Source organism: Ornithodoros turicata, chromosome 3 (assembly GCF_037126465.1).
Source record: "Ornithodoros turicata isolate Travis chromosome 3, ASM3712646v1, whole genome shotgun sequence".
Lineage (NCBI taxonomy): Eukaryota > Metazoa > Arthropoda > Arachnida > Ixodida > Argasidae > Ornithodoros > Ornithodoros turicata.
Window position 1 is genome coordinate 80,024,844 of NC_088203.1, and position 72,089 is coordinate 80,096,932.

Here is a 72,089-nt window from a genome sequence, read left to right on the forward strand (position 1 = left end):
TCCACCGGGCTTTGGCTTGTGGGTCATTTGCGTGCAGTTTGCCTGTTTTTAATGATCTCCCACCTTCGTCAGACCATAAACATCACCGTCTCCTGACGCGAAGTCTCAATACGTGCTTGGGACTTCCCCGAGTGGCACGGTGGTGTATGTCCCTTGCTGAAGTGAGGGAAGCCGCGCTGGACGTTCTTCGTTACGGTGAAATGTGTTCGCAGTACGTTCGCCTTATAGCACACCATCGGTGGCACCCGCTAGTCACTAAGATTCGGAGACGCAACCACAAGAACGTTATTCCATTTGTCGCTCAACTAAAGCCCAGCGTTCGTGGATTCCTGTTGAACACGGCAACTCCCAGCACTCCTCCTTGAACTTTCTCCACAGGGAGAAAGGAGATACGACAGCGTGCGCAACTCAGCTCACCCTGACCATATGATGTTATGCGACTTCCACAGCTGTCTTCACCACCCCAGAAAGTCCGTCTCACGTCTTTGTCATTCCCCCGGAGTCCATATCAACTGGCCATCGTCTTTCACATGGGACTCCGCGGATCCCTCAGTCCTGTGGCCATTGACATTCTGCAAGTCTACAAGGCAGGAACACAGGGTCACTTTATCGCATCCAAGTGGATCCAGGGCGACGTTCGCATCAGTGGAAACGGGGACGCAGATCGAACAGTATTTGACACACATCAGCACACGTGACATGTACCTATAATATTGTCTCGGGGAAACAGCAGATACTTCGTTTCAAACCACAGCGTCCCCAGAATACTCTCAATGGCAACACGGCATCACCACCCACTCCCAGCTTTGCGCCGTAGATCCTGCCTTATCCCTTACCCTTACCCGCAAAAAAATGCCGCACTCTGTTACCGCAATCTCCCACCGCATGATACTTAATGTGACATTTAAACAACTGCCCGGCGTTTATACATCCGCCCTCTGTTACACCTGTGAAGTGCGCGATGACATGCATCACATCCTTATGTTCTGTCGGCAGTACGAACGAGAGCGCGCCATCATGGAAAATGATTGGCGACGAGTCCATCATCAATGTCAGTTCAACATAGCGAAAATTGTCGATCCATGGTGAAGCCCCGCACAACAGATAGAGCGCATTGTTGCAGAGGTCCTGTTCCGCACTGGTTTAATGGTCATTGTCATCCCATTCACAAAAGCAATAGGACAGTGCACCATCATACCGGCGGGCTATCTCTCTCTATCTATCTATCTATCTATCGATCGATCGATCGATTGCATTACGACTTACTGATGAACTGTGACTTGCGGTTAAGTAATTAATCGGGACGTCCTGACTCAAGTCTTCTGGAGGGCCACTCATGCAATGTAACCTGCACACACTGTACTAAAAAAAAATAATAATAATAAATATCAGGCTGGGTATTGGTGGGCTAGACAGTCTCTTATCCTACCATAACTTCTCCTTATCTTCTTTTTTTTTATCGGATAACCAGGGCGGGAAAGACGACAACGCGAATACAGGCAACCTCTTTTTTTTTTTTTACCTATATGTTCACGAAGCCATATTGACCAACGACCGGGTTTGAAAAGAGCCTAATATTGTCCCGGTGCTGTCTGGGATATTTCCTAGGTTTTCAGACACTTTCAGACATATGTCGGCACAGTCCCCTTTGAAGTCCGCCCAGGATGCACATTCCCCCCAGAGCGTTAGTCGTAACATTGGCCACCTCTGTGAGGCCGACAACGGCGAGGTCTTTGACAAGCACCACCACCACCTAATATTGTCAGTTATATATAACTGCGGTGGTGAACAGCTTTTTAGCTGTTTAAAAATTTAAAAATATGTGAAACAAGTTTGATTTTTATTCGTACTTCAGAAGACGTGGCAAGGCAATCTGACAGGCATACGGAATATGCAGTTCCGCGAATGGGCGTGCGGAAGATTGAGGATGCGCACATCGTATTATAGCTCTTGCTGCTTCCTTTGTCGAGTCCACTTCCTGTATTTTCTTTCATTTTTCTGTGACCAAAAATCGTCGAGCTGAGAATTCTTATGCGATGCATGGAATCCGACGTTCTGGAGCCTGCTTACAAGCACGCGAGGGACTAGAGTATTTTTCGTTATTACATTTCCTTGGCATAACGGAAATAGCCTGGGGCTTAACAACGAGATTTTTTACTTATTTCAGACTCGAGTCTCGTATTTTCTCGCATAACTCCTGGCACGTCCCACGCATTTCTTAGCGACTATAGGAACGGGCTACTGGTGGAACCAGTTTCTTGATTTATATAGCCTCCTGCACTGAGTTTGAGACTTGATCCTCGTGCCAGTCGGCACAGTGGGCCGTCACCACTGCGCTCCTCCGTTTTCTGCACGCTTGGAACTTTGTCAACACCTTGTGCTTGTGTCACCGTGTGTGCGATTTTTTAGTTTTTTATTTCTGTTTTCTTTCTTGCCTTCCCTCTCTTTTTGTCTTTTCTTTTTTTTTAAAATAGCAAGCTGACCGTTGCTCTTTTTCATTTAATAAATCTTCATAACTCCCCCTCGTGCCGTACCCCCTTCTCAAGACATCACGAGGCAATTTCGTTTCTGTTTCTTTTTTTTTTTTCTCAATGCAGTGCACGTTACATGACCGGCAATACCTTCTGAAATGATGCGTTACCCTCCGTAAAACAAACAATTATCGTTCTCTTCTCAACTATGAGTTTCGGCATCTCTTGAGAATTACTGGTTTTATGCAGAAAGGTCAGCCAAACGATATGTCAGCTTGCTATTCCGCTTGCTGTTCGGCTTGTCAAACAGACAAACTCGCCGTGTGGCTTCAGTGTTTACAGCGCCAGTATGGCTCCATCACGCACTTCAAATTTCTTCAGGCGACATCGTCTAGCAGCTAAATGCACTTTTCTATTTTTCTCGCTCTCTTTTTTTCTATCATCCTTTTTTTTTCCTAGGCTGGTTAAAAGAGATAGTACGATTTACGCAAAATGTTGCGGAATGGCTGAAAATAAGTACCTACGGATTTCCTGAGGAAAGTAGCATCGCCTTAAGGCTGAGGAGTGGAGACAAGGATGAGGACGACATGGGACAGGAAATGAACAACAGGGCGGAGGTTATTCAAACATATAGGTCAAACAGGAAAATGCGTTAAGGATAGGTTAACAGAACACTCCAACGGACTGGCCTCGGTGGATTAGTTGGTAGCGTCTCCACCTACTGGACCCATTGCGGGTTCGATCCCGGCTGAGGACGCCAGCAACTCGGTGGCAGGGTACAAGTTGCTTATACGCGTCGCCTTTCGCAACGGACGTCAAGTACTCTGTGTGTATCACACTCCGATATTGCAACCACGCGAGATCATGCGTTGATTGCCGCCCCATGTTCAACTGGACAGAACCCCTCATATCCTCCCCACATCAACTATCATTACCCTTCTAGAATCCTTCCATGTAGATAAAACCAAAAGTTGCGTTAGTCGATCCTCTATTGTCATCCCCGGTAGACCTCTCTTGATCCCCTTTACCCAGATAGAGCTTGATAGCCCCTCTAGCCTCCTATTTGTTCCCCTGTGCTTTCGTTCCTGTTTATACCAATGTGTTGTTATGAATAAAGTCTCTTTTGCTGGTCTGACTCTGCTGCGTCTTGTTGTTCCTTGTTCCGTGTCGTCCTCGTCCTCAGTCCTCAGCCTCAGCCTCAAAGAAATGCTGCCTTCCTCACGTATAGCCCAGCTCGCTTGCTTCCTGCTACTCTGTCCGACACTATATGTTTCGCCAGCGCTGCATAGATGTTACCCACGTACACAGTACTTAGTATACTGCGTACCCGGCCCAATGTGGGGTTGGGCCAACATCTCCATCATTTTCATTTTTTAAACCAACCGTCCAAACCCTCACTTAGCCATACATCACCAGAATTTCCAACACCCATACTTCGCCTGCGGTCTGCATAGTGGAAGATGAAAGCTTTTACACGTTCTAACGCAGTGGTGTCGCAACGACGTACACCAGCTGACTACCCCTATACAATCTGAGAAAGCAGAGAGCAACGAGGGAGCAGCCTCCCACTTTTACTCCATTTTTACTCCCCCTCTCACTGAGTTACTCCCTGTTGCTCCCGGTGTTTAACATGTAACTCCCTCACTCCAAATAGGCACTGCTCCCCCGTACCTGTCCAAATTTTAATCATCAGGAACGCCCCGTTTAATAACGTCGTTTTAATAAGTAACAATGCCCTGCTTCTCGTGTGCAGATTTTCGAGTTACAGACTCATGTACCACAGTGCAGCTGTTCAGTTGCTGTATATTCGTTTTGGTTATTTATTTCTCCCTAATTTCTCAGTTGGTGAGCTTTTGACCTTTACGGGACGAGATCGCATGGCACGCGACATTCTGACACGCTGATTATTTATTCCGGCGTTCACGGCGTACTGCTCCTGGAAATACTTTTCCTCATCTATTATTCTCTTGTCCCTGCTGATATGATCCTTCTCTTGCAATTAAACTTTCTTTCCAATGCAGGGTACTGTAGGCAGCTCGCATGTTTTCTGTAACCCAAATTACTGTCCTGCGCGTAGAAATGCAAGATTTCACGCGTCTGCCTCCTCTGTATCACCCCTATCACGCACGCCTCTTCTCATCCCACTGTCGCGTCGAGCGATCAAGCATCTAGTGTGATGCAGCCATTGATCGAACTGCTGATATGTGCGTACACAACATATAACAAACAAGAAATGTCATGGAAGACTCCAAGGCAAGTGCAGAAGTACAGGCGTGAACCCGTTTCATGGTGTCAACATGACACCTGTAACTGGTGTCATATAGTTAATCTTAGAAAATGGAGTAAAGTTTAACTCCCTTTAGAGAGCTTAAGTCTTACTCCTAACGAGAGTTTCTTGGCTACAAGCTACTCCCCTAAAGGAGTTGTGAGGCCACCATTTTTGTTTTGTTTCTGTTTTGTTTTTCAGAGTCTGTATAGTCGGCAACATTCTGTATGTACAGTTTGCAAACTATCATTCAGCAGGCATCCTGGTGCTCGAGCCCTTACAAATGCCATGCGCAACATATGAAAGGGCATGTTCCGCATTTTCGTGTATTTTATGTGGTATACATACAGCAAAAGGCTCTTCTAAGAGGGGGGGGGGGGGGTAATGGTAACGGAAACAGAAACAGTATATTACCGAAATCGGAGATGGTAACGATAACGGAAACGCATACCACGGTCCTCCATTACCGAAAACAGAAACGGAAGCAAAAATTATCGTCCGGTATTGAATTCGGGTAATGGCTATTCCTGTTGTGTGATGACATTTGAGTGACTTTTCATTTTATTTTTGTATTTTGATGACTCCATTCCCTGTAATGCTCTAAACACTACACGTGGGCATGGAAACAAAGCGCAATATTGGATCTCAAGGGTGCGTCCCTCGCTTACCACGTCCCAGTCCTCATAACTCCATGACATCAACACATGACTATGCTCCGCCATAGCACGAGGATGACAGCCTACGATTTTTAGTTATTTCTTTTTACTTTTTTTTTCATTTCACCGTGGCTATGGCAGTATTATTTACTACTGAGAGCGTCCACTTATGCATGTGACATTGGATGAAGGTCACGCCCATCTTGAGTTGCTGGACTTCGACTGACTGAAGACTGAAGAAATTCCCACTTTTTTTTCTTCTAAATCTTGCAAGATGGTGCACATCCCAACGATGTAAAATTACTTGTGTAGTGTTTACGCGTGACAACGAAGCAGCACTTGGGCAAAACAGGGTGTTGACAGAGCCGGACGGGCTATCCCCTCGCAGCTCTGTAACAGCCGTTCCATTACCGGAAACAGTAACGGAAACGAAATTGAAAGGCTGGTATCAGAAACGGATAACGGAAACGAAAATATAGCAGCAACGAAAATGGAAACTGTAACAAATGTACGTCAGTTACCCTTCCCTGCTTCTAAGCACGAACCGCATAGCGGACGTGTTATGATTGCATCCGCATGCAGACACCCGCCGTTAGTCGGTGCACACAGCGCTCATCTCAAAATTGAAGACCGTTACGAATACTTATCCCAACATTCTTGCTGCTACTGCGCACACTCCTTATACATATAATGCTACAAAGAGAGAGAGAGAGAGAGAAATACATGATGACGATGATATGGGGATCACTTCCGCTCAATGCTTCAAAAGATTCCGTGGCGATGCCTAGGCTGCGTCTACTAAAGCAGCGCCGCTGCCAGCGCTGTCAGCGGATGGCAAGTTGCCGTCTACTAGGGCAGCGCGCTCGTTTCGTAGACAACCTGCTGTCGCAGCGCCGCTGCTCCCGCTGGCCAGCGCAGGCAGCAGGTCGGGAGCCGCTGAGCGCGCTGCTGCTGGATGTGTGACGTCACGATAGCAGACGACATCGCCCGCTGCGTAGTTTGAACATGGCGTCCACATCGACTGCTGGGCTCATCACTGTCACAGTGGCTACCCGACGCCAACATGCAGCCTATACGGGTCGTGGATACATGAACTAACCTCAAACGATGTTGGTGACATTCTAAAATCGGTCTGGAAGCGGTAGGGTTTGAACCGAGATACGCTTTCGGCGAGACTAACCTGAAGGCGGCTCTCGTGCATGGCCTCGGATTCTTTGTCTGTTTGCTTTTTTGTAGTAAGGACGGAAAGCGCGCCAGTTATACACAGCTCTTCATCTGTCTCGGAGGCTTCGGAAATAAAAACATCCAGTAATCGACTGCGCGGTACCATCGGGGATCTCGTCGTCTGCTCGTTGGCCGCCATTTTCAGCAAAACCAGCGAGCTTGTCTACTAAACCAGCACCTGTTGACGCTAGCGCTGCCCCCTACCGGTGCTGTCGGCGCTTTTTTAGTAGACGCAGCCCTAGGCTGCGTCTACTACGGCAGCGCCGCTGCCAGCGCTGTCAGCGGATGGCAAGTTTCCGTCTACTAGGGCAGCGCGCTCGTTTCGTAGACAACCTGCTGCCGCAGCGCCGCTGCTCCCGCTGGCCAGCGCAGGCAGCAGGTCGGGAGTCGCTGAGCGCGCTGCTGCTGGCTGTGTGACGTCACGATAGCAGACGACATCGCCCGCTGCGTAGTTTGAACATGGCGTCCACATCGACTGCTGGGCTCATCACTGTCACAGTGGCTACCCGACGCCAACATGCAGCCTATACGGGTCGTGGATACATGAACTAACATTAAACGATGTTGGTGACATTCTAAAATCGGTCTGGAAGCGGTAGGGTTTGAACCGAGATACGCTTTCGGCGAGACTAACCTGAAGGCGGCTCTCGTGCATGGCCTCGGATTCTTTGTCTGTTTGCTTTTTTGTAGTAAGGACGGAAAGCGCGCCAGTTATACACAGCTCTTCATCTGTCTCGGAGGCTTCGGAAATTCCAGTAATCGACTGCGCGGTACCATCGGGGATCTCGTCGTCTGCTCGTTGGCCGCCATTTTCAGCAAAACCAGCGAGCTTGTCTACTAAACCAGCGCCTGCTGTCGCTAGCGCTGCCCCCTACCGGTGCTGTCGGCGCTTTTTTAGTAGACGCAGCCCTAAATTCAACATACTCTCGCAACTTAACTCTTCCAATGACCGCGCTACCACCTTTCATCGCGCTGTTTTTACACGAGTGCTTGCAGATAAGAAAGATGAGAAAACGAAAACGAGCGACGACATGAACTCCATTAAGCGTGGCTACGACTTTCCAGAAGCGAGTGCAGCACGTCTCGCAGGGTGGTCTACCTACGAAGAGCAGCCTAATAAATTTAACCCGCTCGGCAACCGCTTATATAGAATCTAAGAAGAAGGCGGTTCCGCTGAATATCAATAAGCACCCCAGCATGGAATATGGCTCTGGCGAAGTTATGCGCGAAAGCTGTTCTCACACGAGGAGGAAAAGGGTTACACGACTTACGGTCTACTCAGCGTGGGTATAGCAGTTTACATAATGCATTAAAGAAACGATATGGAAGCAATGGGCTCCGTCATTATGTCGAATTTATGGGCCGTGTTGGAAGAGTTGATAACACAGCCGCATGTGCGGCACGCTTTAGGTGAACGTTTTCGAGCAGGGCGAAAGTCTTCCTAGATGATTAGCGTGGGCACATAAAAGACTAAAGTGTTCGCGTATGAGTTAAGAGTACAAAACTGGGGTGAATTTTTACATGTACCGCTGGACATTCACTGTTCTGGTGCCGTAATTGCCACTGCCTGATTATAAAGCTCGTCCGCATCCTTGAATTATGCGTGTAGATGTATTGGATGTACGGGGTGGTAGTTACGGCATATTTAACCTAAATCATTGCCTATCTTTGTTTTTGGTTCGCTGTTGCTTTTATTGTCTCTTACTGCGGTGCAACCCGAGGAATTGCATTGGCGATCACACCAGAAAGTAAAAACAGCTTAGCTTTTTAAAAAGAAAAAAAGAAAAAAAGTCAGTATTCGATTATAGTAAATCACACAGGTTCGTATTATAAGGTGGAGGGGGACAGACCAGCTCTTTAGGAAAATTAAGGAAAATGTTAGTATTCAGTCACAGTAAAACACACATATTCGGACTATAAGGTTGATAATCGGAAGCGTCCCACCCTAAAACTGTTCAAGGGAGCTTTTTTTTTTGGGGGGGGGGGGGGGCATGTTTATTCCAAAAAGGGAGGAAGGGTTAGAGCTTGGGGTGCAGCAGCAGCATGGGGCCGGGAATTGTCGTGAAGAAGAGTAGCGCACGAGAAAAGCTTCCACGTCTCTAATTTTGGATGGCTAACCGTATAGTCGTTTGGGAGTCTCGCAATTGCAAAATAAAACGATTTCTTAATTTTTTAACGCTATACAGTATTTACATTCTCCATTACTCCGTACGCACTAAGCGTTTAGGCCAATATTTTACAAGCTACGGACGGCATCAACAATAGAAGAACCAGCCGGATGGCCAAAAAATTGCCGAGCAAGCAGTTATTTTTCTTATTACACCCCTTGTGACTTCAAAGAGTCTGTGCAAGCTTGACACAGGAGCGACTAGCGCCTTGATTGAAGAATAGCAGCTGATGAAAAGGCACCAAAGCTTGTTAAACTCGGCGGTGTAAGGCTTGGGTAGCGACGCCTCGTCTGAAGTAATACAATGTCAAAGGCAGCCAGCTGCATCGAAGTGAACTTGCCTTGTAATTTTTACAGCAGATGAGATGACACACACGTAGCAGATATGTACCGCGTATATACTGAGATTGACCCGGCGGGAGGGAGGGGGAGGTGGGGTGTAATGTCGAAATGGGCCCGGCTCACCTGACTCTGACATCACTTCGGGTGTCTCCGCCAATGAGGCAGCGAGAGAGAGGTCACGTGCTTACGGGCCAATGGACGTATAGCGCTCTCTCCCCTGACGTCAGAGGTAGACGTGTGCGTGCGTTCAGGCAAAATCTCGCCAAGTACTACACGTAAAAAATAGTTATTTTCTAAAACATCATTCCGACATGCATGCTACGTTAGCCTTTGTAGCCGTTCCCTAACCGTTTCTATTTTTAGACTCCAGGTTTTTCTGGTGATTTTCCTGGCCATTAAGCCCGCGTTCAAGTCGTAACGAAAACCAAAAGAAAAAGTCAGGTTCCAGAGCAAATAGAATAAAAAGCCAACCTCTGGGGGGGTGGATGGGGGATATTGCATAATCGATGACTGCCGGATAAATGGCAATATTTAGATACCGCGCGAGCGCCAGGGTATTCCCAGCATTTTCGCGTAATTTTGACCCCCGTGTTCCTCTTTTCTTCCGTTTTCTTCCTCCTGCGGGCGCACATTAAAAGGTGTGACGCAAACAACCCCAGGACAAAGCACAGCAGTTTCGTAGCTAGGGGAGCCGACTTATTGGTTTTATTAATGGCAGTCTCGTTTACGGCCGTAAATCATGTGTCGAGCTGTTTTTTTTTTGTTTTTTTTTTCAGTCCTTCTTTCTTTCGTGTCATAGCTTGAGGGAGTTCAAGCGAAGGATGCCGTGGGTGATACGAAGAAAAAGCTCGATGTTCGCCTGTTAGTACACTGCGGCAGAACGGACACGGGTTTTTGTCATTTCTCCAATTGTTTGCGTTCTACACTGTCGTTAATGCGATGTAAAGTCAATGTGCGCCAGTAATCAGAAGATTTTAGCCCATTTTTGTTTATTAGCAATTGGATCACATTTGTATTTATGTACATAGTCCCTATTTTTGGTCGCGTGCTTGTTTTTGAAACGTTTTAAACATAAATATTGTCTTGATGCATATATTCCATAAAGGAACCGTCGATTCTTTAGAAGTTCCAATTCCGAACAATTAATGAGTTGTAGAATTCATATAATCGTGCGTGCCTGCCTTCTTGTAACAGCACGACAGCAACGACTATACGTACGTTTTTGTTTATGTTTCTAGCGACTGTTCGGCAGCAGACTGCGTGTCGGAAGACCGCATTTTGTGACGGACAGTCTACCGACTCCAGTGACGTCGGGCAGCACACTGTTGCCTGAATTCAACCGGGAGCACGCAGCCGGCTGCAAAATCCAATTAAATTCATTTTCTAATATTTCCGACTGCTTCAAAACGAGATATTCCGGTTACGTGTATTTCAGGCACCCACTTTTCCGATCGCACCTTCAGTTCAACTGCGTTTTTTTGTCCGGACGTCATCTTTAAGTACAGACACACACATTGTGAGGAAAGAAAAATGTAATTGCTCTCGTTAAAAGTCCGCGAAAACTTCGCACACTGGCGACGTCGCCGTGGCCATATTTGTTATGGCACATACGAGGGGGACCCAAAAGAAACCGGAATTGTCCTCGTGAGGGCGGATCCCTTGTAATACAGGCTTCCACCACTAAATGAGAGTTTTACGAAATGTTTTGCATCAGTGCACCAGATGGCGTTGTTGTGCAACGCTGCGTTCGGCTTCAGTGAATTCTGTTGTTAGACCCCTTCAATGCGTTTGCCTATTTCGCGATGGCTGATTTGCACAAACAACGTGCGGCAGTGAAATTTTGTTTCCTGTTGGACAAAAACGCATCAGAAACGGCAGTTATGCGACAGACGGCTTAGAAGGAGGCTGCTTTGAGCAAAACACAAGTGTACGAATTGGTTTCTCGATTTAAACGAAGCGAAATGTCGATTGAAGATCAACCTCGTTCCAGACGGATTTCGACCAGCCACACCAAAGCAAATGTCGACAGAATTGGTCAAGCCCACTTGCAAGACCGCAGTCGGACCATTGATGAGCTTGTGGAGTTGGCAGGGATGTTGTAGAGCTCATGTCAGCGAATTTTATCGAACAATTTGCACGTGAAACGAGCTGCGGCGAAATTTGGCCTCGGCTGCTCACGTCCGAACAGAGAGAGCTGAACATGGCTGCGTGCCGTGCGTTGAAGGACCAGTTGAAGATGGACCCCGACTTTCTTTCTAAAATCATAACAGGAGACGAATCTTGGTGCTACGGTTACGAACCCGAAACAGCATTCTAGTCAATGGAAAACAGCCAGTTCACCACGACCCAAGAAAGCACGACCAGTGAAGTCGCACGTCAGGACAATGGTGATCTGTTTCTTTGATGTGAGGTGCTTCTGCACTCGGAATTTGTTCCGCCGGGTCAAACGGTCAACCAAAGCTCTTATTTTGAAGTTTTAAGAAGGTTGCGCCAAGATCTACGGAAGAAACGTCCCCAGCTGTGGCATTCAGGTGACTGGTTCTTTCACCATGACAACGCACCTGCCCACACCGCGCTGAGTGTTCAGTTGTTTTTGACCAAAAATGGAATGACCCTTGTGCACGACCCTGCCTACTCATCTGATCTCGCCCCCGGTGACTTTTTTCTGTTCCTCTGGATGAAGAAAGTATTCAAAGGGAAACGTTTTGCCTATGTCGAAGAAGTGAAACAGAAAACGGCACAAGCACTAAAAAGCATCAACGTCGACGAGTTCCAAAACTGTTTTGAGCAGTGGAAAAAACGTCTGGACAGGTACATTGCATCAAAGGGAGATTATTTTGAAGGTGTTTGAAGTTAGAGCATGCAACAATAAAAACACAATTTTTTAGAAAATAATTCCGGTTTCTTTTGGGTCCCCCCTCGTATTCCAGGCCAATTTGCCTAACAATATTTGAAAGGAGACTTGCGGGAAGTGTTTGTAAATAAAAGGAAAACATCCTTATGACAGAATTGTGGCGCACGCCTTTTTGACACTTCGGGAGAGTGACAATAAATTAGCAGTGTGACAGGGGTATTAGGTTAACTTCAAGAGTTGGAATAACTTTGCAGGCAGTGCCGTACACCTCTCTAATAAACTCTTCTACACAGAGTAATAGAAAACTTGATTTGTTGCATCTACGTCTGCTACATCTACCTTCTACCTTCAGGCAGGTGTTGCTCAACGATCCATCTAACACTTTGCTCTCCCCCGACGAACTCATGCACCCTCTACGCATCTCCACCCTTCATCCTCTATCCTCCATCCGCCTTTTTCTTTTCTTTCTTGTTTTTTTGCTGGTCGTAGGTATAGTCGTGACGACACCCACTGCTGTGTGGCCAAGAACTGCGAGTTGATACTGCCATTACCGCCCCCCTCCCCTCTTTCTACCTTGATTCTACCTTCAACCATCTACCTTTCTTGTTGGTTTGGCTTAAAAAATAAAAAAATAACATTCTGCTGTCAAGGTGAACGCTATTTGCTGCTGGTCATTCAACTCAGCCCAGTTTGGTTCTGTGCGTCGGGACATAGAACATTTGACGACGACGAGCCGCCGGCTCCAGTTCAGTCAGAGATGAAAGAAAGTAAGTCAAGCGCTAATGAATGAGTAAATGAACAAAAAAGGGAAATGTGACATGCCGAACCCAACCTATTCTATTTGCCAATTTCACTGTTTGTGATGCCGGAGTCTTTGCCATTTGCAAACTCCATTGTGGAGGCTTACATTCAATTGACTTTATAGCGACTGTCTGCTACAGACCCGAACTGGGCTCCGAAACCCGGACTGGAGATGTATGATCAGATGGAAGCGCTGAACGTGCGTTCATTATGCATTCGGGGTTCACAATCAGACACGACATGCAGCGGGAGTCGGAAAACCTGGACGACATGTACTTTAGCATCATGGAATCGGTCCACCGATATCATGAAATCAGTCATATAGATCGTCTTGATAAGTGCAGAATTATGTGCTGATTCCGTAGCGCCCCTGATAGGTTTTGCACATGCAGGCTTTTACGCAGACTGAGGGCTCCTGCGCAACTTTTCCACGTACCTTATATGTCCTTGTCCCGTCATATTGTATCGCTATGGGCGCAAATGTGGCTGTAGCATTTTCCGTTATTAATTTTATTAATGTGTGCCTGACTCATTTCATAGAGGAATAGCTGGTCAAGGCACGTATGGCTCTGCCTCTTGACGTTATCCGTCAGATAAATCTTCTGCATTCATGTAGTTGTGGCGGGTTGCAGAACAGGCTAGAAGCAAAGTACAGCTGCTGCATTTGAGGAAAATTTAATATAACGTGCTATTAATATGCACACAAGGGTGCCAACGAGAACACAAAAACAGGATGAACGAGACTGTGTACAGTTCAATATGAATAAGGCTATACAGTTCAGACCAGCTCCCATGGCATAGTGGTTAGGGTGGCCACTTTCCACGCCGAGACTGGGAGGTGACACGGGTTCGATTCCTGTCGCCGGCTGTGCTGTCTGAGGTTTTCACTGGGTTTTTCGAAGACTTTCCAGACGAATGTCGGCACAGTGCCCCGAAGTCGGCCCAGGACGCATGCTAACCCCTCTGTCCCCTATTCGTTCCTGCTCTCCTCTCTCCATGTGTCCACCGTTCATAGCCACACTTGCTTCGCGGCGCTAACACGAAATAAAATAAAAATAAATATCCAGTTCAGGATGTGTAACCTTTACACTGGGGAAGTACAACGGCAAAACATCCAGCCAAACTATATCCAGAGTATATACAGTTCAGGACATGTAACCCCTCCGCCAGCGAAATACAACAGCAAAACTGTCAGTCAAGTATTTACAAAAAAAAAAAAAAAGACACGCACAACTGGAGTGTACGCTATGTACAACAACACATGCATGTGCAACAATACCACAGAGAAAGGTATAGAACGTACAGCAAAGTAACAATTTTCCAACAAAACACCTTATGAAGTACAAACAGTTAGGGAGGAGCGCCTGCCACGATGGCATGTCCATCAACGACACGAGCAGAGGGATGTGTACAGCACAGCCGCTCGGAGCTGACCTGTCCCAAAGCAAACAGGTCCCGCTGCAGGATGTTGACGAGGTTAACGCGGCGCCACCACCGCGGCAAGAAGAATAACGTGCAGCGTCGGGCTATCCTAGGAAAAGCAATATTGCATTACACTCGACTGCTCTACGAACATTATGGTAGACACAGGCAACATTTCCACGAGTCTGAGGCGCGCACACACAAAACAAGAGGTATGTGATTCTCTTCGTTTTGTTCATAGGACCCGCCTGATTCCCATGTTATGAAAGAAATTCACCGGAACACGCAAACTATGATCCATAAGCTGCGAACCGGGAGGGGGGGGGGGTATGTTTATTAAGAAAAAAAGAAAGCAAAGGTTAGCGAACAGGATATGCATTCAGTATCCCTATATAAGATTGGCTCCCTGGACAACGAGAATATACCTCTACCCGAGAAACGTCATCATGACGTTCGTAACAGGCTGGAACCCAAACAAATAGGAAGGGGAGGGCTGGGTTCCACGAATGGATACTTGTTCGCTCCCTCCTATTGAAAGAAAAGTAGGACCGAAGGTACGTCGTCGAAGGTACGTCGTAGCCCTTGAAGACTGTGGTTCTCGGGCGCGACCTTGTTCGCCTTTAGCTTCTAGTGTAGTTCAACTCTACCAAATTGAGAGCGCTGTCGAACACTATGACGTCATGCCTTTACAAACAGGGAGAGGTCTAACGAAATAAAAGTAGGACCCAACGTCGCGTCCCTTTCAGGGACTGTCGTAATCCCCTCAAGGCCGTGGCTTTCGGGCGCAACCTTGTTCGCCCACAGCTTCGAGTGTAGTTCAACTATACCAAACTGGTGGCGCTGTCGAACACTGTGATGTCAACATTTGTTTACAAAGAGGGAGAGATCTATGGGAGATACTCTCAGATAACCGAAACTACAGAACATACACGTCATTTCCGGCCTATAAGGCGCGCGTTTTGCGCGGAATTTATTGTTTGGGCGCCTCCTGCGAGCTATATGCCTGTGCGCGTTATAGCGGTAGTTTTATCGGAACAGCAAAATCTGGGGCTAAAAGGGAACATAGAAAACATAGGGCAAACATAGAAAGTGCCCGCAACCATACCGGTTTTGACGTCGTTTGGACGTCGAGTGAGTGACGTCAACGCGAACCTTTTGCCAGTGATTATCAGTACAGGGTAAGATGTGACTCGCATTCCATGTTTTGTTCCCACTTTTGGCAACTTGAGGGCTCATGTCATTGGGCATTCATTACCAGCTGCGCTCTGCTGCGTTTTGCATGTTCAGGGCAGCATGTCGAGACGTAAAAGTTACACTGCTGAGTTGAAGTTGACGGTTGTGGATTGGTCGAAGCTTATTGGAAATCGAGAAGCTTCACGAGATTTTCAAGTGGCAGTGGTGTCCATTCGGGAGTGGAGTATGGCTGAAGCATGAGAAAACTGCGCAAGAAGAAGCAAACAGAGCGATCGGGAAAGCCCTTGTACACAGACTTGGAGAAGAATCTAGCTGAATAGGTATGCTGAATGGGTATGAAACGGCCAAGTGTTATACGCCGGTGCGTGTTGTACGCGTATTGTATTGTTGTTGTTGTTGTTGTTGTTTTTTCGCGCAGCCGGTGCCGGGTGTGCTGTCTGGGGTTTTTCCTGGGTTTTCCGCAGACGCTTTCAGCCATTTGTCGGCACGGTTCCCTTAGAAGTCGGCCCAGGACGCACATTCCCCAGCGCGTCGGTCGTGACATTGTCCACCTCTGTTAGGCCGACAATGGCAAGCCCTTTCACTTACCACAACCACTTTCTTTTTTTCTTAAATCGGAATTCTCAGTAGGTGCGTGTTATCTGTGGTGCGCGTTGCCGGCAGGGAAGTTAAATAGATCATCAAGCATGCACATAACGGGGGGTAGGAGGAATACGTCGGATGGATTTCCTTGGTAGGAGGAAAGAGCATGAAAATAATGTTATTTGTCCACTATCTGTGCTGCTCATTGGACGTGTATGAAAGGAATGAATCAAAAAAGAATGAACCGATGAGGGAGTAGGAAAACCGCAGGCTTCTCTCTTGCGGGCGCAGCTGTGGCTATATAGGGTAGACTTGTCTGTTGAGTTCTTTTATGTTCTCTCGGTTCAGTGTTCACTTGTCTCTTCGGTATTCTCATGTCACATGTTTATACCTTATGCATTCCAGAAATTGTGACCACTCATATTAGACCCATAGCTGTGGGGTAGCATTCCACTCCTAGAGTGGAAAACCTCCCCACTTCATCCTCAGATAATAACTGTTGTTGTTGTTGTTGTTAGCGTATCGTACGTTATCCTCTTTGCGTGCGTTGGTGTTTCTGCGCGCGCGCAATACGCAAACAGTGCTTTGCGCAGAACCACCATGCTATCCCTTACGTACGCAAAGGCGACAGCGTACGGTATACTAAAACTCACTAACATTGATAACGAGAGGACAGAGAGAGAGAAAGGATAGAGGATAGATAAGAGACCTTGTCTGTGTTGTCGTTTTTTGTCCCCTAGTCTAGGGTTTTATGTTGTGGATCACTAGCATTGCTTCCGTTCGCGACAACGTATTATGCGGGCTTCGTTTCTCTGGTGTTGCGACACTGAAAACGATGTACAGCAGGCCACAGCTCAAGGTCGAGCCCGGACTGAGGCTTGCGGTGTCAAACACATTCTTCCTTTTGAGAAACTATGCTCCAAGAAACAGGCTCACTCCAACCACTAGGGAGAGGTATAGCTATGTTTTCATGGTCATGCGCTCCTGCCGTTGTGCAAGACTTTTTTGCCCGGAGAACTCGCTCTGAATGTAGCTCCAATAAAATGTAACTGTATCGGTTTGGCGAACCTTCTAGCGCTGAGATCGGAAGATCGGCAGCGTGACGAGGAAAACCGGGGGGGGGGGGGGGGGCATGGTACTGGAGACACTGAGCTAGGTGTAGCTAGCTAATTCGCCGGAATGACATGCAGCGTTCTGTTTTCTGTTCTGTGAAACAGGAAGTTTTAAATCATCCTATGGAAAAATACGCCCGTGCGCGCATGTGCTTTTGCGCGCTCACCTTTGAAAACGTGAGTACGGCTATGGTACGGCAGTCTGCACCGACCAAAAAGGAATACCTGAGTGCGCGCTCGTGGACGTACGTTATAGCATCCAATAAGGAAAGTGCATTTTCATTTGTCGAATGTTTTTTTTTTAATATGCAGTTTATGTGTTTATATAGTTCCCAGTTATGCGAAAGCTTCCGCAGCAACATTTCTGGCATTATAACACGTCTGCATACCTTGCGCATATTTTTGAAGATTTTTGTGCATAAAGTACCGGGCTCTAGTCATGACGTCGATCGCACGGGTGAGGCTGACAACGCAAGTTGGTTTTCTGCCGTCACCAACACCACATCCGAATATTTTGCATTCTTCGTACCACTGACCTTAATTATTCTAACTATTACATCTCTGTGAGCTATGCCTATTTCCAGTATTCTTCCATTTATTTTTAAATTCGAATTTTAATGGTCCCTACAACCCTTGCCTGTAGATGTAGACCAAGCTGATAGATCCGAATAAATTGTAATGTTGAAAGAATTGCTTTTTTTGGGTCGATACCCCTTTCTTTTGTTTTGGGCCATCCTTATTTTCCTGTTAGATCCCCATACGTCGGTCATTTTATCGATTGACTGGCTTCCCTCTTCCTTAGTTACCGATATCCTAGGAGTCAGGCTTTCTGCATTGTTCGATCTCGAACAGACACTTAATGTCCCGCTACTCGGTGTAGATCCACCAGTCAGGTTTCCCTTTCTCCTGTAAGCTAGCATCCATTCTCTCTCCACATGACCTTTCCGTAACGAATGCTTTCTTCCCTTTACCGGCACCAATATCGTTTTTCTTGGAGTACGCCATCTCATTCCGTAGCTGTTGTATTCGACTGGTCTTCCTTCCCTTATGCCTTGCCGCTTTTCTGAAGCTCCTATTAGTATACTCCTTTCACCATTGCGGTATTATTTTCCACTAGGGCGCTACTTAGCGCGCTACTTCTTAATCTAAAATCTACACTTACAATAATATGTCATTTGCTGCATTACAAAATTCTGCACCTTATCAGAGAGAAAAGCCGATGCCAAGCCGACGCCCTTAAACCTGCCAGGACATTCCCCTTTCTTTCATGTTCGCTCCTGCATTTTCCATGTACCACCTCACATAAAGACATGCGCCAGCGATATTTTGGGGGCGACGCCGCATTAGAGGTATACTAGTGTGCCAGTGCGACGCCGCAAGCGACGGTGGTATTTTTTCAAGTTGCGTCCAAAGGAATCCTTGCAGCACGATGGCAGCCCGTGATCACCGCATCAGTTAGAGCAGGGGATCTCCAACTGAAACTGATTTCCTTCTTTCGTCGTTCACTGTTCTTAGGCACTTGAGACTTTATGTGTTTGTCCTTTCTCGGTGTTCCAGCCTCAGAACGTCAATTTTCATCGTGTTCAACTAATAAATAAACGTCGAATCGAACCTAAAGCGCAACCAAGTGTTGCCAGGATGCTCTGCTGCAGCTTGCCAGTGCACGGCACTTTGTCTGATCCTCTCAGCGCATGATTGTCGTCATTTCGCTCACGAAGAATGTTTAATGCTGATAAAGGCAAGAACAAGGGAAAGGTTAGCCATGATATACTGAATGGCAAGTAAGTATACCTACCGATATGCAATTTTATGATGCTTTACAAAGCCCAAATATCACTGCGACATCCAGGATTCACGTGATCACCGAGTGCTTTTGCTGTGTGCTTATATGCCACCTGATTGAATCCCGGAACTGACGCTGATACCACAATGAGATTTTCTAGAAGACATGAGTGGGCTGTCTTTTACAGTGTTTCTCCTGCGTTTTCTTTCTCTTTTAAAAAGGGATTTTACGTAACAGTGAAATGTATGACTCCCCAACGTTGGCACCGTAATTTTCGGTGTATAACACGCAGCCGTTGATTTTCGCCCTTGGGGAAAAGGTTGTATAACACACACTGGTATTATAACACGCACCTTTGAGATTGCACGTGTCGCATGTGGCATTAGTGTTAGACACTTACAAGCTCGATAATCGAAGCAAAAAGCAGACCATACACGCCATGACATCGTCTTCAGCAGCAATCACACTCTAAAAAAAAATGTTGACCTAGGTATGTTGACTTAGGTGGTAATTATAGAGGTTACCACCTTATCACACCCTTTTTTCTTAGAGTGCAGCACGACTGGCAGCAATACAACAACACAACTCTATGCACCATGGCACCGTATTGTTCATGATCTCTACGTCACGTTTTGTCAGGTCGCAGTCTTATAGTGTAGCATCAGTGAGTCAGAATTTAAGGGTTAAAGTATTAAAGTTAGTTGCATGCCCTTGGGAACGGCGATGTCATCCTCCTGAGTGTTATGCTAGGTAACTGGCGGTCCTTTGCGGAAATGTACACTGTTAAAACATAACTTCACCACATAGCACGCTCCTAGCCAGCCATCATTCCGAATGATATCATTATGTGCATTGATTTGTTCAAAATGGGAGGAGGCGCGTCCCCCCTGTTTTGAACAAATCAGGACACAGAATGATATCATTCGGAATGAGGGTTGGCTAGGAGCGTGCTATGCAGTGATTTCCCCAGCAATTCATCGCTGGGGGGGGGGGGGGGGGTGCCCAGCTTTCAAGGGGGGGGATGCTTGGTGCAGGTTCCACTTACGGAATTTTTCTTAGAGACGGAGAGAATCGTGGCGCAATGGTGACATATCTGCACAGCTTTCCCGTTTTATTTGTACATGTTAGTATTACGTTAGAACACAGTACATTAGAATACAGATTCATTATGAACGGCATTTCAACATTAAGATGCATAATCACACGAGTGACAAACTAAAAAGACTAGCACGTTGTCTCACGAAGCTCAATGAATACCTAGCAAACAACAGTGAAAACCTTAGACGAAAAAAAACACAATACTCGCTTGATTGAGTTAAGCGCAAATGGTTCTTGATGATCCACATTGAGTTTGCGTGCCCGCACGCATTATTGCGCGTGTATGCGCGGAATATATGCATTGAACAGTCACTTTCAAATGATTTTGGACAAATGCATGGTACGATCATCTGCATGACTGTGGTCCTACAGCCCAAGTTTGACAGTACAGGATGTAATTCGCTGCGCCGGACTCACTATCAGAACGTGTTGGTATCGAGCTGGTGGTTGGTGGTGGGGCCACCTGATAAATTTCAGGGGGGGTGTTGCAAAAATGCAGGGAGGGTGTACACCCCCCTAGGAGGGGTGTAGGGAAATCCCTGGTGCTATGTGGTGAAGTTCTGTTTTAACAGTGTACCGATGTATAGCGCGCCCTCATAGTTAACACGCACGGGCTATTTTTTCAACTTTTTGTCATGAGCATCGCGCGTGTTATACACCGAAAACTACGGTGTTGCATGAGAGCAAGATTCCGACATTATCATCATTCCCCACACTCAACATCATGAAAATAAAGTTGTTGTTGTTGCTCCGACGTTAGAAGCACGCAGGAAAGTAACTAAGTCGATTATTATTCCTTCGCAATATTATCGCAGGAAAGCTTAAAGGTACCAGATAGCGTAAGGCCTTCAGTAGTGAGAAGAACGCGGTAGAGCCATCGAGAAATATGGTTAACTCCAAGTTTCGGGTGGACCAACATATTTAAGTACAGTGTTCTCCACATCAGCACACGTAAAGCAGTTTACCTTTCCCATCTTGAACAATTGAGGACGACTGAAAGGGGCGTCCAGTCGAAGGCGGTGCACCAGTGATTCAATGGCACGCTGCGACTTGGACGACAGAAGCGTAAATTCGGGTCGACTCTGGCTAGCAGTCTGGACTCCGCATCAACCAACTTAATAACCTTAGAGCACCCTGGAAAAACTGGACCACCGTACTCCAGACTTAGTGAAGCTCCTCGCAGAGTGGCAGTGGGATCTTAGACATCGTGCGACAGCTGCTTTAATGACAGTTCTTGTGGACATTGCAGCGCCTCTAACTTATTCGACGTATTAACTTTTATTTTGTTGTTTGCTTGTAAGGAAAAAAAAGAGAGAAGAAATTGAACTCGTCGCCCGACTAGTTCTGCTACTCCTAACATACACCCTAGCCTTCACCCTCCCACCCCCGAAAAATACTTCTCACGTGCTCTACTCGCAAGTTCGCTATTCACTGTTCACATGTTCGCTATTCAGAAGTCCACTACTCACAATTATCCCAAGATCATGCACAGAGAGTCCTAAAGGGTTGTGACCATCCCACAGCTCTGAACAAATTTCACAAGTGCCGCCAAGGCAGCTTCCCTCGTGTTCGGTACCCAAAGTCCCAACTTCATTGAAGACCCTGCTGTCTAGTCGAGCAAGTGTACCATTCAGAGTAGCTCTTTGAGACGCATACCTGGTGCAGTGCATTATAATATGCTCACTATCCCCCACCGTTGCACAAACCGAACAATTGCATGAGTCGGCTCATCCAACTTTATGAAGAAAATGATGGTCATAAGAACAAGTGACACCGGTGTGAAAACATCTGAGCAGAGCGCGGTAGCGTAGACCGAACACAGAACTTCAGCTCCGGATCTATGCGATGTATAGCAGCGACGAATCACACTGCAATTTTACCCATCGCCGTCTGCACAGTTCCTGCGACAATGACTGCCAATTTTTATTTTCAAGTGTTTTGGAGCACCCGGCTCTTGTGTTTTGTAGGAGCCACCATCTCCATATTTTTTTTTCTAATTCTAACTCTAACTATTTCCATGTGCAAAAGAAAATTGGAATTCCTTACCCAATAGTATTTTTGAATCAAGTAACTTTGCAAATAATTTGGAGCGCCTTTTGTTTTAGCCTTCTGTTTTCAGGATAGTTTGTTAACTTATTGCTATTGTGTGTTGTTACTATTCCACAGTGTTATAAACATGCTCGTTTGTATTGTACCATGAGTTAAGTCTCTCCTATACTTGTACCAAATGCATTGGCTCGCAGTATAAATACATAAAGATTCATCACGACTAAAGGAATTAAATCTGGCTACGGAGAAATCAAATGGCTTCCGAGCACCCAGAAAGGGAGATGCACTGCATCTCCGCAACGCTGTGCATCATGAAATTTTCAACACACTTCTCTGACGTTGTTCTGTTCCTCTCCTGCAGATTGATCGATGTTTGTGATGGGAGGTTGGTCTTCTAGCGCCAATTACATTCAAACGGGCTTTTCGTCCATTTTCATTTCAATACCACTCCTGCCTATACTCGTACGCAATACAATTACCTGCTCTGCAACAACGAAAGGAAAATTAAGAAGAAAAGATTTATTGTGATTGAACTCTGCCGCTCTTTTTCTCTTCTACGTTACGTTGATTGAGAGTTAATACTCCAAACAATTCCTCGCAGACTATTGTTTTTGTGCGTAATCTAATTAGGCTTAGACAGCTCACCCTTCTTTTTGAGTCATTGGCGAATTTGCGGAAGCTTGCGGGAAAAACAATATACCTGTAGTACCTGTTTTCTATTAGGAAGGAATGCTAGTGCCTTTCGAAGTCCCGCGGCAGTACTGCTTGTAGTATTGGTCCTGGAAAGAATTTTCTTAACCTTTCGCAGTGAGCTTTTTTGCACTTGTTGGTTGTCTCTATATTTCGGTCTGCTTGCTTTTTAAGCTGATGTGCTCATTGCTCGTTATGGGAAGTGCCAGAAACGAACATAGAGAAACAGAAAAGGAAACGTGTTTGTCATGGTTCAAAACAATGCATAAATGTCATTCTCCCGCGGACATCCCGTTCGCCGTAGAGGGTATGTCCTGAAGCTGACGCTGCATCGTGAAACGTGCAACAACGAAAAGTAAGAGTCGCTATATACCTGTAGCTTACGTGTTTCGCATCACACACACATAAGCTAAACCATGCCAGGGTGTTGCGAGTGGCCGAAACTGCTTTTTAGCATCTTTGTACGGAGTGTCTATTGCACAATGTCTATTGACACTTCGCAATACATACACGGTGGCGAATTTGGAATAGGAGGTCAATAGAATTTCTATAGACAACATACCGTGTTTCTTTATACTCTTATTGACATTTGTCAACAGACGTTTTATAGACCGTCACGTGACAGCAGGAAGCTATGACGTTTTTCGCATCTTCTGCTGGAGTATTCTGAGGAATGTCGCTCGTGTCAGTACACGGTGTAAGGAATGTGATTGCCATTTCGCTCCCAAGGGCGTATCGTCTTAAGCTAAATGGTTCACCATTTCTTTCCTATGATGTTGCTATGCTATTACCCGTTACTTTCCTATTCTGCTACTACACGATTGTACACTCTAAGACCGGTCGCGGATAAAGGACGGATAAGAGGCGCATAGTTTGCTGCTGTTGTTAATTGTCTGCCAGCCTTATCCGCCACACCGACAACAACAAAAAGAACGCCATAATGGGACAAAGAAAACAAGCTTCCCGCACGTGTTCACTGAAAGAAAAGTGGACGTATTTCTTTGTTTTCTTTGTTGAGCGCCTCGCGAAACAGTGTGGCGGATAGAATCGTGGCGGTTACCGATGTTCCCAAGTTCGCAGCTGCGTCATTGCTGCAGGTTGCATCACGTCGTGCAACGATCGGCGTCTTGGTGGTGGTTGGTTAGGCCGACGCCATTATTTTCGAAGCAGTTTGTCAGTTGGCTGTGATACATTAATTGTGACATCGCTTGCGTTGTAGAAGGCCTGTGTCTAGACTGATGGGCAGTATGGACGCATCGTTTACGTCGTACAACTTTCGCAAGAAGCAACAACTTTGTCAGTACAACTTTGTCAGTCGGGGCATCCGTGGACAGTTGACATCCGCCGATCAGCCATGAAAATGCCGGTAAGACACAGGCTGCGCATTGTGTACCTTTTCGAGCTCGTTTACGAAATATTGTCCATACTGCGCAGCACAACCACCTCTCGTAGTCGCCTCAGACGAATGATGTTCTGCGCATCTATACCAGTAATTCACCTTTCCGTGATCGCGTTTCTACGCCCTGTTGCACTTGCGTTTAATTTTCCTCCGTGTGGAACTCTTCTTTCTTTCAGACTTAACTGGTGACACTTCGTCCTCCGACTACACTGGGGGGAACAAAGTGATCTGAATATTTCGGGTAAGGACATTTCAAATTATTCGTGGCAACTGGTGTTCGTTTACTGAGATAGCTTGAAGGTAAGCCCTTATCAACTCGTGTCTATGCCGCATTATTTAATTCTCAATAATAAATTGGAAAGAGAGGCACATGAACACGATAAAAACACGACACCTAAGTGTCGAAGAGTGTGAGCATGTGAACATGTGTCACAAATTATTCGATTAATTGTAGAAATGCTTAAATGTCTGCACTGATCTTTTTGTTTATTTTACAAACCTGGGTGCAGAGAGACTGCTATGCAGAGTATACATGCGTCTTATTGGGATCGCAATTAATGTGGATTCACCTGCGAACCTGGACTGTAATGCAGGGCAAACAGTTTTGTCTTGCCTTTATATTTTGGCGACTTCATGGGCGCCTACTTCATCCCTTACCAACATAAGTGTGTAGCAGCGTTCATAACTGCACTCTTATTTTAGTTATGTTGATTAAAACCTACTGAGAGATATCATATTCACTGCATCCTACCAAAGTGAGAATGGACAGACATCATACCCAGATTACTTTTATCGTAGTGACCCCGGTCCCTCAAGCTCAATTGAAGAAGTCCTTATGTGTTGAAGTACCTCACCCACTATACAGTGCCCTTCAAGTTCATCAGACGTTGGTGCTCCTGGTACAGTATTGCTACCTGCTCTAAAACTGATTCGTTGTATTAGCAAGGGAACGGCATGTTGAGGCACGAAATTTTTCACCTTAATTTCTGTTGTTGTTGTATCTAATTTGCCATCTGGGCAGTGCATTTTGATTGAAGCAAAAAAAGAAAAATGTTCTTTTGCATTGCACATGTGTTCAACAAGATCACCTGCAACCTCGAAGTATTGGTGCTGTACATGATCTTTGTGTGTTGTGCACTCTCAAAAATGAACTTCACCGCATAGCACGCTTCTAGCCAACCATCAACTCGAATGATATCGCTATGTGCCCTGATTTGTTCAAAACGGTAGGCGTACGCCTTTTTTGTGACACTTATGCTGTTCATAATTGTCACAAAAATGGCGTACGCCTCCCGTTTTCAGCAAATCAGGGCAGATAACGATATCATTCGAGATGATGGTTGGCTAGGAGTGTGCTATGCGGTGAAGTTCATTTCTAAGAGTGTGTGCCAATAAAGATTGAATTCGCTTTCCACACAGGGTGTGTGAAGTGTGGTGATTGGAAACATAGCATATAGTTAAAGTAGTGCCTACCGGTTGAAGCGAACAAAACGCGCAAGGCATAACAGTAGAGGCGTATTGCAACCGCGACGCATAGAGAACGCGGCGTGTATAGAGTGGACGCGCATAGAAGCCGTCGCGGTTAACCCCTGTGGCGGATATATCCAGTCTCAGAGTATACTCTTAAAAATGAACTTGACCGCATAGCACGCTCCTAGCCAATCATCATTCAGAATGATATGGTTATCTGCCTTGATTTGTTGAAAACGGGAGGCGTACGCCATTTTTGTGAAACTTATGCTGTTCATAATTGTCACAAAAAAGGCGTACGCCTCCCGTTTTCAGCAAATCAGGGCAGTTAACCATATCATTCGAGATAATGGTTGGCTAGGAGCGTGCTATGCGGTCAAGTTCATTTTTAAGAGTGTAAGCGCTATAAATGTGCAAAAAAACTAGCGCTTATTTATCCGCCACCGGGTTTAGAGTGTAGTAAGACACTCGAGAGACGCACTCCTGTTGGCCCATTTTCTTGGATCCAGTTGGATATTCCCAAGAATAACTTTATTTTCGTCCTCTTCTCTCCCCCACTTCATTGTTCCTCTTCTTCTACAAAAAGAAAAGACACACAGAGACCGGAATTGACGATTTAATTGCCTGAATCACAACGTTCACATCGATGCTTTCGTGACGTAACGTTCCACCAAACCGCAAAGGGGTTCATTTTACGTCGTAAAACTAAGGTTACTTCGTGTAAGGATATCACTAGCACAACGATTATTCTCACCGTGATTGATTCATTGACTGAGATATAAACAATACGGAGATGTTATTCTCAAGTTCACTGGTAAAAGAAAAAAAAAGAGATGTTAGCTCCAAACTACTCGCGTTATTGAGGGCTTATTCTCACCTTCACGGACGAAATGTGCAACGCGCGCGTAACGTGCGGGGCGCTATGCCTGGCGCCCGTGCAGCAATGCCCTGGGCTGGTCGTCTGCGTAGTTACTCCGATGCCACAGTGCGAAACCGCCGGCGAATGCAGACCAGACGCCCGTAATGACATCCTAAAGCAGTTGAGGTGAAACAGGCGGAACAACATTTCCAGTTGCAGACGAGATAGTACGAAAGCCACACAAACGCGTTATTTCCTCCAGATGTGCGCCATGGTTATTGCTTGTTTCAGTTCACAGTCCCACGTAGCCCCCCTTTCCTCCCCCTTTTTTCTTGTTCTAATAAATATCCCCCCCTACCACCACCACCACCACCACCTCCACCACGTAGCTGACGTGTCCTTCCAAGCACTAAAACCTTCTTGCGCAAAGTATAATATTGTGAAAGATGGAACTCACTGAAAGGTTAGACAGCTGTAGGACTTCCATCTTTTTACTGACTTCCATGTTTCATCATTAATTTCTTAAGCACTTGAGGCTTTGTATGTATTTGTCCTTTCTGTGTGTTCCAGCCTCAGAACATTAATTGTCTCATATAATATGGTGTCTGCAACATTCCGTCACCTTATTCTATGGATTAGCGACTGGACACCAACGTTATTTTTCTTTCAATGACCAGATATATGCGTGACTTCGTTACAAGTCACGTAAGCGATGACCGCACGCTGCACTGTGTATTCTATTTTATTCGCTGTAATTGACGTATAATTTATAGCAAGAAACTTCGTAATAAGCGACTATCAAATTGTCTACACACAGCGCAATTGACGCCGACCTCCGTATGACCCATGCGTGGCTGAACCACACTCCGTCCTACCGACGTTGCCGGTGATATTTTTAGCCTGAATAAGATTGTATAATAAGAAGAAAAAAACGTCAAGAAATTAAAATGACTGCGCTATTACACCGCGATTACCGGTCGATTTCGCCAAGCACGACGGAACAGTGGCATGTTAGCGTCCAGTTTTGTGTCGCAAAGATTTTGTGTGTGGTCGTCGGCGCTCATCGGCGTTATTATGTGAACGTTTATTGCATGGGTTATTAAGGAATCGTGATACCAATATTGATTAGCTTAAACGTAGCGTAAAGTAGCAGAGAGACAAAAATTCGCATGTTCCATAGTCTGAGCCCTCAGTATGGTCCCAATATTCGTCCGAAGTTTGGAAGATTACCATTGAAAATTACGGGAAACGCTGTATCGAAGTACACTCTTAAAAATGAACTTCACCGCATAGCACGCTCCTAGCCAACTATCATCTCGAATGATATCGTTATCTGCCCTGATTTGTTGAAAACGGGAGGCGTACGCCTTTTTCTGTGACAATTATGAACAGCATAAGTGTCACAAAAAAGGCGTGCGCCTCCCATTTTCAACAAATCAGGGCAGATAACGATATCATTCGAGATGATGGTTGGCTAGGAGTGTGCTATGTGGTGAAGTTCGTTTTTAAGAGTGTAGTCACCAACTGCGCATCGCTCGTCAAGCACCACGGCAAAAACTACATTGCATGCCCACAACACTGGGTCTCAAAACGAAATAGGGTGGCTACGTGTCGGCCACAGCCATAGCCGTAGCCATTTGGAGTAGCGCAACTCATTTGGGAACATAGATTTGGGATTATAGATTTGGGAACATAGGCATTATTTCCCACCAGTCTTCGTACCGAGGCGTTTTACCGCAATTTTTCTAGCAAATAAAAAATATTAAGTGTTCTGTGTCACAAACTGGTTGTGCTGTGTTTACAAGCAACAAGCTGTTAATCTATACGCCGTCAACATAAGCTTACTGTCCGCTGCTTTAAGGAGCCTTTAAATGGACAGATCGGAGTATCCTGCACTCTTAAAAATGAACTTCACCGCTTAGCACGCTCCTAGCCAACCATCATCTCGAATGATACCGTTATCTGCCCTGATTTGTTGAAAACGGGGGGCGTACGCCTTTTTTGTGACAATTATGAACAGCATAAGTGTCACAAAGAAGGCGTACGCCTCCCGTTTTGAACAAATCAAGGAAGATAATGATGTCACTCGAGATGATAGTTGGCTACGAGAGTGCTATGCGGTGAAGTTCATTTCTAAGAGTGTGACACTTGACTAAAATTATAGTTCCTCCTGAAGTCGGTCCAGGACGCATACTAACCCCCCCCCCCGTCCCCCACTCCTTCCTGCTATACTCTCTGCATCTGTCCACACCTGTACGCCGCTCATAGCCACAGTTGCTTCGCGGCGCTAACATTGAATTAAAAAAAATATAGTCACGAATACTACAGATACACACAAGTGAAAGTTCCGTTCTAAGTGACGAACTATAGTTTTCGGGAAATCTGCAGGAACCAGCTTTTGCACACAGATTCAAGTGTGCGTCAGTTCCTCGTCCTGCAATGTTTTTCCTCAAGTGTCGAGCACGCTAGCTTAAAATATACCGTTAACTCTCGTCATGTACGAGTTCAGGATTGAGGCCCTATTGTTGGACCAATATCTTGAAGTCGCACATAACGTGCGTTATCGTTATTTTTAAAGCTGACGCGTTCCAAGCGTCACGCTAAGTCACGTGAAGATATCGACAAGTTGATGATCCCGGGCTAGCTCTGGGACGAATATAAGGAACCGTGAGACCATGACGTCAGGCTTAAAGCGAACAAGGCAAATCTCCACAACCTTTGCCCTCGGGATGGGGGGGGGGGGGGGACACCTGGTGTCTACAGATGACGTTGGATGTATTATGCGTGTACATACCTGCGTTGAAGCAAAAGAATATTTAGTTTTTTTTTTTTTTTGTTTCAGAGTTCATACTGCCTTCGAAAAGGTACTGGGTAATTGGGTACGATAATTAACATTGTATTACAAAAGATCCAGCTTTGTCCACTTGGGGCCTCTACCGCTCATTACTCTGCATTTTTATGGACAACGGGCAGCAATATCCTTGGGTAACTCACTCTACTCGAAGGATTATCCAGAAAGGTGTCCTCCAATGCTCAGCCATAGGGAACAACATCGCGGTTACTATACAAAGTCCGCATGCATACATTGTAATACACGTATAGTTCTCCCATAACTCTGCATGCTGCCGATGAGAATGCTCTCTTGAAAGGCACGATCACTCCGCTTTAGAAGTGCAAGCAAAAAATAGTTGGAAAGAGAAGCTTCCCCGCGTTGTTACAGCTATATATACTCCTCCATTCCTGGTATGATTGCTGCTCTGCACGATACTGCAATAATCTGCAAGTAACTAGTTTTCCATATACGTGAGTTTTGCAAAGTAACGTTTCCCGGACCGCGCTACTTCGGGGAATGGCTTCGTGGAACCGACGTCAGCGCCAGCCCGATGCCTTCTTCCCATTCGTCCACCGGACAACGCATACCCATACTTCCAGCAGTCATACAGGCAGGCTCCGCGTGCAATTTTTCAATTACACGAAGCTAATTACACGTCTGAGAGAGCTACTCATTCGTGACTGCGAAAGCGTGTAAGCGACCGGTTCGTTGAATGATCTGCCTCCTATGAAGTTTTTTCGTTTAGTTTCTTGTGGTTCTGAATTGCGAGCGCCATTTACAGAATTTCGTTGTATTTACGGCGCTATAAATTCCGAGAGGAGCGTGTCTAGTCTGCAAATAACGAGCGTTTTGAGAATGGAATTTTCAATTTGCTTCCCACTGCACATGGTCGCTGCGAGAGTTACAAGGTGGCGCATCAGAGCGACACGTTATGGTTGCTTACCACCTGAACAGCTAAAGGTATGTTCCGTAGATATACACAGTAACTATGAGCGAGAGAAAATTAGTGAAGATCATTAGCAAGCCGCGTGTGGCATCAGGTGTGTAGGATGGCACTACTAGCTTGGTGACGTATACAGAGGGTTAAAAACAAACAAACACATAGTTTTGTAGTAAACAACGCCAAGTTTTGGACATAGAATTTACTCTGATGTCTTTTTATTGACTTTAATTAATCAGTCTAATTATACGAATTTGCTAACTATACAAATTAATATTTAGTCTATCGCATGAAGAAGTTGCATTGCTTTCACCGATTTAAGTAATCTAGCCCTGCCCCAAACCATAGCGCCAACACGTTACATGGGGGGGGGGAGCAAGGTTATTAAATAAAGGAATGGTTAGCCAAGCAAAGAGCCGGATTTCTATTCCAAAAAGAAAAAAAAAGGAATGGAAGAACGAAAAATCATGGTCGCATCATTGTCGGATCCACCACTGTATCCACGGATCCATCAAAATCGTATCTACCAATGGATCATTGGTGGTTCCGACGGCAATGCGTTAGTATTAAAACTTGAAAACTCTTTGGGAACTCCCCTTCACAACGCTACACAACCCTTCAACGGCCGTTCACAAACGCTAGACAACCTTTCGCACAATCCTACACAACGCTAACGCAAGACAGCATCCGCAGCAAACGAGCCTTTCGGACTTCCTCCGATTCAGGGGGTGCCTTCTCGCAGCCTCAGCCTTCTTTCGCCGCCGCTCCTCCGCACAGCTTTCATAATCCATGAATCTCATTGTGCCCACCCAAACACGTCAGAACCTGTCGACCACCACAGCTGCACCTGCAACGATAGCCAATGGGTCGTGGTCAGCCAAGCAGTGGTCGGCAGTGCCGACCACGCGCCCTCTCCTTCCCTCTCCACCCACCGCGCATGCGCGCTGCGGCGTGGCTACACACAGACCACGCCGCGATTCTTTCGTAGCGAGGACTCTCATGCTAAAGGGCGAAACGCATTGGACGTTTTCTCAGCGTCAAAACGTCGCGGGTACGCCATGGCCTTGCAGACGCGGCGAAGAAACGCCAGCGAGGCAACCACCCGAAACGCATGGGACGCGTACGGAGCGAGTGACGCGCGCCACTGTTGCTATATTCGTCGACCACAGATATCTTTCCTGTTGTTCCTGCGTTCGTTCATTCCAGATACCATTAAAATGTTCACGTAAATTTAGTGTGATGGATAATGTCCCCAAAATGTATGCGAGCTTCTCCTACGCCACCTTGTCTGCCGCACGACGGCCATGGTTCTGTCTACTTCTCGGAAAGCGCGCCCAGACGCGCGCGAATATCTGTAGTCGACAGATTCCGGCGTACTCCCTCCGCGCGCGTTGAAAAACTGGTTTTTACGATGTCACACGCACGCCGAGCGCGCGCGCGTCCTGAAAACGTCGGAAAAACGCTCCATGCGTTTAGCCCTTTACGCATTAAAACAGACAGTGACCGCAACAGCAGGCTGTTCATGAGTCCTGAGACGCTCAGGAAACGAGGGAGAGAGGCGGTAACCACAACAACGTGACAATATCAGGATGGCCATGAGTCCTGAGGTTCTGAGAAAACGGAGGAGAGCGGCGGTGAGAGCCCACTGGATGGGGTGAAGGAGCGGGCCAAGGAGAATGGCCAAAGAAAAGTCATTAAGGTGCTGTCACACTGGACCGACACGACACCGACACTGACACGGCGCCGACGCCCACGGAAGACAGACGTTGTCACCATACATTGTATTACCAAGCACACCTGTCACACTGCGCCGACGGACAGCGGCAGACGCAAGTCGACAAAATGTCGCTTCAGTGTGACAGATTTCGATAACAATAACGGCAGGCAGACAGTGTCTGACGACATGACAACAGCAGTTTGATCGTTGCTAAAAAATGCGATGACCGACATACGACATCCACTGCGCGAAAAGATAATATTTTTTGAAAAATCCATGTTGTGGGTGTTGCGATTATTATTTAAACAATCAGCGCCTCTGACGGAGGTGTGTTCGCGAAAACCGTTGTCTTTTGGAAAGCTTTCGCTGCGCGCGTCGTGTTGCCCCTCAGCTATGGAGTTCACAACGGAAGATGAGGAAACGTTGATATCTACAATGGAGACAAAGCATGAGATTCTCGTAGCATCCCATGCTTTTTCGTCGCACGAGCCACTTCCTACTCCACAATGATCGTGGCTTTTTACTAGTTTCATCGTCGTCGTCCGAGTCGAGCGCAAGATAAAACGCCACGGCGCACATTCCCATACGCTTCTGCTGTGCAGGACGCCATCTTCGAACAAAGTGGTGGCGGCAGTAGCGATGTTGCTGTCGTTCAGTGTGACAGGCATGTTTGTCAGCGGCGGATGCCGACAGCGTCCAGCCGTGGCGGCCGGCAGACAGACAGACGCGTCGCCCGTCTTTGGTCTGTGCAGTGTGACAGGTGCAAGGACATCGTGTCTTTCGATGTCGGCATACAAATTTTGTCGGCTGTCGGTCCAGTGTGACAGCACCTTTACAGTCAATCTGGTTAGACGGCTTCGGATGGTGTTTCGATTATGGAGGTGCTGCTGATAATACAGGAGATGGTGAGTGATGTCAGCTTCCACGCCACAGGTAGTGCAGTTGTCACGTTGCAACAGGAACTTAACCGACCCATTTGGAAGAGAAGCGGGGGTACGGGCAACAGAGAGGGGATTCTTCTTTACGACTGGAGTGGCAAGCGATGACAAACTCCGTCAAAGGGTCGAAAGACTGCAAGAATGCGTTATAAATGCTAGTTTCGGCCTTGAATTGCCGGGTACGACGGCAAATATGTAGACGGCATGTAGAGGCTGTAAGCGGCAGACGCGCCACGAGCGAAGTGTCATCAGACGCAACGCGTCTCGTTACACTGCGTCAGTCCAGCTGTTTCCATACTGGCCTATGTGAATTGATGTTAAGAAGCCGCTTGCGTCGCCCCGTCGTGTGGATGTGTGTCCGCGTGAGAAAACACGTAAGAGTGAAAGTGGAGTGAGTGAGTGAGTGTATGTCCCCCCAAATGACGCACCCTTGGAAGTCACTGGAGAGACGTGTTAGCTTAGCTCAATTGATGAGGGAGCTGGACAGGTAATCCAGACGATATGGGTTCGTGTCCTACGGCTGGTTAACCCTTTCAGTAACTTCCTATTTCTTTCATCACTAAGGCCTATGTGGTCAGGTACTCATTGGAACGTGATTTGTGACGAGCGGCTAAGAGTTGAATTAATTTACCACTGCCTGCAAATCGCATATTATTTTGGGACGAGGTGACGACATTATATCTAATGATGCATTGCTGTTGGTAAGAATGACCCACTTTTCCTGCATCGATCCGACGATACAGAGTTTTAGTATACCGGTCAGCCGGTAACTGTAGGGCCGGTATTGACGTCACCACTGCAGTGCGCATGCGCCAACGAAGTACCTGTCTACCGTCACTACCGCGCGCCGGTAGGTAGGGGAAATACCGGGAGGCCTCTACCGCTCCTACCGGCGAAATCGATGCTAGCGCCACACGCTCCAACTTCGCCGAGACAAGATGGTGACTCCCTTGACAGCGGAACTTCAGCGGTAGAAAACAAAGCGGAACTTTGGTGCGTGTGGACATTCTCCTCTTGTGAGTGTCGGGTTTGGCATTCAGTTATAGAAAATGAGTTGACTTTGTGAGATAACATGTTCAAAACAGCATGTACTATGCGATAGGTTGCTTACAGTGACCATCGCTTATGTGTGCTCTTGCGATACGCGAGTAAAATAAGATGTCGGTTCCACTGGGAAACTGCTGTTGCCATGTGTTTCTTAATGCGTTATTCATGCCATTATTGCATTTGTGGGCACTTGTACTTACCATAAAATTACGGCTGCCATCGGTACTTTTAGCGACAGCGTGGCGTGGCGGTATACTAAAGCAAAATGTTGTACCGTTCTCCGGCACACCGGGAGGCAGCTATCGCGGTAGACGCGGTAGCCTACCGTGCTGCCAGTAGAGGTATGGTAAGACTCTCTAATATGATCTAATGCTGCCAGGATGCCCAACAATTCTGCTTCCGTGGAGGACTCTGTATAGGGGAGTTTCAAAGCGTGCTCCAGGTCTACATCCGGAACGTAGACGGCCGCGCCCGATCTAGGAGGCGCCATCGGTGTATACATATTTGGCAAGTTTGTTGGTGAGTTGGGTCAAGATGCTCTAGTGCGAGTTGGTGGGCCACGACTGTATAGAGACGTCGTGCTTTCGTAGAAGACCAGGGATTCTGGAGTAAATATGGTGTCTTTCCAGTCTCCACATCTCTGGCACATAAGACGGCCACGCGCACGTAACGAAAAAAGAAAAGACGTCAATTCAACGTAAAAAATTAAACAATAAAAGAAGGAAAGAATGTATGAGGATGTGGTTCCGAACGCACAGCAAAGGTGATGGAAATGGTCCAACTTCACCGCATTTTACGGGATATGGCGTGGGTAATGCGCGGCATAGGAAATAAGAACAGTACATTCGAGACTATTGTCTAGCACATACTGCAAAAGCCACATGCTCTTAAAACGTGGTATTCTCACCAATAAAAAGTATAGAGATCAGGGGATTTCTGAACCAAAGCGGACAGCCGTCACTTGTCACGGGACACGCGATAAGTTCTGCTTCGGTGAACACAATCGAGAGAAGCATTGCAAGGTGCCATGTCCTACACTCGAAGAAATCAAGGTCCAGTGAACTTTCGATCGATACTAAAGGCCTAACAATAGAAACAGAGAGTTGAAATATCCGTACTTTTTCTGTCACGAGGAAAGCTGCTCGCTGACATTTGAAATGTCCTGCTGACATGTCGCGTGACCTCCTTGACTTGTGTTACTTTTACAATGCAAGGGCTGTCGTGAATTTGAGTTTCGGTTGCAAGACCGTGTCATGTCAACGTTGATGAAACACAAAGTACAACAACATCAACTTTATTTGAATGATGATGAGTGGTGTGTCTGAACGCCAGGGGCGATACCCTAATCCATTTTTGGCGGTAATGTGGAGAAATGGAATAATATGGGTCGCCTCATAGTGAGGCGACCTACACAATGCCTACACAAAGTAAAATTCCTTCTTGAATCGTAATCCTGACTTGACTGTCGACCAAATGCTTTCTTCCGTTCTTATCTTTTTGAGACCACAGCAATTTTTTACTCAGTTTACTCAGTGTCAGTGTGGTCTGCACACGTATGATTGATTTTTAATATCCGTTTGATTTATCGATGTATATACCCTTCCATTGACAGCATTGACTGGTCGCCTGGTCTTGGGTTTGTATGTTTTATTATCCCAAGGCTGTGTTTGCCTGGACAATTTGTCTTTCCTTGTAAGACCGCGTCCAGCTGTGCCACACAGGACGAACGAAGATGGTGGTGATGAGAACCAGATTCCAAATGAGAACCAAATTTGGGGGGGGGGTCCATATATGCTTGCCGTTGCTTGCCATGTGGGAGTAGGCATTGTCACGACCATAGCAAAAAAAAAAAAAAAAAGAAGACGAAGAACAGAGATGAAGGTACGCTATGCACAGGATGAATGAAACTGATGAGACCGAAGTGCACTGTGGATGGAAGGAAGGATGGCTGGAGAAGAGTGACAGATGAGTGACAGATGAGTGACAGTACTGCCTATAGGTGTCAACAAGCAATCGTTGACGCCTTGACCTCAAGTAAGCCTGTTTATTTTGTGTGTGTCTGTTTTTTTCTTCTCAATGCGGGGAAAGTCCTTTTTGGCAGGGATTCGAAAAAGACCACGAAGCTTTTTGTCGTCAATGTTTGCAACATGTGTGAAAGACCCACTGTGATGGTGTATGATGCCAGACGTCAACTGTCCGCTCTAGTCGGCTGTTCTTGGACAAAGTAGAAGGGTTACATTCGGTTGCCGCCATTGATGAGCGCATGGGCACATTCGGAGTTGCGATATTTCGCCTTTCCTTATGTGTACTTTGTGCGAGTAACGCCAACATGAACAATAAATGAATAAGGGAAAAGTGGTGACGGCAAGGAATGCCTTCCCGCGGTGGACGCAGGTCCCTATATATACACCCCACTTCGAAGAGGTCAATATGAGAGGAGGAATTAACGGTGAGGGCGAAGAGGTCAGAGGTCGGAGGTTTCCAGTTCTTGGAGGAGACCTGTAGCTTGAAGGAAGCCAAAGAGGGAGCGAAGAGCCAGGCACTGATACGCAGGAGTGCTCCATGGGCAAAGCGGTTTCAACGAGTTAAATTGTCTGTGATTAAGGGGCTCAAGTTGGCGTCTAAGCACCCGTCGTGCGCACCTGTACCGGTCACAGACCTCGGTGATGATGGCGAATCGTAAGTGGGGTATGGCACGTTTAGCACAGCATCGTGCAGTGGCGTAGTCAGACCTCCACGGTGTGTGTGTGTGGGGGGGGGGGGGGGGAGGGGGGGCGTCGGTACGAATCCTCCCCGCCACCGCTGAAGAATGGCTCACTAACACGCACATACTTTGGCGATCAGTCACAAGCCCTGATTTTAGAGTACAGGTAGTCAACGTACGTCTCAACGTACGTCAACCTGCGTATTCAGCGTGGTATGGCAACGTCATAGCCGTCATAGCAGGGTAAAGAGAATATCGGAAGCAGGAATCGGAACCGGTATTTTTTTCGGTCCGGTTCGGGTTCGGGTTGATGCATATTGGTTCGGTTCGGGTTTAGCTCCGCTGAACCGAAATTATCAGCTTGAACCGGTTCAGGTATATCGGTTCGGTTCGGTTCGGGTTCGGCTCAGGGAGAACCCCCACCCCACCCCCCACCCCCGCACATACACAGACAAAAAAAAAATCTGCCAGCGGTTGGGGCATTTGCAGGGATTGGAACAGTTACTTTTTTCGGCATCGGTTTAAACGGTCCATGGGCAGTAATTTTGCTACATGCAAGCAAGCTTACGCTCACCGTACACGATTGTAAGAGAAAGGTGTGAGATAACCGTTCAGGTGAGCAAAAAAGAAAAGGTCGGTCAGTAGTACAATTAATTCACCTCTGAACCGATTCCCGAACCGGTAACCGTATCAATTTTTTTCGGTTCAGTTCCGGTTCGGCTCAGGACAAGCGAAAAAATCGTTCGGGTTCGGTTCGGTTCGGGTTCGTCAGAAAATAACGGTTTTTTCCGGTTTTCGGTTCGGGTTCAGTTTCGGTTCCGATCCCTGATCGGAAGAGTAAGGCGGGGTGACTAGAGTAAGAAAGAGTGTATAAGTCAGTTATACTCAATTTACTCTTACTTACTCTTTTTTTTTCTTAGAGTGTACTTGTACCACTTCCAAGGTAGACTGCTCAAGAAAAGGAACAAGATCCAGCTTTCAGCCTCTTGAGGCCAGAAATGGAGGTCGAGAGGGATGAGCTCGGCAGTGTCCATGGTGCCACTGAATGGGCGGTCGGCGCAACAGTAAAGGCAGGGATGCACAGGGTCGGCTAGTGGGGGGAGCAGCTAGGGATGGAGCCCAGGGGCCCTCCCGACACAAGGCCAAACGGTTGCTATAGCACCAGGAGACTCATATACAGGGCTCATGCGGAGTCCCCTTACAAAAAATCTTAATGAGTTTCTAAAGAAAAGTCAATGACTTTTGACATCACACTCATCAGAATTTCTGATGACTTTTTTAATGAGTTTCTGATGTATTTCTGTTTAAAATTGGCCACCGCGTTTCTGATTAGTATCTGATGAGTACATTTCTGTTGAGTTTCTGACGTGATTCTTGACAGTTACTGTAGAGTTTATAATGTGTTTCTTGACAGTTTCTGTTGAATTTATGACGTGTTTCAGTTGAAAATTGGGCACTGAATTTCTGATAGGTACCTGATGTGCGTGTAGAGTTTTTGACGTGCTCCTGCAGTATTATACAAGAGTGTTTGCACTACAAAACCACAAAAATATACCACCACAGAACATTTATTTGAGCTCTCTTGACACCATTGAGGACAAACTGTTCTTCAGCTGAATAACGGTGTTGTCGAACTTGCTACACACACAGTCTGTAAAACGACAAAAAGTTGCAAATTGATCAGTACAGTTGTACACAAACTTAATGCAACATATCACAAGCAAGGACTGCAATACAGTAGAACAAGTGTATCACAAACACATGGTGCGCATGTGGCCCACGGTGGCCTATTTTGGCCACCAAATATAAGGAAGCCACCTCAAAAGAAATTAAGCTCAGACTCAAAGAAACCGATAATCAATAATGTCAGCTTGCTGTTTCCCTGATATTCCTATTTTGAAGTTGAAACTGTGAGCAAAGGCAACAATACAGTGTGTAAGTTGGTGATAATATCAGTGCTCTTGAATAATGTCATAATTGCTTGTAAAGCACTACATATTTTTCTCAAATCATTTTTCATATTTTCATCACCTGATCTGAAAAGGTAGCATGCGGAACCATCAGTAAAATCACGATTTCAACATACACAGCACGCGTGAACAACAATATTGGAAATGGCCAGCTGCCCTTGCAATCTTGCAGCAGATGGAAATTTTACACACTGTTGTTCACAACGAGTTATGATTTCAGACAAATGTGTTGTGTGCAATACCCCAATCCACCATAACACCTACCGGTTAGTGCACTGACCCCTGTTGGATTCATAGCTTCTTTCACATAACATTCATAACTTTCAGAGCAATTTATTCGCATTTGACCATTTACCTATATTCTTAAACGAAGAACAGGTTTTGTAACCTTTGCAGTAGAATCTGCCTAAAATTGCTTTTTCGACAAGAGCACCTGCACTGATATTCACCACTACAGCGAATAAATAAGTTAAAAAAAATTAGTATACACATTTGCATTACAGGTTCAGGATATTCCCATTTAGACGTGACACTAACTTTTGCCAGTAAAGATTGGAAATTCTCAACCATAAAAGCGATCTATGTTACTGAAATAACTTAGGCACTTCAACATAAAATCTGTTCAAATACTCGTTCCACACTGGCAAGGATGAGCAGACACCAAGTTCATAGCCGTCGAACATCATCGAACTAAGGGAGTTATGTGGTGCTGCACAAAGACTGTCTATGGTTACTTCAACTTTAGTCAAACATGAAGTGAAAAATGGCTCCATATATTAGCTCCCCTATACTCTGATTTACGTAAAAAAAAAAAAGCTACAGCAGTAAAATTGCAATATCTATAAAGGGGTAAGACGTGTAGACACCAGTGGAGCTATATTTCGTGTGGAAACCGTTGACAACACATCTTGAAGTGTGTGCTTTATTGACGATAAGGCCATTACCCGAAATTTCTCAACTGTCTCGCAGAGTCGAAACATGGAAATGCTCCTTAGCACAAAATAAAAGCTCAAGCAACATTACGTTAGTGTATACCTAATAATTTCTAGACTAAATATGATCACAGTACCCACAGAGCTGCTGCAGTTTCTTTCAGCTGCTTCCTTGAACTGAAGCCATTTGTAAAGCGCAGTATGGCAGCATGAAATTGGCCAGCGATAAAGACAATGTGTTTGATGACGTTGAGACCCCCATGTGACGGTAGTACAGCCTTACTTTCTCAAAGCATACCATGTTCATGAACAGTGTCAGTAAAGCAGAGTCTAACCAAACCCAATTATATATCATTACTGCTATTTCCAAAATGAGACACATTACCTTTTAATCCTCGGCTGTTGCCACCCCCTTGGACGACTTGAGGCTCTTCGTAATTTTCGTGGCTTCCGCAACGTAACAATGCAGTCTGAAAAATCAGGAGATAAATATCTAATACACATCGAACGTGAAGCATAAGAATGTAGTCATGTCTCGCTTATCCGGAGGCCTGGGGCATTAACCAACATTCCATGTCAAATTATCTCTAGCGCAGAAATTATGCTACAACACGAATTATGCGAGCATGCTGTAAAAACGAAACAGGAACACACCGTAGCGACACACGGAGAAAGCTCAACAATGTATGTTTTCGTGCAATTACGACACAGTGGTGCAAAACGTACCTTTCGTCTTTTCCAAAGCTGCTCAGCGGGCTTTTCGTGGCTTTCGTTTCTTCTAACGCTTCCTCCGTGTCGCCTCGTGCACCCCGTTTAGCGTATCTCGCATGACTTCGTTCCGTAACTTTTTCCTCACCTGTGGTACGTTACACACAAAACGGGAAGTTATGGCTCAATTCAGGTACACAAACTTGCTTCCAGCAGTATGAACACTTACCATAGTCGAGCAGTTCGATTATAGGCAGCGGTTGCTTCCTTCCAAATGACACAAGCAACCCGCGCAGGACGTGTAAAATCAATAAATGATAGCAAAAAAAACGAAGCGTAGAAACACACGTGCAACGCCGGTAGACATTCCAGACGGGAACACAGGCCTAGGATACAGTGGCATTTTCCGACATAGCGAGGGGGCGCTACAAGACAACACCTTTTATAATTCATATAATATCAGCATCTTACTGTTGCCATTATTGTAATAATAATTATTATTATTATAATTAAACATGTCGTAGCCTAAAAAATTAATTTAAAAATGATTATGCACTTTAATTATCAGTAAATACGTTGGATGTCGAAATGTGCGTAAGACGAAGAGAACTAACTATCCGTGCTGTGCGAATTTCGTGATCTTTTACACGACTACTTTCCCTCTCAGCATTTTTACCAAAATTTCATACGCCGAAATATCCTTCAAAGCTTTAAAATAAAAACTTGTATGCTTGGACAACTGAAGCCCGCTAATTAATAGCAAAGTCGCTATTGTGTGTTGTTTCTTCTAATGTGTTCTGCATGTTGCTCGTAAAATGCCAAAAATGAGAAGATACAAGCAGTGTCATTATAATGGTGTTTGTACTGTACCGATTCGAACAAAACACAGACTACAAGCTCGAGCAACAACTAAAGATTCGTCGTGAACACCGACACACAAGCCGTGCGAGTGACCGTGACAGAACCGTGACAGAAGTGTTGCGAATCCGACAAAGATGAGGATATTTTCGATATTTTCGAACTTCCATGTTCGACGGAGGAGCGAAGACTTACTTTCCCGCGATTTTTCTACTCCTCACGAGACTTGTGACTTAGTCGGCTGTAGTATATTGTCGGATTACCTGAGGGGTCAGTGCCAGCCGGAGCACTGTGGAGGCCTTTTTTACTTTCTTTCTTTTTTTCTTTTTTTTGACAGCACGAGGTGAATTCTGCATCAAACAAGGGTTGCTATCTGCTAGATCCAAATGCGTATGGCGCGCGCAACTCGTGTACTCAGCTAAGGACAGAAGACAAAGAAGTCTTGCAGCTATACCCCGGACAGCTTCTTTCTGTTTTAGTAGCACAGTAGCACTAGCCAAGGTCGGACCCAGAGACTGGCTTTATCTCCCTCTCTCTTATTTATTTATTACTATTATTATTTATTTTATGTTATTTATTTATTTTTATTTTACTTTTTTATTTTTACTTTTATTTTTATTTTTGAAGGGGGATGTGGGGCGGTTTCTTTGTCGGAGCGCGTAGTGGGAGAGGGGACAGGAAAATCCCATGTATAAAACTACGTACGTTATCGCCCGTCCCCCTCCTGGTATCTGCGGCTGGTTCGAGACATGGTAAATGTCACCGCACGGCACCGTTATTAGTATAAAAACATATCAACTGTCAGTTCAAGCATATTTGTCTTGAACAGCACGAGTGGTATGTCCTGATGATTTCATACATTAAAAACTCTGCAGAAAAAATATGGAAATTTTTCATGAGAAAAATTAATGTCAAAACTCAATGGAGTTCCTGATAGGAACGTAATGTGGAATCACATTACACGTTGAGTTTCTGATGCGTTTCTGTTGACTCATTACAAACTCATCAAGATCATACAAGAAACTCAATATCGATTTTTGTAAGGGTCATCCCCGGGGCCCGTAATTTCTCTCGCCGGCCCTGCGGATGCAGCCCGTTGCAGCATGAACACACATCGAGGGTTTAATCTGCTTCCTTTTACTTGTCTTTTTACCAGAGGGTGACGCCGGTGGTGAGCGAGCAGTCGTAAATAGTGACGGATGGTTTTTCTTCTACGGAGAATATCAATTGGAATTTTTTCGGCGTCGGCGATCACCATCCACGTCTCAATGCTGCGCGGAACACCAAGGAACGTCCGCAAGCTGGTGCGAGGAACGACCTTCGCAAAACTTTATTGTTTAAAATTGCTTGTACTGGGCCCGCCACTGAATCAGAGGTACAAAGATTAGGGTTGTGTATTATCTATTGTTACACAGGATGTCCCAGAGAATATGCACCAATATTTTTAAAAAATCTGTCATAAAATGGTATGCCCACGAAACAATAATAAAATAATAATACGAGGGACGTTCAAGCCAAACCGGGACTTTTCATTTTTCGCAAAAATAAAAATGAACTTACACGCGAGAAATTAGTTTCAGTTTTCAACGTAATCTCCAGCTGCACTAATGCACTTGTCCCAGCGTTTCACGAGGGCTTGGATGCCAGCAGCGTAGAAATCATTACCGGCGCGTAGCAGCCATGATCGGACCGCATTCTTGACCTCGTCGTCGCAGCTGAAGTTGCGGCCACCAAGGAACGCCTTCAGTGGCCCAAAGAGATGGAAATCGCTGGGGGCGAAGTCTGGTCTGTAAGGGGGATGTGGCAGCAACTCCCAGCCAAGTTCCTGTAAGGTGTGTGTCGTGAGATGCGCGGTATGTGGGCGTGCATTGTCCTGTAGGAGGACTCCTTTGGTGTTGAGGCCCGGCCGCTCTTGCTTCAGCGCCTTATGCACATCCCTGAGAACCTGGCAGTGATATGCACTATTGATGGTGGTACCACTGGGCAGAAAATCAACATGAACAACGCCAGCCTTGTCCCAAAAAACCGTGGAAAACTTGGTTGTCCTCAGGAACTCTGACACTGGGCTCTGAGCCGCCCCGGCCGGGATCGTCCTGCACTGACGTACAGCCGTCTCGGAACCGTTTGCACCACTCAAACGCTTTGCTGCGGCTAAGTGTATCGTGGCCATACTGAGCCTGAAGTATTCTGTGAATTTCAGATGACTTTACGCCTTCATTCACGAGGAACTCCATGAAAATTCGCTGTTTGATGTGCGCGCACACCTCGATGTCGGCCATCTTGTCCAGCACGTGTCTTCTGTTTTGCACAAACTTTGGACCACCACGTGGTGAACGCGAAGGCCTGTCGCGTGTGAAAATTACGAAAAAGAAGTAGCGCGAGTCATTTGTACACTCAGGCGACAGAAAGTCCCGGTTTGACTTGAACACCCCTCGTACAACAAAACACATGTGACAACTCGAAGGAACGCTTTCCCTCTTCCCCTCTTTCTCAAGAAGCGCGACAATGTGGAACGGCCTCTCATAGGCCCCCTCAAATAATTTACCCATTGTCACCACGGGACTAAATTCTACGTACAAAACCACGCGGACTTTCCCTGCGGGGTGAGCCACCCAAAGTTTTTCTTTCGCTCGCTCACTCACCTCACACAACCTCACTCACTCTTTCACTCACTTACCCACCCACTGACTCACTCATTCACTCACTCACCCACCCACTGACTCACTCACTCACTCACTCATTCGTCATGGTGATCGGTAACCTTATGAGGTGTTCCTCTTCCTCTACTCGCTATTGCCATACGCCAATCAATAACGCATCAAATCTTCATAAACGCATAAAAACGAATGGAATCTTCAATACGGTTTTCTCGACTGATATATCTGATCTAGACCGCTAGCACAATAGGACCTTCGATATAGTCAAGGTGTTTGGTGTATGGGAACCCAGGAAGAGAGACGTGGCGTTATCAGCGCTTGTCAACTTCATCGTGAGCAGTGATACGGAATCTGTATTTCAGGACCGCATTCTAGGCATGCGTCGTCGAGTTCCCCGTTCCTGTTAGTTTCTCGCAATTCATTTCACTTCTACGTGATGTAGCTAAGCATGTGCACGTACAGTTCGGTGACCGGGAGGGGTGTTTGTTTATTTTTATTTTTTTCACTTTTCCTTTAATTTAGGAGATCTTTGTGGTAGTAGCAGAATCCGTCAGGTGACGTTTTTTTTTTTCTTGTATAATCAAACTCAAACTCAATAACGCAATGAAAAAATGGCTAGGAAGCAAGCGAGCTGGTGAAGATGATGCATAATGAATCCGAGGAGGAGACAAAGAGAGACTGAAGACTTCGTGTTGTGTCTGTCCTTTCATGTTCCCTAGTCTCCGGGTTTTACATAATGCATGAATAACGTCTTCACATTAACTCCACCCTTCAGTGGCACACCCAGATCCATCACATCGTCACTGACTCGAGTATTTCAGGCCCAATTTCCGTGATGGTAAGCGATTGGCATCCACTAGTTTCATTCGGCCAAAGTTGCAGCTCGACAGGAGCATCTTGCATCCCCATCAATCATTGCCTCCTTATGCTCTTGAGTCCTTCAAAACCATGCTGCCCCCTCCTTACATCTGAATACTCCTTCTCCACAACTGTTACAGCCATTATATCCCACTTTCAACCTGGAGTCGTCTTGAGTCTATGGTCTGGGTCTATCTTGGAATGTAAACGAAATCTTCAAACATTTTATATACCGCAGTTTTTTTCCGTTTTTGTCCGATATCTGTTCAGTATATCCGCCCTTCACGTTACATAAGCCACCGTGTAGGTAATCTCCAGAAATGTGGGCAATTCTGAGACTATAGTAATTTATATCTACCCTCTTTTTTACACGAGTCACAAAGTTGTGGAACCATTTACCCTAATCAGTGGCGTCAGTTACTGTCTCTCATCATTTAAAAGCGCTGTATTTCGTCATTGTCACTCGTGTAACATCTCTTGTTTGTGTTTTTTTGTTTTCACCTATGCACGTTATTATTCCACGTATTATTTTATATTAGTCGTGCTTGCTGGATATCGTAATCTATTAATTCTGTATTAAAAATGTTCTTGAGTGCAAGTGTGCTGTATTTTCCTCTAAATGTTATATTTCACCCATAGGGGCTTTGGGGCGCAACAGTAAATCAATCAATCAATAAATTCATTAAAAATCAGTCTTCAGACCACTTTAAATGAAGTATGAACGAGTTTCTGTGCACATCGTTGAAATGTACATGCACCTCGCTTACAACGTTCGCGGCAGTGATGTTGTTGGACGAGCGGTTACTAAAATTAGAACTTCGCGGTTTCATTAATTTCTTAGGAAACAGACAGATCATTTTCAATGGGAACAATCGCACCAGGCAGCGCAATGCATCAACGCTTATCATTCGAGTTCATTTTTCCGATAATCTATTTTCGAATCTTCGCCAATGCTTCGAAAGATGCACTGTATACTTACGGTGTCGCTTGTAATCTAGAATTATCCAATATCACACGAGTAATTCATGCAATCGATATAAGCATTCGCCAGTGAGATAAAAACAGCAATGACGCTAGGAGAGACAAAATGAGTGAGATTCCGTGCCCACACTGAAAGCTGGTGAGCGGCGGAACGGATGGGAGGTAGGGAGTGGCACGCAGGCATGCAATCTAAATGAGTTTCGTAACGCAGGAATTAAACCCTGTTCCAACGCAGGCCATCTAATAACATCGAGCTTAAATATCTCCCGCGTGAGTTCGCCGTTCGCTCATAGAATTAAGGTGGTGCTCTTCGCAGGATGACAAAAATTCCTTCGGGGGTTATTAAAGTGGGGTACGGCAAACATACCTATAGTAATTGTGACAACAGTTGAACGTACAGGTGCAGTGCACACGGGAGTATACTTTTAAGCGTAAGCCATTATGGTCGAGCATTGCAGAACACAGCAGGAGGAGGCAAGCAAGCCGGTGTTTAACTTCAAGAGGGTAGCATATCGTTGAGTCTGAGGGAAGATAAACGGAGAGGGGAACACGCAAGTGGAGCAGTTAGGAGTTTGCTAGCAAGTACAGCGGTCATGGACACTGTAATCATCCGGAGACTATCGCGCATATCCTGACAGAATGCCGTGCATACCATACTATGCGGGAAACTCAGCTTCCCCACGCCAGGCCTGGCATACTGAGGGACGTCCTCTTCTCCGAAGGTTCTTGTGCGGAACGACTTTCAAAAACTCGCGGCCTCGTGCGCTTTCTTCAAGAAACGGGCCTAGCGAAAAGACCACTCTAGTGCACCTCTCACCTACAGTGTGCTTCCGTCCCATCAGTATCGGTCATCCTGCCTCTGCGTCACTTTGAAGTCCCCAACTCCCGTCTCCCACTTTCCCTTTTTTGGCTATAGTCGTGACGATGCCCACTTGAGTGCGGCCAACAACGGCAAGCTACCTCGCCAGTTAAGCCAGCTCGCCAGCTCGTTGCCAGTTAAGTTAGACTGTTGAAAGATGGAAGTCACTGAAAAGGTTAGCCAGAACATAATTGTAGGCCGGTTCCACGTTAGCTCAGACAGGGAGGTCCCATGGACCTCCTGAATTTTCATGATTTTTTTATATATATTTAGACGCTCATCGCAGATGATGATCAACATTGGTAAAATTAATCATTCGAATACTTTCCGTGCAAAAAATCGAGAAATCCAGCCCTGAATTCGATTGTTGCAATTTTGCAGAGTTTGCACGTGTATACATCCTGAGTTTGAAAAGATATCGTAGTGCAATTTTTTTGTGCTTTAGTATATCTACCTGCCAGCACTCCGAGCGCAAATTTAGGCGCACCGGTGCAACACTGTATCGTATAAAAAGTGATGAACATGCTCTGTCGCGCAGTTTTGTTCAAACTTCGACGCTACTTGCTCTGGCTGTAGATATCTCCGACACGTTCGTATACGCAGCGGGGCCGCGTTTTAACGCGCTAATCAGCAGTATACGCCTTTGGAGAAGAATTTTTTCCGTTAGATCTAAGGCGTAACATCGGGCCATATCCTGGCAAAATATATACGAACTAAAGTGGGCCCTTTTTGAGAAATACACGCGCAAAATCCATGTTTATTTCGAAATATGCCTAAACATTTGCCTATTTCAGCACATGCCGCTAGGAAGTATATGCAGGATAGACATATAAGATGAAAGAGCATTAAAAGCTGAGTGAGCTGATACAAAGTATTGCGAACAGAGGCATCTATAGCCAGAGATATCAGGAGTCGAAAGTAGGACAAAAGAGCGCGAGAGGGCATGTTCGCCATTTTTTATAGCACACAGCGTTGCACCTGCGCGCTAAAATTTGCTCTCTGACAGCTGGCCTGTAGGCATAATAAAACAGCATCAAAAAATTCACAACAGTATCTCTTAACACACGGGAGGTATACGCGTGCAAACACGGCAAAACTGAGACATCTGAATTCAGGGCCGGACTTTCTCGATTTTTTTGCACGAAAGCTATTCGGCAAAAATGTATATAAAAATGCAATATAAAAAATACTGAAGGCCCAGGAGGTCGGCGGGACCTCCCTGCGTGAACTGACGTGAAACCGGCCCGTAACTAAATTTCAAACGCAGTTACACGTAATAAAACGTAATGAAAATTGACGTGAAGTTCCTAAGCTACTTTAGAAATGTAGCAGGTTACCTTCAAGTTATTTTCTACTCAATATATATACTTTTCAGCTCTTGACCTGTCTATATGGTTAATTCAGACCTTGCTGTCACAATGGGCGATTCAAGACGTTTCAAAATAGTCGATACACAAAAATGATATCAATATTTGCTACGACAAAAGAAGCCTACATTTATAGGCTTCTTGGAGGGATTTGATGATTTTGATCTCGTAGTAAGGCACATGAAAAAGGAGCACAAAGCAAGTTTATGCTCGACGAGTTGTCCTCTACATACATATCGTAGAACCGTGCCAAGTTTTAATCCTGCTACTCAATGCCCTCTATCATTATCAGTACACTGCTTATCGTTAAGATGCGCGATACCTGAGCTTCCTAATGCTCGGCTAAAACATAATTTGTAACATTCACCGTGTAATAGCGGGAGTTATAGCCGCGCCATGCACGTGCTATCTTTCATATCAAGTCATCGAGGGAGGACTCAGCCTGCGATGTTTGTAGACCAGAATCGAACAAAAGGAACTTTGAACTTTCTTCAAGTTACTTTGACGAACTTAAACCCCCATCCCCGAAACAAAAGAAAAAGGGAAAGGAACGGGCTCCTCAAGAAGTTACTGAAGCTCAAAAGCAAAGAGCCATGCAAAAAGTTACTGCAAATAGCGAAGCCGAGTAGCCTAGTTACAGTATCGAGTTACTGGTAACGAGTTACGCCCAACAACATAGAACACGTGAACAACTTGAGAATCTTTACCACATGTGTCATGATCGTTCTATACCTTATTTAAGAAATAGAAGAAATATTTGCGCACCTTTGCTAATACAAGGGCAACATACACACAATTTGGGAACCACAATCTAAGAAAAAAGGTGTGAGAAGGTGGTAACTTCCTTAGTTACCTCCTAAGCCAACATAGCGTCTGATAAGGGGTGTAAAAAGGTGTTAAAAGAAATTATCATCCATCCAAATAACAAAAAAATGGTGTACGCCCCCCTCGCTCACCGAATCAGAAGCGGTAACCCTATTATTCGTGGCAGAGAGTGAGGTAGCAGGTAATATATCGCAGAAGAGAGTGCAGTATGGCACATGTAGTGTGACTCGTACCCTTGTCTTTAGGAGAAATATGAATGTATCAAGAAGACGCATTTTCTTATGGCTTCCTTGCTAGGAAGACCTCTTATTATGTATACCTGAAATCCTTTTAAAAGAAAAACAACACAGCATACCAGATTGTATTCCTTTCAAGCAAGCATCACAGCGCGATAGGTTCATAGTGTTGTAACCGAAGTGCGGGGTGGATTCTGAAAGTGGAAGATAGCTTGAGGTCAGGGTTACACTGAGAAAGGTACACCACAAGATGCACACGTTATTGAATACACACCAAATAGCTAAACTTACAGTTTTCAGCATGGCATGACAAGATCCGCTAGAAAAAGATCCGCATTGTTATTTGAGGCAAAGAGTCACCTCTGGAGTCGCTAGGTCCCCGTCTCGTTCGGGTAGTTTGCATGCACTTACCAGGGTTCGTCCCGGATGAGTACCTGCTGCGCGCCCTTGCTCCGTATGGAGAAGTTGTCAAATTGGAACGTGCATTCACGGTAGACAGACCCACTGTGAGAAACGGTATTCGCATCGTACAAATTCATATGAAAGAAGAGAATCCCGTCCCCAATTTCCTGCGGGTCCTGGGTCATCGCGTTATGTGCGACTACCCTGGTGTTCAGCGGGTATGCAGCAGGTGCAAGAAATCAGGGCATTTCCGGTCTGACTGCAAAGAGCCTTTCTGTGGTAGATGCTCGTCATTTGGACATGAGACGTCTGAGTCCGAGTCTCGGTGTAAGAAGTGCAAGAAGAATCACGCTACGGCGGACTGCACTCGTCGAAAAACGTTCGCAGAAGCCGTCGTGATGCGGGGAACTTCCTCCAAGAGTCACGAAGATACAGCCAGTCCTAAAAACGTGGAACATGCTAGCCAGCAAGATCCTCTGGCGTTGGACTCGTCTGATGAGACTGATATTGATATTGGTGATGAGTTTGAAAAGAATGGCGTACCGAAAACGGGAGACGCAGGCAACGAGGCAACAAGGGTAGTCATTCCTGAAGACGTGGAACATGCTAGCCAACGAGATCCTGCGTCATTGAACCCGTCTGATGAGACTGATATTGAAACCGAGCTAACCGAAACTCAGGCATTGACTGAGGATGGTTCGGAGTACCAATATACGGACCTGAGTTGCGAGAGCATTCGGTTCGAGGCAGAGGGTAATGCCGTCAGTACTGTATCTCCTGCGGATGCAGTGGAGCACCTTGAAGATGCCCAAAAGGAAGAAACTACAACATTGACGAGCGAACGAGAGGGTAGAGCTCTTGACAATTCAAAGACCCCCAGACCTGATGAAGACACGACGAGTCACCCTATGGTGCAGCAATTAGCACGGTCCGCGTCGAAACGTCCAGCGGTGCAGCGAAGTTGGTGATACTGGCATAAAACGACTTCTATCAACAACTCTATTAAGTGACAGCGAGTCATCTTTCACTAGTACTGGACCGGCGGCCAGTAAAAAGACAAAAATGGTGAGCCTCGCCACAAGCAGTGATGAACATTCAGCTTAAAAGTACAGGTTTCATTTTCTGCCTTTTCATGGCTTTGAGGATCCTAACACTGAATGTGCAGGGTTTTAAAAACCCGGCGAAGCAGCACTCGGTATTGCAAATGGCGCGTTCTGAAAATTGTGACATTGTACTGCTGCAAGAGACTAACTTTTCTAAGACGGCTGATATACGCGACTTTGAAAGGCGTAATAATGTGAAAGGTTTTTTTTTCTCTAGCGAGTAAGCAATCGCAAGGTGTTGGTGCGGTTGTTCTTAGTCAGGCCGTATTAGGCACATGCTCTTTCCGTAGCGATACTGAGGGTCGTGTTATTTGCCTTGATTTTCTTTATGGTGGGGAAAAGATCCGTGTTATTAATATCTATGGGCCAGCTAGGCATGGCGGAGCGAACAGTTTCTTTCGTGACTTAGATGTGTTTATGCTTGATTCTTCGCCTATTATTCTGGCGGGGGACTTTAACTGTGTGCTTGACTCCCACAAAGACTCACGTGGGCCAGGAGCTCCGCGGCCTGCATGGCATGCTAAGGAATTGCGAAAATTAGTAAGGCAGTTTCGCATGGTAGACGTATGGGATGTTAAACACCCCAATTCGTTTGGCTATACATGGTCTCGGGGCTCCTCTTTCTCGAGGCTCGATAGAGCATATGTATCCGAAGGGATGGTTGGAACAGTCGCCGACTGCAAGGTGCTGAGCTTCCCTCGGTATATGGGCCACGTGTCGGACCATCTACCTCTAGTGTTTGAACTACAGGGATTCCGGACAGGCAACACTCGGAGCAAATTATAGCGCCTAGATGTGACGTTACTGCGAGAACCTGAAGCGGTCGAGTCAGTATCTCATGCAATACAGGAATCGATAAGTGTTCTCGGGCCAACCGTGGCTCAATGGGATGACCTGAAAACAAAGTGGGCAAAAGCCTGCGTCACAGCGGGTCAAGAAAAGATAAATACATCAGACAACTTCAAAGGATTAAGAAGTACATAGCAATTATACGACGTGGTGGAGCTGCTACGCTTCTTGCACAGGATAATCTCAATGATCTTCGTCAACAATATGGCAGAGTGCTTAAATTTCTTACGCAGACAGCCGGTATGGTGCGGAACAAGAACAGTCCTGTGCAAGATGCAGAAGTACTGCGATATGTACGAAATAATGATATACAGAGGAGCCCGGGACAGCGAATTGAAGCGGCTCGATTGAGTGATGGCTCTGCAACTGACGATCCAACCGAGGTAGTAGAGCAGTTTCGGAAGTTCTACGGAGGTCCTGTTGACATCCGAACGCAGAGGACAGTGGCCTCTGAGTGAGGCAAGAAAATTCTGTACTGGCCTTCCACAAGTGCCAGAAGATTTGAAAGAGGCTCTTACTAGCAGAGTAACGTTAGTTGAGGTCCATGAGGCTATAAACGCTATGAAGGTGGGCTCTGCTCCTGGCCCTGACGGGCTCCCAGTAGAGTTTTTCAAGGTGTTCTGGCCAGTGCTTGGCCATGAACTAGTGTCGTTGTTTAATGAAATACTAATGACAGAGAGCACCCCTGCCTCGTTTAAAAAAGGTCGTATCATATTACTACCTAAGGAGAAATCTAGTGATAAGGCAGATCCGAGTAGCTGGAGACCGATAACGCTCTTCAATGCGGACGGAAAGATATTAAGCACCGTTTTGTCTCGTCGTCTACGCAATGTGTTGCCATATATTATCAGTCCATTGCAGACGTGCTGTGTCCCCGGTCGCAGCATCTTCCACTCCCTAACGTTATTTAAGGATTTGCTGGCGTATGCCCGCACACGGGGCTTATCGTGGGCAGTTTTGTCACTGGACCAATCCAAAGCATTCGACAGGATAGAACATGATTACCTGTTTTTTGTCATGGAGTGCTTTGGATTTCCGCTACAATTTGTTGATTGGTTCAAATGCCTTTATTGTAACTTAGAATCGGAACTCCGCATCAATGGCGAGATTACACGCACTTTCCCAGTTTCAAGAGGGGTAAGGCAAGGGCAAGCTCTTTCCCCAATGTTGTTTGTGATTGCACTTGAGCCCTTTATCCGGCAAGTTGTACATAATGTAAATATTGTTGGTTTTCCTGTTCCTGGTCCAGGTGATGTTAAGGTTTCAGCGTATGCTGATGACATTGTTCTCTTTTTACGCGGTGCAGAAAGTGTAGCAGCAGCATTAGACACTTTCAAAACTTATGGTGAACTTTCTGGAGCGGCTTTGAATATGAACAAATCCAAAGCTTTGCCAGTGAACGGTTTCTCAGAGCAACTCCCACAAGATATTGGCTACACAGACGTAGTCAATATACTCGGAATAAAGTTCACTCAGGCAGGTGCTGCCCTGGGGAACTGGACAACTGCTGTGGAAACACTGGAACGCCAGATGGAAACTGCTAGTAATTTTGAGCTCTCTTATCATGACCGTGCGTATCTAATTAAATGCGTATTTTGCAGTAAACTGTGGTATGCTGCAAGGATAATAACTCCTCCGGCGAAGATCGTTGCGAAGGTGAACACGTTAGTCTTTAACTTCTTCTGGAAGAACCAGAAACACCTATTATCGCGCGATGTGTTGAGGAGGCCAAAAGCAGAGGGTGGGTGGAGCCTTCCATGTGTGGGTGGAGCCTTCCAGAGACATACAGTTCTCTGTTTGCATTGAGGAACACTTTAGGTATATTAAACCAAGTAGATTCACCGGCGCGCCCTCTGGTCATGTACTGGCTGGGACCAGGACGCAGGACACTTGTACCCAGGGGTCTTGGCAATATGTATCCTACAGCAGAAAATCCGCCAGAGTTTTATAAAGGGGCTATCAGGCAATATAAGCTTGTACAAGATCACCTTCCGGATACAGATGTAGAACAAGTTCAAGTATCCCGAATTTGCGAGGCTCTATGCTCTCAAGAAGGGACTACCACTGTCACGTTCTCGCACAGCGGTATACGGGCCGCAGGGGATCCCCTGCCGCATTGCACTGCCGCAGGGGATTGCGGACTTTCACTGGAAAGCCTGCTGGGGTATACTTCCAACAAAAGATCGGCTGGTCAAATGGGGAACTACAAGGAATTCTACTTGCCCTAATTGTAGTGCAAATGAAACAAATACACATGTTCTACATGAGTGTGTTGTAGTGTCGACATTGTGGACTTTAGTGCGCCGGCGCTTCGCGGTAAGGCGTAACGTTGCAGTGAGCGCTCGCAGTAATTTTGACCACCTAATCATAATAATTGTGTCATTCGTACTCTGGAAGTTCCGATGTCGGGCTGTAGCTCGGAATCGCCGTATTCGAGCAATGCATCCGAGACTTACCCTTGTTATGTGTTTGCTCCGTGATTACCTTGAGCACCGCCTCTTTTCGCTAGGGGAGCAGGAATTCCTGCGTCAGTGGTCCAATCGGTATATATGCGTAAAGTATGGGCGCGTTGCTCTGAGGAACCTGGTTTTCTAACAAGGGATTCAGGTTATGTAAATAGTGTAAATAATCACAACCAATTTTTCAGTCGAATTTTGCCTGATATGTGTACATACGAACGGTAGATTGCACATACTTTTAGCAGTGTGACATTCTTGTAACGATAGTTCACACGCAGAACATCTACGTTGTTATGGTGTTACTTACAAGCAAAGTGTAACTTGAGAAGTAACTTGTGTACTTAGATAATTATGTTAAAGAAAATATTCTGATCAGAAAAATCTTGACCATCATCACTGGCTCTGAGGCAGAGATCTGGTGGTGGGCACTTCGGTGATACCTTCATCAAGGCATTGAGTTCTTCAAGCACGCTCTGGTAGTGGTCCAGCATGACATGCTGAATGAAAGATCAGGATAGCTTTAATTCACTGACAGTTTTAAACAAATTGACATATCATGCGTCGATCACATTACGCAAACGGATTAAAGCGGAATAATATATTCACTTCGGAGGTTCCTTGTCTTCTTGTCTTTTTATTTAGAATGACTACACAAACGAACCTTGAGCTGAAGTCCTCCAGCATTCCAGTTTTGTACGCACGCAAGAGATGGAAAGCACAGCTGCAGCACGCAGCCGTCCTGAGAAATGGTTATATTTCGTTTGATGTCAAATACACAATACATACGATTCCACACTTTACTGAACCATATTTGCACCAAAACGGAGTCCATTATCCTAAAAGCAACGCATAAACCACAATGGATCACTGAAATCGAAACTATGCGATGCTGCGCTGCTAAGTTTCGAGAGAAGCTTTCTAGATCGGTGTCACTCATGCTGAAAAGCATCTATGAGTAAGTTTATCAATGCGAGGAATACCACAAAAGGAAATAGCACTTACCACTCGATGAATCGCTTAAAAATGTTGGAATTTCTCGAAAGTTTCGTGAGCACGGTCGGATACATTCGTTTCTCGCAGCGAGAGCGACGGGGACTCCGACAGTGCAAACACGGATGGATGATCGAGGAACATCATTGGCCAGATTCGAAACTGTCGGTTACGTGATTGCATCACTCGGCGCCTAACAGTCTGGGAAGAGAAATCCGTTGCTGCACCCCGGTCATGTGACTGATTATCGTGAAGTGATCAGATCAGCATCGGGAGCGATCCTATATTTTGGTCACATGACTAAGGTCAGTTCAGACCGAGCAGACATGTACAAGATACTCAAAAATGTATTTAAGATAAGATAATAAATACTGACGTTAGAATGTAATTAAGATAGAGTATAAATACATGAAAATTAAAGTAATTAAGATAGAGTACGAAATACTTCAAAAAGTATTTGAAATACAATTAAGATACTATTTATCCTTGAACTCAAAAAGTCACCAGTCACTGGTCAATGCGGTGAGTCGCCGCTATGTGACATGAATAACCTAAAACCCGCGTACTATGCAAGCCGTCCCTGTATGATAGGAATCATCTAAACAGAAGTCCCCAAAAGATGACAAAGAGATATCATATAACTCCACTAAGTACATGTGACCCAGAACAAATCAAACTTCTAGCGGGTCCCTGCTCGCCGAGGTCAGAATTCGGCGTTACCACATTAGGGCACTCATAATAGAACCTTCATCCGCAAAGGATTAGTACATACGGGGCAAGATCACTAAATGGAGACTTCCAAGAAGGGCCAATGTCCGGGTCAAGTCCGAGGGACTCAGGAAATTTCCATTGAACACGTAAGATAATGGAAAGACGAGACACAGAAAGTTGGAGAGGGAGATCCAAAATATGTAATTAGAGTATTGAGTAGAAAATACCATAAAATGTATTTTAAATAGAGTACAAATACACTAAACAAAAAGTATTGAGTAGAGTACCAAAATACCGCAAGTTGTATTTAAAATACAGTATTTTAAATACAATACTTCAAATACGTACAAGTCTGAGACCGAGAAATGATCAGAGCAGCATCGGGGAGCGATCCTATATTATTGTTTACATGACCAAAAGGAAACCAGAACGGGAAATGATCAGGGCACCGTCGGGGGACTATCTTACCTTCTCTTATGTTCTACCTCCTCAGTTCCCACACCGCTGGGAACCAGTCGGGCACTATCGCCCGTTCAGGAGCCGAAGCCACCATTGCGTTCCCATTCTTTTCCCGAGGGTTTGTGCTGCCTGGGTGTAAACCCTGTTTTAAACTGATCTTTTAAACAGTTATGCAATGCAATGCTCATCAATACAGGTTTCTTCGCAGCTGCCTCGACATACTCAAGAAATGGGTACAGAACCTGTGCAGTGCCCACAAACATCGATTACCACAGCACCTCCAAAAAGCAAAAAGCATACGTGTCACATGAGATTTTTAAAGGTATTCATAGTACTAACACTTTGCATGAACTGTTGTAGATCTATCTCACCTCTACGGTATACACTCTCAGTAATTAAAACTTGTCGGGAAACTGTGATCATTGTTTCAGTTAATAGGCATGCACATATACATATATGCTATAAGAAGAAAATTATTTCTTGAGAATGCACTTCTCTGGCTACTGATGTTGCTTACATCTACTGTTGATCATATTCATGCCGCTCTAGGTTTATCTTCGGCACCTTGGAACTCTCTGTAGTTGCCTTAGCTGCAGGAGGAGTGCCCTCCAGCATGTCAACTACTTGGAAAAATATTGACGTATTCAAGAATATGACACAGTTTGAAGGATTTCAATTCAGGAAATTTGCAGTGGTAGTGCCTGCCAGAGTGAAACCTATTGAATATTTTATGGTGTCAAAGTGGCAGTTCCTTCAGGATAGGAATATATTAGATGGGAGCCAAAAGCTTGAAATTAACAAAGTGTTGTTTGCATTAAGCTCGTTGTAATACACTGAACACAGAGGCAGCAAAACAAAAATTTAAAATTCAGCATGTATGAAAAAATAAAAGGAGGACAGCTGCCATTCATTGCTCATTCCAACCTAAAATTAGGTGCAACAAATTTAAATAATGAACCTGTACATTGTCATTTCTGAAATATATATTGTCATTGCAAGAAGGTCAAAATGTATTGTTTTGCGACCACCCTGCACATTCACTGTATCTTGAAACGCATATGTGTAAGAAATAAATGTTGAATGTGAAAAATGTATATTCGCTTTAGGTCATACATCACTTATCTTCTTTAGAAAAGCATATCGTGTGACATCTTTGTCATGCAGAATGAACAACCAAGAAAGCCATCTTCCACTAAATATCACGTTTGATATGATTCAGTTGGTATCATTTCACACACAGGGTATACCATGGCCATAATCACAACTGTTTCAAGCTCCAAATCACCCTGTTGCAGTTTGCAGACTGTACATGCGTAGTGCATGAGGGCCTTCGCACATTAAAATGTAAGATGGGAGTCACAGTTGGTGCAAAGTGACTCCTATGAGAGACTTTGACGCTGAAGAAAAGTGTGCTAACTGCGGACAGTGTCATAGAAGATCTTCAGAAATCGTGTCTGGTTTCACGACAGTGCAACGACGCTCCCTTTTAGACGACGATGATAATGATTGGAGTTTCAGATGTCTAGCTGCATTTTTTGCAACGTGCTCTACATAACAAACATGACAAAGTCAGCAGTGGATGGCAGGCCCCCGTCCCTACGCAGCTTTGCTCACTCTGCGGTTCTATTCAGCAAAAGCATGTGAGTACGCGAGAAGGACATTCAATTTGGCACAACCGCGCCTGAAAATAATCAGAACAAATGAAGGAAGAAAGAAACAAAAAAGTGCTGTACTTCTAAGGAGATAAGTCTTGTGTCTCAAGGAGGTGTTACCACTTTCTAAGTAACTTGATTAAGCTTCCATCAATACCTAGACTAACCGGGGAAACGAGCGTGATCCAATTGCGTGAAGTAATTATTTGGGCTACTTCCGTGTGTTCATATTTGCGAGGCATTACGTCGAAGACACCACTGTCGTTCACTAAAAGACTCTTTCTGCGGCGATGCTTGATAACGCATACGCCTATCTAAAACAACGGCTGTGATTCTACGGGACGATATCTTTCTACCATGCTAGTACATCTTTTCCGAGACCGTCCTTTCGGGAACTGTTTTTGTCCAGAACGCAGCATGGGAGATTATACATGGCTGTTGTTAAACTCACATCGCTTCTTATTGAAATATTGGCTGTGAAACGTGCTGTAGCATAAGCCAGAGCTCTTCACTGCGGTGACGGTCTAAGTTTCGGAATACAAAACATAACGTAATTAAGAATCGAACCGCAGGACACCCCTGAAGCACTGTTAGGATACATCAGTATACTGGCACCTTACGAAATTGTGTGATGACAAACAACGATCAACGCTTGGAGCGCAATAAATACTCCCAATCTCTGTGGCCGCCCATTGTTTTCTATGGGCACACATAGCGCTTTAGGGCACACCAACATGGCGGCCCGAATGCGTGCCTCTCCCCCACGAGCCCCTTTCATTTCATTTCATTTATTGGAACATTTGTAAAAACCTGTACATCACAGGGTGGCCAAAAAGCAGCAAAAAAGCTGCTTGACTAGGGCACGACCCTTTATCACTCATCATTGATAGTTATATCAAAATCCAGCCGTAGAAAAACATATAAAGGAACATATACCCGAAATGCATGCACTGCACATTGGAAACAAATCAGCATAATCAGCTACACAATGCATCACGTATGCCTAGTGTCCTTAGGAAGGACAATGACACATCATTAACGTGCAAATTCAGTGCGGAAATCCTGTTTAGTATATGTGGAAGGCTATAGGTTAGCGACTGGCGTCCGTAATCTGTCCTCAACTTAGGAATCTTCCATCTTGCAGTGTGGCGCGTACGCTCGGTGAAGGATTGAAGTGAAAAAAGCGATAGAAAAAAGGTATTATTTTGTTTTACAGCAGTTAGATAGGTTTTTAACAAAAAGTAACTATATAGGTTTGTTGCCTTGATGATGTTAAGTGTAATGAACAGTTCGTCAGTGTGACTGTCGAAAGGTACATCAGCTATAATTCTAACAGCGCGCTTTTGTGCTATGAACAAATTCCTATGCGCGATCCAGCCTTTATACATAGAGATCAGTGGGACACACACACGACTTCGCTGTTGTAACGAAACACGGACAAGAAGCGAAATAGCAGATGCTCACCCAAACGGTACAATGTAGCAAAAGTGCGAGTGCATATATAGCGGTGCACGAGTGTAGGGATATTCACTGACGTCACCCCTCCAGAGGGCACTATCTTCGAAAAGGCGAAATCGCCGCCATGATGTAGGTGCCCCGAAGTTTGGTTCCGGTTTTCGTTCACTGACATACGCTATTTAGGGGACTACTAATGTTGGAAACATGGCAATTTGGGGTACAAATAATATTCACACAGTTAGAAACATCACATGTACGGTTAATGCGATGTGGGTGAAGGCCTGGACGGTCAAAACCTGAGGACATACATTATGGCGGCAAATCTGCTAGTGACAGTGGCGCTCTCCTGCGGATGACGTCTAGTGAATATACCCTTAAGGGAGTTGCACGTATCCAACACTCGACGCGCTCGAATCCAACAGTGGCAGCGGGGTTATTGAAAAAATATATACAGGGTATTTCAAAAAACGTGTCATTCGGAATTTATAAAAAAACGGGGCGACGGAAAAATACGGGGTAAAGGGCACTTGTGTGGCAACTGAATTTGCCATCTTGCAAAAATATTGTCATTTGATTTTAATTAAAATAAATTGAATTTCTTTAATTGAACTTCAAAATTTCCCAACTCAACCTGACGTTTTTTTTTTTTACAGAATTAGAGAGCCCGTAACGAACTTAGTCAGATCCACTAAGCGGAGTGCGTCGTCCCTTTGTCTGTGTTTGTCTCGTCCCATTGTTTTACCTTCGCACTGGGGTATTTTATCCATTTTAAAAGATGTCATACCAACCCGCCCAAATTTTAACCTTATTCCACTAAGAAATCCGCTCGATATTGCAAATGGAACTGCCCAAAAAAAGTCCCGAAATTAAGGCTTCAAACTTTCGGGTATTCAACGGCGCACCAAATCAGACGCAAAGATTCGTAAAGAGGAGGACATGCTCCTGCCCCCATGAAAGATAGAAGGTCGAAAAAACACAGGGCGAGAAAAAAGAGGCGGAATAATTTTTGTTTGCCGCTTATCAACGTATGGTGGAATGTCGCGTGCCTTGTAATCGGCGCGTCTTGTGCTGCATGCTGGTCCGGCGATAAACTGTTCTAGCTTCATGGGGGCAGGAGCATGCCCTGCCCTCCGCGCATCTTTGCGTCTGATTTGGTGCGCCGTTGAATACCCGAAACTTTGAAGCCTCAATTTCGGGACTTTTTTTTGGCAGTTCCATTTGCAATATCGAGCGGATTTCTTAGTGGATCTGACTAAGTTCGCTACGGGCTCTCTAATTCTGTAAAAAAAAAAAAAACACACATTAGGTTGACTTGGAAAATGTTGGAGTTCATTTACAGAAATTCAATTTATTTTAATTAAAATCAAATGAAAATATTTTTGCAAGATGGCAAATTCAGTTGCCACACAAGTGCCGTTTACCCCGTATTTTTCCGTCGCCCCGTTTCTTTATAAAGTCCGAATGACACGTTATTTGAAACACCCTGTATATACAGGGTGGTTACGGTTCTGTAGCACGAATTTCATGACTCTTGCATGCGATTATTAAAGGAATGATGAAGTAACATTTAACGTGGCTCGAAACCCTGTTTCATTCTTTATGCAATCCTTCAGGATCCACCGCGGCAAAAAGTTTCTCTGTGTGGTGTACTGTCACTGTGCAATCAAATTTACAAAGACCCCTCCAGAGGCGCTAAGGTCCGGCCCGATATCATCGTGTGACGTCGGGATAGCTACATGGCATCAGGCCTACTTCAGGAGCTCTTTCACGGCTCCTATAAGTAGTCGTTGATACCCACACGAACGATGTCAATCCCCTATAGCATCATTATTCTGAAATGTGCTTACAATCATTTTCTCGGCTAGCCCAACAAAACATGGAGGAAAGCCAACTTCCAATTTCTGGTTAGACCAGCGACCGCTTCCATTCCATTACACTACATAGCCATCTTTCTTACACGCTCTTATTACGAACACCTCGTTCCCCCAATATGGAGACAAAGAAAGTCCCTGGGGCTGAGGCAGGCAGGCTGTCATGCTCAGCAGTAAGCCAGATCTCTTCTTCGAGGCTCGAAACAGACAAAGAGGGAGATCGCCTCTGTCGTAATGATACTCCGGAGAAATGAGGCGAGGACAAATTCGGAGAGATTATCTTCCGGCTGTCGTTCCTTAGGTCTTCAAGTCTTCCTCGCAAAGTGGACGTCGCCCTCAGAGCAGAAGTGTGGGTTTTTTCACGAAGCGTCATATTAGATGCGAGGACAAGGATACGATGCTGAGCCGTCGCACATGAGGTGTGTATCGCAGTTCTGTGAGAGCTAGGTACAAAAAGGAAGGGAAACTTCGGAAAAGGGGGAAAGCGGGAGAATATTGTTGACTTTAGTTGACCACTGTAGTTGACCGTAACATGGCTCTGGCACCCAATGATTTCTTACTCGGTCGTATCGGACTTAAGGTGAAAGATGCTTTTAAGCGTGAGCCCTTTAATTTTGAATTCAGGTAAAGGTTCTAATGCAGAGTGGGCGTCTTTACGCCACTTAACTCGGAACGTGCACGAGAGCGGCGGCGCCATGCATATGTAAGGACATTCTCAGTCAGGCAACAAGAAATATGCTGAGTGCTGGATGCTGCAGGAGGCAGAAGAACCTTTGGAGCCTTAGAGCTCAGCTACGCCGATTTTCGAGTGTTACAGAATGGAATGGTACCCGCACGATGTGTTCATATGGGAACACTGATTATGTATGCAAAATAGTTATCCCAAACTCCTCGCGGTTTTCCGGAAAAGTGAATTTTTAGTTTCACTGACATGCCGTCTTTGGCCCGCAAACCCTGTGTCGAAGACACATCCGTGCACTGATCTCTATGTATAAAGGCTGGATAGCGGATGGGTGAGGGTATCGCGGGAAAGGGTACGACCGCCGGCCGCCATATTGCGGTGCTCAAAAGAGCGATTACAGCCCATAGGAATGCATGTAAGCTGTGACAAGTTTTGCTGTTTGTGAGCGCTTCCCTTGCTGCTTCGCTAAAATTTTGCCACGGATCGCTGCAGAAATCCCTCGTGATTGAGTTCCTTACGTTTTTTTGTGTGAAATCCCGTCACATACATGTTATTTCCTGTCTATTTTGTACTCGTGTGAGCGCGTGTCGTTCCAATCTTGTACTTTGAACTACGATTATGTGATTTGCTGGTTTTGTGTGGTGTTGTATTTGTTGTGTTACGTTTCCTTTGTCGTCCGTCAGCGTGTTGCTTCCCGTGTTTCTCCCATTTCCTTTCTGCTCGGGGGTGCGGAATGCCAGGGAATGTTTGGCACGTTTGTTTATGTAACTACCTTAATTTGCTAGGGTATAAACATTATGCTTTGCACAGGAAGTTTAGATATGACTGGTTATGACACGAAATGCCGAACGGCACTAAAGCACTGCCAAAGGACTAGAATGATATGTAATATAAAGGCTATATGACGGTAAAAACATAGCGACTAGAAATATGTGCACTGGGGAAATAAATGGCGGTAAAGACAGTTCAAAATGACTAGAGGTAGAGTGAATAAGTCATAAAAAGGCTAAGTAGCAAGGTCTTGTGATGAAAGTTCCAACATCAAAGTATCACAAGTCCAGTTGCAACAGCAAGTTTGAAGCAGTCAAGCAGGTAAGTGGGCAGAGTGCATTACTGGTTGTTGAATATGATCAACCTTGACAATTTCTTACGCAGCTGAGGCCTGGCTGTCACCTTCTCTGTATATTCTTTGGCAAGGTGGTACAGTCCGATACTGCTGTAGCACTGGGAAACTTCTTTGATCAGACGGATCACATTGTTTTCATTTGAGCTGCATTCAAACATGTGTTGTCGCAAGCTTAAGCAGCGAGAATAAAGAGTAGACATTCGAGGTTGAAAAATTATTTATTGTCTCTAAGTAAAGTAAACATGCTGGAATGCACCAAAGAGACATGTGGCTGGTGTGTTTGTATGTCCCACTAATACGAGTTTGTACGTTAGTCAACATGTTCATGCAATACTTTTTTCTTTATATGCTTTTGCCCGTCTTAGTATTGTCCTATCCAATATGGAGTGGCTTTTAACTGCATATGAATGCATAATTGAGGAGTGTTTTCATATATTGGACTAGCTGCAGCTTTAAGGTGCTCTTCGTGCAGTACTGATTCCAATTATCAACCATCGCTTGGAACTCTTAACTAGGGAACATGATTCTAGAGGCTAGATTTTCATGCAAATACACACTTTCAACCAGAGTTCGAGGTAACTCGTTACTGTAACTAAGTTCCTTTTCTTGGTAACTATATAACTTAACTCGCTACTTTTGCGCCGTGGTAATTTTCAGAGGAACTCCTTTTTCAGGTAACTTTGCCAAAGTAACTTAAGCTACGTTCCAAGTTACTAATTCGCTTTTCACTCATGTCCACTTATTTCCTTGCTTTCTTTACGGTTCTTCCACGGCATTTTATGTCATAAAACATTATGTCCAGTCAATGACAGTATTCTGTTCAGGAAGTAAGAACTGTTGCTATTGAAATGAAGCTGAACCATCGTGTGCAGAGAGGGAATAAGATGTAACACGTTCGAATTGTTGGACATAAATGAAAACTCAACGCAGGCAACTCAGGGTCGAACTCAGCTGCACCTGTGTAGTGTTATTTTGTGTCCGAAGTAACTTGGGAGCAACTCGTTCTTTTTTTTAAGTAACTCTGTAACGTTTCAAGCTACGTTTCGGGCTGAATACCTTAGTTGCATTTTTGACACGGTAACTTTGTAACGAGTTCCTTTTGAGGGGCAACTTCTCGATCTATGCTTTCAGCTCTGCATGCTTTTTGTACACTACATAAAGTAAGATACTTTTGCCCCAGTGAGTTTGTTGCGTATTTTAAATGCACGCAAGTGAATTCCTAGAGGTGCATATACTTTCTGGAGGTGTTCTGGGAAGTCGAACTTGTTGGGCACAGCTTCAGGCTTCAGTCGAATGGTTTGGCCCGTTCTGTCGAAGCATTTGTTTTTAAAATGTTTGCTGCAGACCAGTGATGTCGTCGACGGCGTCCAGTCCTTTCGCCTGACATTTACCGCACACTTTGTTTAAATGTTCTGGGCGGCCGTGAGGGAACCTGCATTGAACAATTTATGCAATCAATTACGGAAGGGATGACAAGGCTAATCCAAGCAAGCAATCGTCGATACCGTGACCAACAGACTGAGCCGTAGATATCACTGCTGACAAGCGCACTTCAACGCTTGCTGAGTGCCGAGACCATACCCGTAAACTGCAGGAAGGCTAGACTATCACAATGACTCTCTGCAGATAACGTACGGCTTAAAGTTTAACGCTTAGATCTTGAGATACGATACACAAAGTGCCGCGCACATGCATCAACAGCAACGTTTTCTCACTCCGCTCGTGGACTAATAAATCACATTTATTTGTAAACCCATGTCACTTACTTGTGAAATGTCGTCCCCGGTGCCTTGCCAGTACGGTCAGCACACCCATAACCACAGCAGGCGGGCATGACACCACAAAAGTGCTACGCAAAGGCGCATGCACATAATGCAGCTGAGTGGCGGACGGCAATGTTTTGAGCTTCCCAAGATGGCGGCCGGCGACTGTACGGTTGCACCCTCAATCCGCTATCCAGCCTATTACTATAGAGATCAGTGCATCCGTGGTCTGCCCGCGCTCCGGCTAGGCATGACTTTTGGCTTGGTTTGTTCCGCCAAGCCGGCCAGTTTCTTCTGCCGAGCCGTATGCTGCGCAGATTCACATTGGGGAAGTGGTAAGCAGTTCGCTATTAGGGAGACAGTATATTTCTGGACTTCACTGAACCCACGAGGAACGTGAGTTTTGCTTCCTTCGACTGCAAAGCATTTGCCAGTACAGACTTCCTGGTGTGCTTCGTGTTCTGTGCTGCGTGCCGACAATACGTGAGCGTTTTGCTCCCGTCTGCAAGAACACTTCAGCATGCAGTTCCAATGTTTCAAACCACAATTTTCCGAACGGCGAAAGAGAAAGCTATTGACTGCAACAATCGGTTACAACGCCGACTGGATGCCACCTTCGAAAGCAGCGATTTGATCTTTTCATTTGTCTCATACGAATGTTACGGAAGCAATGCGGCACTTGTTTCACAAGAAGCCGAAGATGTCTCGTCCGGGATGCTGTGCCAACCTTATCTGCAGCAGGAGATTGCAAGGGCAGGACTAGGCAGCAGAAAGGTAAGATGCGTAATGTTAGACAAGTCAGTCATGCGGTGCAAATGCATCACGTAGAAGAGAAAAATACGCTATCTGTCAGTTACGGCTTCATCCTTTAGAGATTAGGCCCCAGCGGGTGTATTCTCAGTACAGATTTGGAATTGCCTTATTTGTTAAATGATTTCGCAGGCATTCTGCTACCACCGAAAAGCTTGCACTCCACGTCTCAACTATCACCGTCTGGGTTTCAAGCTGAAGGCTGTCACCAGTGCCAACCAGACGCCCCTTCAAAGTTCATCTGTTTTTGTTGACGGGACAGTGACACCTGGTACTGAGACATTTCATTTTGTGATTAATCAAGTGCATTCCATCACTTGTGCTCGACTTCTTGTGTTCGTATACCCTTGCTGTTGCTCGCTAGCTTAGAGCAACCATGCCTGAGGTGCCAGCGCTTTCAGAGTATCACCGTATCATATGCACGGCAGCACATCTTGTGTATTTTGATTTTTGAGTAAGGTATAAATTCAATGTTGGCTCAGCTGTTGTATTTTGGTCACAAATAAGGTGTTCTTCCAGAGCGCTCAAGGGCAGTTCAAGCAGTTTCATGTGTGCAACAGCACATACGTTTTCTCAGGTTGACTAAGGTAAATCGAAATCTTCCAGTTGATGTCTTTCGGTCATAAATTATGTTTTTCGAGACATTTAAACAGCATCATGTGTGCAACAATGCATACTTTTTCTCAGGTGAAGTAAGGTAAATCTATCCACTGTGGTATTCTGGCAGTGCAGCAGAAGCTTGTGTGGCATTCAAGTGGTATCATGTATACAAAAACTTGTTTTATGCCTTTCTGTAGCTGCTGTACTAATATTGTGAGCACAGAGACATTCCTGCAGAACATATCGAAGCATCTTGTGTACTATTGTTTGTATCATCTGCAGCAGTATATTGATAATGTTAACTATTGAATGACTTCAGCTAACATTTACATTCTTACTTCCAGGTAAACCTGTCACGCAGATGCCCTACCCCGAAAAAATCCACCTGGAGCATTATTCTTCAATTGGCAGTGGCATTACTATCACAACACGCCACATACTGCATGTCTATGGTCCGTGTACAATGCATCAAACCTATTCTCAGGTACAGGCCAGTTGGTACGCAATTACAACATGAAACAACTGACACAGAGACCGTAAAGTCATGCCTTTTCCTCCGCGCCTCGGGTTCCATGTTGTTACCCTCACGTGCAGCTCAATTCGCCTGTGCTGTGCAGCATGAGCAAAAGCACATATTGTTTGTGGTCACATGACACGGGACATAAATACAGTGACCCTTCCTATGTTGGACACCCGAGGTGCAGCCGAAGCGTCTCCTACTTATAGAGGTGTCCGGGTTACAGAATATGACGGCAACAAAAAGTGGAAAAGATCACAGCTGTGAGAAATGTCCCACTTCTTCAATTTAAGGTCCTTAGTGGTACCTGGTGGTGGTAGCTCTACCCACTCTTCACTGATAATTCTTACTGATTTTAGTAGATTCAATTCCGTTCAGATTTCACTCAATGGCATTACCTCTGGAGCTTTTCGAGCAGCAAGGACTTGTCTCTGAAGCGTCACCCCTCTTCTCATAGCCTTGGTGCAGTGCGCGTTCAAAGGCTCTAGACGAACTGAAGACAAGTGCTCACATACAGAATTACAATGTAGACTGACAGCACTTGCTTTTGGACTCCAAAAACTAAAGCTACAAAATGCTGAGACCAGTATAGGGGGGAAAAGGGGCAAAAGTCAAGGCCGCTGGCTCATTCTGGGTCTTTTAGGTGCAAATATGGGCCGATATTGAGGTAATTTGGCCAGGATTTTGTCCGACTTAGCAGGGAAAACCCTATCCTACTTCCAACAGAGGGAGGTGTCCAACATAGACATCCGACATTTCGTCCTCATGTAGTTTCAACGGGAGCCTGCCCGTGCAGCGAGATCTTGTCCGACATGGGGAGTTGTCCGATGTAGGGAGGTGTCTGACTTTGGAGGTTTTCCTGTACAATACAGCATTCTACATCATGTAATCTAACAGTTGTTCACGTTTGGATATTTTAACCATGGAATTTGCCCTACATGCACCATACCATGTCCAGACACGAACAGCTGCTAAACAGCAGCATGTACTGTTGCCGTATAGCATTTATGGCTTGCGTCCTGTGATCGGAAACAGTGGTATCTTTTTCTGCTACAACCGGTAAACTACAGTAAAGGTGTAGAAATACTGAGTCATACAATAAAGCGCTATGGGAAATGGCAGTTTGAAAACCTGGAGAAGACTGCCATTAGAAAGAAGGACATGTTCTACGGTGAAATTTTTTAGTGTGTGCTGTACCACGTAATGCACTGCAGGCCCACCACAGTATGGTAACCCTCTGAATACTGATTTGCTCAAAAAAGGAAGGTGTGCATTTCTTGTACTAACTTCCCTTTACGCAAAGTAGCAGAAAAATGTTTTCAGCTAATGTTTCATAATGGGGAGGAGGACATCATTCTGGAGGGACATCATTCTGGAGTCGCGTTGACCTACAATGTGTCGTCTGTGAAGGTCATTTTGAAGAGTTTAGGTTGTACAAGACTGTTCCCACATTCTTGGCAGGGTGGACTAATAACCATAATAAAGTAGAGAGTACATTTGTTGCTTCGTATATTTGTGTGATGGCAAAGTATGTAGATATACATCTGTCTCAACATGCAGGTGCCAAAACTGCTTTTTGTGCCCAAAATATGACAAATAATTGTCTGTTCAACACCACTAATCATGTGCCGGCCTCCATGACATGTCTGTGATATTCCAAAGTGATTAACATGTCCCATAGATGTGTGCAATGCTGAAGATGACTGTGTAACTGCTATGGATTCTTGTTTCAAGAAAAGTACTGTGTGATTTGCTAACAGCGCCTGGCTGTACCTTCACAATTCTCCATAAAAATATGTAAAGTTTCCGGAAGGAAACATCATGAAGGTCCATAGCGAACAACCCTGAGACGAGGGATAGGAAGGGACATGCGCAATATCTCATCATAGTGTGTGCATGTCCCTTCTTGTATCTCCTCTTCAGGTCTCGCCATCATGGATACTATCACCAGCTCGCTTACTGTTGAACCGTTCTTTCAACGATAAAGGTCACTTTCATGAACTGGATGGCAGCCAACATGCTGTCAATAAAAAGAATAAGGAGCTTAGGCTCTACGTTGTCATTGCTTTCTGACAAATGGTGACTTCGAATTTCAGGACAGTGCCTGCAGTGGTAGTATTCTTGTGTTCTCACCCTTGACGCCCGTTGTGTGTCATCGGTCACCTGTAATCTGCTAACATGCACATAGCTAAAACAAAGTACATTTGTATTTCTTTGAATACAGTTGGTACAGCACATTATTTTTTACATGTTCTTTGGAAAATATACATTGAAAAAATTCTCTACTCTGCAAGTCTCCTGTAAGCTAAGTTCACTAGAAGCTACGTGTGAAATCTGGACCAAACTAGTGTTGAAGGTCCATATAGGTCATACATAGATACTATTATTATTATTAGATCATACGTCAGGCTTAGGTCCTGTGGGTAGCAACGTAATTGAACCTTATTAAAAATTGGTGCAGGAGGTGACGAACATAACTAAATACACCAACTGACTCTCACAAATTTTTGTAGTGTTATACTTTTGAAAAAACATTAATACGCCGCAGTGGCCTTTTCTCCTTTGTTCCTTTTAACCTCGAAATATTAGGTCTTCGGCATCATCTGCCTTAGTTGCTGAGCATGCAATTATTTACGTTGAGCGCAGCAGTTTCATATTTGTTTCTCTGGACAAGCAAGCCCGGGCTTCCCCATTTTGATAAGGGTCTTTCAGCTTCGACGGGGCATTTGTGGACAAGGAAAACATTTGGACTCTGTGTATTTTGCTACGAAGTGCACCGTACAAGGCAGTGGACAGCATCAACCATTTCCACCAAGGTTATTAAATTTGTGATAAAGTACATATACCTTTTGTCACCGACTAATTTGGTGGCAATGTTACTTGAGTGGCAGTTGTGCAATTTTAAGCACATGTTAAAAAAAAATAGGGTATGGGAAGTGCTACCTGGTTGTTGAACATGTGGAGTATACAATATAATAATTGGGGGTTTACGTCGCGAGACAACTGAGTATGGAATACACAGCTCAGTATAATGTTCCTTATTCTGGCAATGTTAGCATGGTTCAAAAAGTGGGAAATGTTGCACTACCCTTAATAACACCTGTTGGGCCTAGCAAACAGGATACATATACCCTGATCTGAAGACACTATGGCTAACTCAAAAGCAGTATGAAATCGACCCGTACGTGTTTATTTGCGAAACTATTATGAATGAAATATGGCCTGAGTGGTATAGAACAATGCGCACACTCAAGTAAACATGCAAAAAATACGTATAAGGGCTCTCGATCTACATGCTCCCAGACAGAACACCATCCCCTGCGGACGTCCAAAATAGATCCCAACGTCCATGTCCTGAAATAGATGTCAAGTGGACATCCATAGGAGCGACATGGATTGACGTCCCTAGCAGTACATCCGCAGGATGTGTCGTAACGGCCGTTTGAACAATTGTGTCGAATAAGGTCCTTGATGGGATGTTAAATGGACCATTACCGCAGGAGAGATAGAAACATGGCAAGGTGTGTCGCGGCGTGAGTTCGACTTTTGATGAACCAACTGAATGGGTCACGCCAAAAGCAGTAAGAAACACAGATGTTACGTCATAGTGAGTTAATACGCCAAGCAGTTCTTCAGTCCGCTGTTACAAGTACACGCAATCGCATTCAACTTAAGCACCTCACCATTTAGTTTGACTCACAGGCAGACTGGACTTTCGAATTTGTGGAAGCTCGCGAGACATGCAATATGTAGTATCTGATTTCGCTTTGAAAGGTATACCACTGCCTTTCTAAGCGATCTTCACGGCTCTAAGAACTTGTATATGTACGTCTTTATTCTTGTTTTTTTTTTTAATTTGTGCTCGTTGTCCGTAACGGAAATACCAGAAACAAAACAAAAACGAGCGACAGAGAAAGAAAGATGCAATGGCCGAGCCTGAAACAAAACGCGAAAACAAACGCCTACAGGCCTAGTACGAATCTGTCCACTTACGCGGCCACTCAATAAAACAGTATCAATAATAACGATAAAATGCAGGGCCCTGAGCACGCACGCAAACGTCCGTGCAACGTCTGGGCATCTCCGTATAACATCCCGTGAGGACAAACGACGTATATTTGTAGGAAGTCCAAACCGTGGCCACTCGGAGATGTGGGGTCGTCCGTCGGAAAAATGTCTGTCTCCCAGGGAGATCCGTATTTCCGGGAAAGGATATCCTCAGGAACACCACGGGAAGTTTTGTTCCGTTTGGGCTGCGGTGCGCTCTACGAGATAAACAACGCACTACAAAACTACATCTAACACTTTTTGTGCGGGGCAACTCTAATGACCACTTTCATATAACCGACGAATGGTTGAACGAATGCAGTTCGAATGGTCACGCTACATTCCTACGCCGTTCATTGCGGTCACGCTATGATGCTGCACAATATATGTATCTCGTGTAAGAAGCCTGGCAATCGCACGATGTGCATGGGTAGAAATACGGTCCTCTTTCTTTGAAGACCAGTCCCCTGCAGGTATACAGGGTGTTACCCTATAAAAGTCTACCCGTGCCGCCATGCCGTACTCGCCAATTACTCAATGCAGGTGGCACATTGTGCGATCTTCATATAAAGCTCATAAGGACATTTAATCTTGGTGAATTTCGAAGTGATTAAGCGCCGCAACACGAAGTTATAACTCAAAACGTGAAATTCCCGTAGTCAAAACAATCAAGATGGCGGCGTTGAGAAGAGCACTTGCCATGCTGCTCCCTAGACGACGACGTGTCGCATATCCTGCCAGCCGGATGGAACTGCAGTTTTCATTTCGCTTTCGTGTAACTGTCGTATTTTGCTCAGAAGTAAGCAACGTGAGGTACGAAAAATGCCGACGTACTCAGCAGAAGACACCCCAAAGGGATGTCGTCTGCTTACTGAGAGGCGCCATCTTGGCTGTTTTGCCTACGGGAACCTCACGTTTTGCGCTATAACTTTGCATAACGGTGCTCAATCACTTCGATATTTGCCATGGATGAATGTCCTTATGAGGTTTATACGAAGATAACACATTGTACCGCCTGCATTGAGTAATTGGCGAGCACGGCATGCCGACGCGGGTAGACTTTTATAGGGTAACACCCTGTATATGCTCAAACGACCACCAAGGCACACGTTGTTGCTCAATCGCTCCCATCCCTGCACTTGTAGTAAAAGCAGAAAACGGGTCGAAGTGAATGGCAGCTGAACGGTTGAACTGCGAAGTTGTCGAGCACATAATCACGATTTCACGCCGAAAATGCTGTTGAAGTGAGTTCGTAGTTGTTGTTTCCATCGTTCAATAGTTCTCGGAATTACCTCGGACGAAACGATCATCGTAGCCGATGGCCATAACTGGATTTCCTCGCAAACGGGACAAGACGCCAGGGAAGTTGGAGAAAGCCTCAGCTTTCATCTGTAGAGGAGGTGGAGTTCCTCTACATGAGCCCCGACCGGCGATGATGGTATGCCACGGAGAGGCGATGACGATGGCCTATCTCCATGGCCGCGCCGGTGGAACTGAGGCAGGTGCTTCAGGCGCGTGGCCATCTTCGTCATTGTCCACGGCCCGCTACAGTGCTCCCCCCTCAGACGCGGAGCGGCGATAAGAAAGATGGAAGAATCACGTCTATACCGGAGGGAGAGAGCGAGAGCGGCCGTGGATGACGTGCACTACTGGACGAATTCGCGGGACAGCAGAATACCCGTTGCGTGAAGCTCTCGATGAGCGAGGCAGATGAAGGGCGA

General features: G+C 45.4%; 2 long non-coding RNA genes across 2 annotated transcripts; one reads left to right on the plus strand and one right to left on the minus strand.

The window, feature by feature from the left end:
* The first annotated feature begins 23,741 nt into the window (after positions 1-23,741).
* On the plus strand, positions 23,742-25,305 carry LOC135387385 (uncharacterized). The gene is made up of 3 exons (XR_010421082.1): positions 23,742-24,077; positions 24,287-24,351; positions 24,909-25,305. It is a non-coding gene; the product is annotated as an uncharacterized LOC135387385 (long non-coding RNA).
* Positions 25,306-38,168: 12,863 nt separating this feature from the next.
* On the minus strand, positions 38,169-40,594 carry LOC135387386 (uncharacterized). The gene is made up of 4 exons (XR_010421083.1): positions 40,458-40,594; positions 40,247-40,376; positions 39,906-39,990; positions 38,169-38,269 (listed from the first exon to the last, which is right to left on the minus strand). It is a non-coding gene; the product is annotated as an uncharacterized LOC135387386 (long non-coding RNA).
* Between the last annotated feature and the right edge of the window lie 31,495 nt (positions 40,595-72,089).